The sequence below is a fragment of the Myxocyprinus asiaticus genome, chromosome 33 (genome assembly GCF_019703515.2).
Source record: "Myxocyprinus asiaticus isolate MX2 ecotype Aquarium Trade chromosome 33, UBuf_Myxa_2, whole genome shotgun sequence".
Classification (NCBI taxonomy): domain Eukaryota; kingdom Metazoa; phylum Chordata; class Actinopteri; order Cypriniformes; family Catostomidae; genus Myxocyprinus; species Myxocyprinus asiaticus.
The window spans coordinates 41,993,112-42,065,200 of NC_059376.1; the positions used below are offsets into that span (position 1 = coordinate 41,993,112).

The 72,089-nt window shown below is 38.7% G+C and overlaps 2 protein-coding genes across 2 annotated transcripts in view; one reads left to right on the top strand and one right to left on the bottom strand.

Annotated features, from left to right (window-relative positions):
- Positions 1-22,472: 22,472 nt before the first annotated feature.
- Positions 22,473-45,905, bottom strand: crb2b (crumbs cell polarity complex component 2b). Its single transcript, XM_051668866.1, has 13 exons — positions 45,857-45,905; positions 44,623-45,315; positions 39,165-39,360; positions 38,919-39,058; positions 36,239-36,421; positions 36,042-36,155; positions 32,331-33,266; positions 29,570-30,129; positions 29,294-29,459; positions 26,743-27,613; positions 25,856-25,969; positions 22,993-23,119; positions 22,473-22,896 (listed from the first exon to the last, which is right to left on the bottom strand). Exons 1-13 carry the CDS (start codon positions 45,903-45,905, stop codon positions 22,675-22,677), a joined length of 4,371 nt encoding a protein of 1,456 aa, XP_051524826.1. The 3' UTR covers positions 22,473-22,674.
- A 23,813-nt stretch (positions 45,906-69,718) lies between these two features.
- The window catches only part of LOC127423754 (proline-rich transmembrane protein 1), a 7,390-nt gene continuing 5,019 nt past the window's right edge, over positions 69,719-72,089 (top strand). Inside the window, exon 1 of the mRNA XM_051668306.1 lies at positions 69,719-69,857. Coding sequence (XP_051524266.1) covers positions 69,848-69,857 — 10 coding nt within the window. The 5' untranslated portion in view covers positions 69,719-69,847. The remainder of the gene's footprint in view (positions 69,858-72,089) is intronic.

A 72,089-nucleotide genomic window follows, 5' to 3' on the forward strand; every position in this document is an offset into this window, starting at 1 on the left:
ACATAATTTTCATTTTTGTGTGACCTGTTCCTTTGACTAAACAATACAATGGTCTAGTGTAGAAGCAGTGTTCATTTTCACACAGTTTTTTACTTTAGTCATAATTATTGTCTTCTGATGAAAATGTCCTTTAAATGTTTCATCATGTCATATTCATACATTTTAGTCAATTTTACTATTGACTGATTTTCCAATTTGACTAAAATGGCATGTAATTTTAGCTGAGAAAAATTACATTTTAGTTGACGACATTGTGCAAAATGGCAAAAACCAGGGACGGTTCTGGAGTCATATTTTGGCTTAGCCCAGACCTCTGTGGACACGTAAGGGGCCATCCTTTGATGAAATATCAAAATATAATACACTTTATAATAAAAGTTTCAATGTTACATATGTGGGATGTCATTTACAGATTAAATCTTTAAATATTACTGACACTTAAACTTAAAGGTCCCACAAACTTTTATCTCAAGCTACGCTTTAACATCAGAAACTGCATGCTTTTAACACCATGTACTTTAAAACATTATTTTAAAAAACTATATATTGTCCCTTTTGGCTTTGACAGTTTTATATCATTAATTCGTCGAGTGCTTTAAGTTCGTTTAGAAGATAGCATGCTGTAAATAGGCTAAAATAGGTCATTCTGAGGAAAAAAAATAGGTGCGAGATTTGTCAAAGTTTGCGAGGTTTATTGCATCATACCTAAATAAAAGAGTTTTGCAAATGTGCAAATTCCTCGAGCACATCTGTATTACTCTTGGTTTTCAGGGTTATATATCTAAACATTTGGTACTTACTGCATCTGGATGGACCAACTCAACACGGATTCCAATTTCTCACCAATACAGGAATGTTGACCAGACACAGCAGCGTAATTGCGTGTCACAAGAGCTCATTTTGCATGCGCCCACATACAGTACTGTATGCATGAGTGCTGGAAAGCGGCTGCCAACAACACTGAATTGAGGTTAATTTGGTGTTATTTGGTGTTATTGATTCTATGGAAAGACAGGTATCATTCATTTATATACAGTTGTGCTCAAAAGTTTGCATACCCTGGCAGAAATTGTGAAATTTTGGCATTGATTTTGAAAATATGACTGATCATGCAAAAAAACTGTCTTTTATTTAAGGATAGTGATCACATGAAGCCATTTATTATCACATAGTTGTTTGGCTCCTTTTAAAATCATAATGATAACAGAAATCACACAAATGGCCCTGATCAAAAGTTTACATACCCATGAATGTTTGGCCTTGTTACAGACACACAATGTGACACACACAGGTTTAAATGACCAATAAAAGGTTAATTTCCCACACCTATGGCTTTTTAAATTGCAATTAGTGTCTGTGTATAAATAGTCAATGAGTTTGTTAGCTCTCACGTGGATGCACTGAGCAGGCTAGATACTGAGCCATGGGGAGCAGAAAAGAAATGTCAAAAGACCTGCGTAACAAGGTAATGGAACTTTATAAAGATGGAAAAAGATATAAAGATATCCAAAGCCTTGAAAATGCCAGTCAGTACTGTTCAATCACTTATTAAGAAGTGGAAAATTCGGGGATCTCTTGATACCAAGCCAAGATCAGGTAGACCAAGAAAGGATTCAGCCACAACTGGCAGAAGAATTGTTCAGGATACAAAGAAAAACCCACAGGTAACTTCAGGAGAAATACAGGCTGCTCTGGAAAAAGACGGTGTGGTTGTTTCAAGTAGCACAATACGACGATACTTGAACAAAAATGAGCTGCATGGTCAAGTTGCCAGAAAGAAGCCTTTACTGCGCCAATGCAACAAAAAAGCCCGGTTACAATATGCCCGACAACACCTTGACACGCCTCACAGCTTCTGGCACACTGTAATTTGGAGTGATGAGACCAAAATAGAGCTTTATGGTCACAACCATAAGCGCTATGTTTGGAGAGGGGTCAACAAGGCCTATAGTGAAAAGAATACCATCCCCACTGTGAAGCTTGATGGTGGCTCACTGATGTTTTGGGGGTGTGAGCTCTAAAGGCATGGGGAATCTTGTGAAAATTGATGGCAAGATGAATGCAGCATGTTATCAGAAAATACTGGCAGACAATTTGCATTCTTCTGCATGAAAGCTGCGCATGGGACACTCTTGGACTTTCCAGCATGACAATGACCCTAAGCACAAGGCCAAGTTGACCCTCCAGTGGTTACAGCAGAAAAAGGTGAAGGTTCTGGAGTGGCCATCACAGTCTCCTGACCTTAATATCATCGAGCCACTCTGGGGAGATCACAAACGTGCGGTTCATGCAAGACGACCAAAGACTTTGCATGATCTGGAGGCATTTTGCCAAGACGAATGGGCAGCTATACCACCTGCAAGAATTTGGGGCCTCATAGACAACTATTACAAAAGACTGCACGCTGTCATTGATGCTAAAGGGGGCAATACACAGTATTAAGAACTAAGGGTATACAGACTTGTGAACAGGGGTCATTTCATTTTTTTTCTTTGTTGCCATGTTTTGTTTTATGATTGTGCCATTCTGTTATAACCTACAGTTGAATATGAATCCCATAAGAAATAAAAGAAATGTGTTTTGCCTGCTCACTCATGTTTTCTTTAAAAATGGTACATATATTACCTTTTGTCCAAGGGTATGCAAACTTTTGAGCACAACTGTATATTGTTAAAATATATTAAAATATAACATGTTTTAGTATCAACTTGATACCTAAGCACTGGTACTTCTGACATCACTACAAGATTCATTCAGAACATAGAGGGCTTTATGGAAAATATTCGTGGTTTAAGTCCCAGCTGCACAGCCGTAGCACCACCCTTGGCAAAAACATGTCTCAAACTGTAACAGACCAAATTTTAACCAAATATTCAAATATTTTTAAATATGTATAAACTACAATTATTTAAACATATCAAACATATTAAAGAGTATTACATTTAAAATGTAAGATTAAACAACATCAGCTCCTGAAATAAGAGAATATAATGAATATACTGAATTATGAGCTACTTTTTCGAAGTTACTCTTTTGTAAATTCCTTACATTTAGACAGTTTCAAAATCAAAATCTCCAAAACGGTTAGTCAAGATTACGATCAGAGAGCATATATCAAATCAGCAGTAAAATCTGACAATAATGGTATTATAATTGGTGCTTCTTTAGCTCAGATCATGCTAAAAAACACTATTTTTCAGGCTGGTTCAGCTAATGCGCATCCACGTTTTCGAGCTGACTGACAGGCGATTTCTGATTTGAAGCTGATTTGGCTCTTTTACCTGTAAGGTGAGAATTCCGTTTCTACATCCGCTATATTGGCCGCTCCAATTTCTCCCATTCATTTTACTACAAGTGCTCCATCTTGGGTTAAACAGTCTTTGGTTTGGGTCAGTTTTTCAGGTTTAACCACGGGTCGGGTTTGTAATAAATGGAAAATGCCGCATGCAGACAGACTTAGAGTTAAGGGCTGTTCACACTGAACATGTTTTTCAATTATTTTTCTATGTAAACACATGCTGGGCGGACATCTTTGACATTTTGGCACATCTTGCGGTTTTTTAAGCATCTTGCGCATTGACCGCCATATTTTTTAGACACCTTGTCAAATGAAAAAGTATTTATAAGCTTGTGTAGAGCCGAGGAGGGCGGGGCCGGGCTGGAATGACGCACACCCGGTCCCCAATCAGCCTTTTTAGAATTTACTCTGTTGTGAATTCCTCACATTTAGACAGATTTTTGCTAACATTGCATTACGTGTAGCGCGTCTTTAAGGAAACGTATTCACATGCAAGTAACGCATTCGCATAACTTCAAGTTCACCTGTTCATTGCCTTCATTGTCTGTGCAGATGTAAGTTATAATATGACATTTATGTTGTGGATATAGCTGATTAATGTCACATAGATAGGATGGGTTTGACTATTTCTAGCGAGTTAATGCTCTCAATCAAACTGTTTGAGTGAGGTAATTAACTCGTTAGTACAATTTATTGCACAGGTGTTCAGCTCTTTCAGATCCCCAAAATAATTTGATTGGATTTTCTAAATCAAATCTTTCTAGATTTTTTTTTAATCTTGCAATTTAGTTTTTCTCATTATATTTTCATCAACAGCATGTTTTGACTTAAACCTTTAGATTATCATCATGATGCATATATTATTTATTTTTTTGTCTCTGCTTTGTTATCGTTGCCAAATCAAAAAATGCTTCGTCAACAAACATATTCGTCTGTGATTAAAATTGACAAGATTAGCTGTGTAGAAGTTAGCCCTTGTCAGAAAAACATGGAAACACTTTCTGCGCCACGACAGGTCATAGCACATTGTTTGATCACACACTGACAAAAGTAAGAAATCCTAATTGCACCGATGCAAAGATTCAAAGCAAGGAGGAACCCTGCCGTTCAAACGCATTAGTGTTAGCACGTATTAAACAAAAATGGAAACATGATGTAGCTGTTCTCATTGGCGGAGAGCTAGAAGAGACGGGTCCCATCGGGTGCATTCTCTACTCTGCCATAAGCAAACTGAATATGCATTAATGAATTCCATTGAAATGCAAAGTCTAGCAGCAATTTGTTCCATAAAGCTCTTAGGGAAATATGGATTAGATGGGGGCTGATACATTAGGTGTTTTAAATAGCTTTGAGATGTTGCCTTTTTTTTTTTTTCTAATTCTTGGTCTCTTGAATGAGAAAACCTGCTGTGGTTTCAATATGCATGAACCACTTTTTATATTGGCACGCTCTCTTTGTCTGGCACTGTTGGTGGCACAAGGTCAGTAGATGGGCTGGAACATTGAACGCATGGTACTCACATGTTTAAGGAGTCATAACAAAGGCTGAAATGAAACTGTGCTGCTGTGGGCAGGTCGCAGATATTTGAGTTCAGTTTTTCTGCATAAAGACGTTTTAATTAGTCTAAGCACAGAAAGAGTCCTTCCGCAACTTTGGAGAATGACACAGACACCTGTTTCACATAAATATGTGCTTTAAACTATACCAAAATTATTCTTACACACAGTCTGTAGGGGTGTTATGGTACACAGAAGTCACGGTTCGGTACGTACCTCGGTTTTGGTGTCACGGTTCGATACGAGTTCGGTAAAACAGGAGAAAGCAACATATCCCAAATGCTAGATTTCTTTTCATTTATTTTGAACAGACAGTAGTGCAAATTACAGTTTGTTCCACCTAGTGGCATTTAGTCCCCCGAGGTAGTTGGTACAGTACAGCCTCCTTTATTTTTTTGTATTTTTTTTTTTTTTTTTTTTTATTATTACAGACAAGTACAATGCAAATATAAAGCACTGTGGTACAGTTCAGAGTATGTGAAACAGAGAATAACAACGACAACTAAAACATCAAATGAACATATATGTAAAAAAATAAATAAAAATATATGCTATATAATATTAGGGCAGTTACATGAATTGGAAAAGCTTTAACATTTTTATTGTTTTTATAAGCTTTTTGTTTTGTAATCTCATGTTTGAAAGGGTTTCAAAGTATATTGTGAGATCAGTATTGCAAAAGGTAATATATGAGGATTTCTTTAGAGTTATTTTTGTCTTATGAATATAAAACTTTGCCAAAATAATTAAAAGGTTAATAATGTAATTTTGTTTTTCAGAAAAATATGGGTTTTGAAAACAAAGTAAAATAAGGTTCTAAATTAAGAGTTTTGCTTAATTTTTTGTCATATCTATTTTAAAGTCAGTCCAAAAAGAAATAGAAAAAGGGCAATAAAAAAAAAAAAAAAAAATGTTCAATATCTTCAAAAAGTACATTTATCACAATCAATATAAATATATCTACTAATGGCTGCATTTACAGGATAACATCTATGAATAATTTTGTAAATTATTTATTTTTCTTTATTAAAAATAACATATTTATATGGTAATGTCCAAATGCTGTGCTAAGATATACAATGACAGCCTCCTTTAGTGTATTAAGCACTAAGCAGTAAACAGAATGCACTCTTGCATAGGACATATTTTTTGTAGGGTTGATAAAAAAACAAAAGGTATTTGGTCACAATCAGCTACAAAACTGAAAAGCATCTCTTGTGTTATAAAAGTACAAAATTAATAGAATAATGAAAATGACTTGTGCATTAGGAGAAGTATTAGGAGATGCCATTCTTGTTTTGTGTTGGTGCATAGATGGTCTCTTCTTCTTCTGCTCTTTTTCCTGTTGTGGGGGTTAGCAAACAGCGTTGCATTACCGCGCGCGCCCCCTTCTGGATTGGAGTGGATCGCCTGTGACTGACTCGGATGTAGTCTTCGTCTGCCTGCATGCACTGAACCGTGATGTCAGTACCGTGACGGTTCGGGATGAATACATGTACCGTTACACCCCTAACAGTCTGTATTTCGTAGAGTCAGTGTTGAGCCTCATTTGCCTTTTAAGACTATTAACTAACCACGAGTGACGCAATAAACTGTGACGCGATTAATCAATTCCTGAATCAATTCCGCCCAGCGTGAAACCTCATTGGCCAAAAATCCCACCCCACATTTTATTTTAAACCTCAAATGTTCTATTTGGCTGTGATTTTGATGCTTTGTGCAGCTTTTTCACTTTAAGAGCGGACAAAAAAAATAAAACATTGGAAATTTGTTTCGTTGCGGCGAACTACTGGAGAACGCAGTGTTAAAAAGTCTTAATTCGCACATCAGATCATCACAATTACTCCAAGTTTCGCTCTCATTATAGGTGTGCTACCCAACTTGGGACCGACGGACCCGATAAACAGTCTGATTTCAGCCAAGTTTGGGCAAAGTGCCTTTCAAGGCAAGTCAGTCCCCTCGGCTGTCATTTTTGGAACGCTGCCAGACAGCTATTTTCTAAGGATTCAAGTGGCATGAAAGTGCAGCTCATATCTACTGAAATGGGGAAAGACAGATATTTCCGAAACGGCTGGTCAAGATTATGATCAGAGAACATATTTCAAATCAACAGTAAAATCTGACAACAGTGGTATCTTAAATTGTGCATTTTTGGCTCAGATCACGCTAAGAAACGCTATATTTCAGGCTAATGTGCATGCCTGAATCTCGAGTTGACTGACAGTCAATGTCTGTATCTAAAAGGTGATTGGCTCTTTTACCTGTAAAAGGCCATAATGGGCGTTCCAAATTCTTCTAATCATTTTAATACAAGTGCTCCATCTTGGGCTAAACAGTCTTTGGTTTTGGGTGGTTTTTCAAGAATAACTTTGTGCCAGGTTTGTAAGTAAAGAAAAACAGTGCACGCAAAACACTCTTAGCGGCTGAGTTAGCGGCTGTTCATGCCAAACACGTTTTTCAATTACATTTCTATACAAACGCGCTGGACAGACGAATTTAACGTTGTGCCGCAACTTGTTTTTTGGCATCTCAGGCAGGGCCGCCAGATTTTTTAGATACATGTCAAATTAATAATCTAAAACCCTTTTTTTTTGGAGGTGTCACAGAGTCGACATTCTGAAGAAGTTTAGGCTTCAAAGAGGACTTCGTGTGACTGTTACGCTGTTACTCATGACTACAAATTGTTCTTTACCCAGTAAAGTTTCAGCGCTTAATAATAGTAAGCCATGTTTTTTCCCATTTCATCTGGGGCATCTGTCCCTTGACTGCTTGAGTATTTCGTCTTGTTTTCCAGTAAAATTATCTAAACATTCTTATTCTCATTTCTCCCTACATCTGGAATGCCCAATTCCCAATGCGCTCTAAGTCCTCATGGTGGCATAGTGACTCGCCTCAATCTGGGTGGTGGAGGATGAATCTCAGTTGCCTCTGTGTCTGAGACCGTCAATCCGCACATCTTATCACGTTCTCATGTTGAGTGCATTACTGTGGAAACCTAGCATGTGTGGACGCTTCACACTATTCTCTGTGGCATCCATGCACAACTCACCACATGCCTGCCCGTGAGCGGTCCCCACAACCCAACATAACTCTACCTACCCTAACAACTGGGCCAGTTGGTTGCTTAGGAGGCCTGACTGGAGTCACTCAGCATGCCCTGGGATTTGAACTTGTGACCCCAGGTGTGGTAGTCAGTGTCTTTGCTTGCTGAGCTACCCAGGCCTTTACTTGGGAAGCAAAATAACATAATATATTTTGTCTTGTTTTCAGAGAAATCTATACATTTCGTAACGTTTATGCTTATCGCCAGTGGGGTAAGAAAACAAAACTTCATTCAAAGGGAAAACAAGTTACAAATTTTACCCCATTGGCATATAGCTTTTCTTGTTTTAAGCATAAACCCCACCAAATCTGATTAAATTTCTCTGGTAACATAACTTAACATCTCATGTCATTCTGCTTCTCAAGTCATTTTTTCTTGTTTTAAGGATGTTTCTATATTTTTACAATAAGACAAAAACACACTTATTTTACTGTTACGAATGCTTACAATACTTAAATTAAATACAAATTTACTTGCTTGGAGAAGAAATTGTAAAGAGAGTGAGTGATATGGTGCTCGTGCAGACGTCTAGCTCTCGCAAAGATACTGTATTTACTGTGGTCTAAATGGTATAGCAAAATATCTACTTGTTGATAACTCTACCGTTGCACATTATTTATTGTCATAACGTTCAGCCTTTAGAGGCCCCTAGTGTAGAGGACTGAGCCACACTAGAGAAGGGCCAAATCAGTGACATCATTGGCTGTACGGCTGCTGTTAGACCCTGAAGCACAGACTTAATTAAACAGACCCTCTCTCTCGTGCGCACGCTCTGTTCCAGGGGGTCTTTAATGAAGTGGTCTTCTCCATCGATCCTGCTGAACACTGGCTCTCCTTCCTCTGCTGGGCTGGCGTGCAGCCATTTGGCTTTGCTCTGTCAGCTCCGTGCAGCTAATTAGCTCTGTTGTTCTTTTGCCTCCCTGAGATTTCCTCCCTGTTTCAAGTTGAGAGGAAAATGCAAAGAGGGCTGAATCAGTAAATGCATATCTGGATGAGGCACTCAGCTGCCACCAGTCCTGAGAATGACTCCATGACTAAAATGCATTGTCTATATTGATCTCTTTGTGGAGACTGTGAATTTTGTACAGCACATCTTGTGTCAAGTTGCATGCATCATCCTTCAGCAGTATCTATTCTGAGGTTAGAGAGATACTTCATATAAAAGAACAGATGTCATGTCTTTATTGGGTGTGTGTATGCCAGAGGAACCACTGGAGCAGATTCATTTATTTAAGACCAATAAACTCTCCAATTTATTGGTATTTAGTATTTAATGAGTATTTAACCCATTTTGCTTCCAAAATGTGATGTATTTATGAGTGAAACAGGATATTCAACAGGGTCACATTAAAGGATTATTTCGAGTTCAACACAAGGTAAGATCTATCGACAATATTTGTGGTATAAAGTTGATTACAAAAAATGTATTTAGACTAATTTAGAAGCAAAACAATCAAGGCTACAGTGAGGCACTTACAATGGAAGTGAATGGGGCCAATTTTTTGAAGGGTTTATAGGCAGAAATTTGAAGCTTATAACTTTACAAAAACACTTGCATTAATTCTTCTGTTAAAACTAGTGTATTATTTGAACTGTAAAGTTGTTTAATAATTGTCTTTGCAGGATTACAGGGTCGCCATGGCAACAAAGTTGTAAAATTGGATATAACTTTACACAGAAAAGGTTAGTAAGCGATTTTATCCCACTAAAATCATGTTAAGAGACATTGTTTATGTCTTGTGTCTATACTTTTGAAACGGTGAGTATTTAAACTTTATCGGATTGGCCCCATTCACTACCATTGTAAGTGCCTCACTGTAACCCAGATTTCTGCTTTTTATTTTTATTTTTAAAGAAATGCAGGGAGAGTTGAAAATGTATTTTTGTGGTAATCAACATTATACAACAAATGCATCTACCCTGACTAATATAAATAAATAAATAAAAATAGCTTTGAAGGAATTAATCTAATATAACCTAAAATAAATAAATAAATAAATAAATAAAAATAAAAAGATGTTTATTTAAAAATAACAAAGTTTAGACTTTGTTATTAAAAAAAGGTTGACTTTTAGTTTTGTTTGTGTGTCCCATTTTTTGAGACAACAACGGTGACAGGAGATTTAATGTTAGCTCATATCAAGTGAAATTGTGGCGAATCTGCTTCCTTGGTGTCCTATTCACACCCACTGAGCCAATTTAGCATCCAGGAATTCAACATACAGTACTAATAAGATATACAATTATATGCTGGACTGACCCGAAACCATTAGACTGAAATTGTGTCCTATGTATGTATTCAAATAACACGCGAGATATCTCCATATGTGGGCAAAATGAGACGCGATAGCATCTGCAATCCTGTGAGCGGCTGAAAGGCGGGAAAGAGGCTGGCGCGCCATGAGGTAAGGCCGTGACTTTGGCGTTCAGCTTCATTCTAGCTAGCTGCTTTTTACCTGTTAATGTCACAGTATAATGGGGAAAAAAAATAAGACGGATCTCATCGCGACAGCTGCAAGTTTGGATCAAACGCTAAACCCAAAAAGCAAAAATAATATATATGAATATATATTTGTTAAAAAAAAAAAAAATTGTCATTGATTATTCCCATTTCTATTAATTTCATACAGTGTCAAAAACTAGCATTCTTCGCACCTTGAAAACATGAGTGTACACGACTTAATCTTTGCTTTTAAGAAAGTTTACAGATTTTTCAAGTTAAAAAAAGTTTTTTTTTACATATATATATCCTCTCATATATATATATATATATATATATATATAACAAATATGATTTTTTGAGTCAAGAATATCACCTCCATATGACCAGAAAAAAAAAAAAAAAAAATCTAAATATCACATTTTTTTTTAAACCATACAGTCTTGAGGGTCTAAAAGGCTCCTCTCAATTTTTTGTTTGTTTGTTTTTTCACATGAAAACAGAAAATCAACCTTACTAAGATTAATCATAAGATAGATTCTACATGCTACTTAGGCTTACGATGCTTTTTGGAAACGAGATCATGTTGGGTGTACAACCTGACTTTAATTTAGTGGTTCAGATATTAATATTTTAAAGATATTAAATATCTTAAAACATATGAAAACATTTTCACTGTTTTTATTTATTTATTTATTTATTTACAAATAATAATAAGAATAATAATAGGAGATTGAGAAATAATAATAATAAAAAAGATTATTCTGGACAACTCATGCCAGCATTTTCTTTTTTTAAGATTTTTTTTTTTTTTTTAATGGTAATTATATTGTTGTTGTTTTTTTTATATCAAAATGACTTTGGACTCAGTAATTGAAAACTTGTTCATAATAGTAGAGGTGTATTCGAGTAATTGTTTTGTGTGAATTGCATTTTAATTTATTTTTGAATAACTTAATAAATCTATATAAAAAAAAAAACTTTAAAGCTTTCCTTTGGTGTAACTTTAAAGCATTAGACATACTGTACAGGACAGAGCACATTGAGACGTGTTTACTCTGCCCTCTGCTGGAGAAACAGACATTGCTAAACGGTCCTTTCAAATTTATGAATTGCATGTAGTCTATATATTATGCAGTTTATATTAGGCTGCCCGCATAGTACTGCAAGTAAAAAAACAAAAACAGATCTATAGGGTAGCTATGGGAAAGCTTTTGTCCTCCACATCCATTACGCTGGCCTCATATACACCGTTCTTCTGTGGGGGAAAGGATTCCAAGCTCCCAGTGGTATTTTTCTTACCTGCAGTGTCTATCATTGCAGTGACATACCTCTGTTTACCTCAAACACATTTCCAAATGAATGGGCAATGCCTATATGTTTATAAAATCACTCAGTCATCCTCATATTTGCCACAGTATCACTGCAGTGCTGTTTTACTGCAGCTGTCAAAGCTGACAGTCCCAGAGAAACACACCTCTAATCATGGCAGGGTGTCTGAACGCAAACGCTCTGAGAATGACAACCTGTGCCAACAATGCACATCCGACACTTCGCTCTTCCTCTCTCTCCCCCTAGATCCCTCCTTTTAGCTCCTTAGAATTGTTTTGCACGCTTGTCTCCCGTTTCCCTCTCTTAGTGTCAATTAAAAGAGTGAACTATCTGCATTTGTCAACATATCATCTCCAGGCCCAGTCTGACGTGTGGCTGATTTGTCGGTGCTTTACTGACATGAAGTGGGATACGGTGATCTCCCTCATTAGATACAGACTGAGAGCCATCACAGGCCCAAATCTATGAGCCTGTCTACTGTGTCACATCCATGACTCCCTGCCTCTTCTTTCTCTCTCTCTCTCTCTCTCTCTCTCTGAGAAAGCAAAGGTGCCAGGGCATCCACAAAGAGAGAAAACTCATTTTACAGAAGCGCCCGTTCACTTGGACGGAGTGAAAAATTTGGCGCATACTTAATTTTTTTGATGCAAAGATCTCATACGGGTGAATCTCACGAAAACTGTCAAGAGCAAATTTGGGCCATGTTTCTTCAGAACAAACTTGAAAGAAAAAAAGTTGTGTAATGACAAAAAATGATTATGCTCCTAAAAGGCTTTAGTGATATTTTCATGACAATTAAGCATGTTTTCCCAAAAATATTAATTGCTGTATTGCAAAAAAAAAAAAAAAAAAAAATCTGTCTACGATACATAACAAAATTCTGTGTTGCAACAAAACTATTGATTTTTATTCATTTTAATACAAAAATCCAATTTTTATTATCTTTTTATTCTCAAATGACTTAATGATGGCGGAGGATGCTGGGGAGTGCTCCATTTTAGTGTTGCTTGATTTAAATGCAGCGTTTGATACAGTTGATCATTCATTTTTAATTGATACATTGAAGAGATGGGTGGGAATATCCGGAGTGCCTTTAGACTGGTTTGGTTCCAACTTGACGAATAGGAATTTTGGAGTGTTTTTGGAGATGAGATGTCCTCCTCTTCAACAATTAATTGTGGTGTTCCGCAAGGATCCCTTTTAGGGCCAACATTGTTTTCACTACATATGTTACCACTTGGTTGTGTGATTCGAAAATACAACATTAATTTTCATTGCTATGCAGTTGAATTGCAGCTGTATTTGTTGTTGAATCACAATGATCTGATCATGTCTTGAGTTTTATATTAGATTAGCTGAATCTGTAAGTTTTTAAGTCTCATCTAAAAACTCATTTGTATAGAGTTGCTTTTATTACTAAATTCAGCAAAAAAAAAAACAAAAAAAAGAAACGTCCTCTCACTTTCAACTGCTTTTATTTTCAGCAAATTTAACATGTGTAAATACTTGTATGAACATAAGTTTTATACATAAAAACTAAGACATAAACTGAACAGGTTTCACAGACTTGTTACTAACATAAATGGAATAATGTGTCCCTGAACAAAGGGGGGGTCAAAAGTAACAGTCAGTATCTGGTGTGGCCACCAGCTGCATTAAGTACTGCAGTGCATCTCCTCCTCATGGACTGCACCAGATTTGCCAGTTCTTGCTGTGAGATGTTACCCCACTCTTCCACCGAGGCACTAGTGGCCCTAGCCCTCACCCTCCGATCCAACAGGTCCCAGACATGCTCAATGGGATTGAGATCCGGGCTCTTCGCTGGCCATGGCAGAACACTGACATTCCTATCTTGCAGGAAATCATGCACAGAATGAGCAGTATGGCTTGTGGCATTGTCATGCTGGAGGGTCATGTCAGGATGAGCCTGCAGGAAGGGTACCACATGAGGGAGGAGGATGTCTTTCCTGTAACACACAGTGTTGAGATTGCCTGCAATGACAACAAGCTCAGTCCGATGATGCTGTGACACACCACCCCAGACCATGACGGACCCTCCAACTCCAAATCGATCCCTCTCTAGAGTACAGGCCTCAGTGTAACGCTTATTCCTTTCACAATAAACGCGAGTCCGACCATCACCCCTGGTGAGACAAAACCGCGACTCGTCAGTGAAGAGCACTTTTTGCCAGTCCTGTCTGGTCCAGCGAAGGTCGGTTTGTTGCCAGTGATGTCTGGTAAGGACCTGCCTTACAACAGGCCTACAAGCCCTCAGTCCAGCCTCTCTCAGCCTATTGCAGACAGTCTGAGCACTGATGGAGGGATTGTGCATTCCTGGTGTAACTCAGGCAGTTGTTGTTGCCATCCTGTACCTGTCCCGCAGGTGTGATATTGGGATGTAACGATCCTGTGCAGGTGTTGTTACACATGGTCTGCCACTGCGAGGACGATCAGCTGTCCTTCCAGTCTCCCTGTAGTGCTGTCTTAGGCGTCTCACAGTACGGACATTGCAATTTATAGCCCTGGCCACATCTGCAGTCCTCATGCCTCCATGCAGCATGTCTAAGGCACGTTCACGCAGATGAGCAGGGACCCTGGGCATCTTTCTTCTGGTGTTTTCAGAGTCAGTAAAAAGGTCTCTTTAGTGTCCTAAGTTTTTATAACTGTGACCTTAACTGCCTACTGTCTGTAAGCTGTTAGTGTCTTAACAACCGTTCCACAGGTGCATGTTCATTAATTGTTTATGGTTCATTGAACAAGTATGGAAAACTTTGTTTAAACCCTTTACAATAAAGATCTGTAAAGTTATTTGGATTTTTACAAAATTATCTTTAAAATACAGTGTCCTGAAAAAGGGAGTTTATGATAAATGAGAAATACTTGGTGTGTTATGCACTTAGAGCCTATCATCACTGTTCCATGAAGTATGGCACAGATTTTATCACAGATAAACAAAACCAGGTTTATTGTCATTTTGAGTTTGGCAATTAATTATTTCCTAAATTAGACATCTATCTAATTTAATGACATGCAGTCAAAATTAGTTGGAGAAGTGAAAGAAACATATAGCTTTCAGTCTGTGTACCTAATCTGTCTCTGTGTTGTCTTTGCATGTTATGGGAGGTTCTCTTTGAACTCTGGAATGTTCTTTGAGACACTCCCTTCTCTGTCAGTGAACTGAGATGTGTGGAGATCATGGAAGTGGTTTTGCAAAGCATATAGAAAACACACACACACACACACACACACGCACATAGAAAAGTGATGTCTTTTTAAAGTTTCCAAATTTACTTGGTAACTTGAATTAGCTTTTATAATTCTTTTGCAAGACATAATTCACATAGAGGACTCTTTAGTTTTGGAGCGTTTAGTATTTAAATAGTCTGACTCCCACAGTAATCTATTTGCAGAGTCTGAGTTCATTTAATTAATGTAAAGCAATTTCAATTGACTTTTTAACAACTTGAATGTGATTCATAGGAACCACACTGTGGACATCATTTCAATAATTTCACACACCACATTTGGTAAATTTCAGGTACAGAAATATAAAAAGACTCTATGGTTTATCATGTCATAATATTTCACAACATACATCAGGTAGAAAGAAGCAGTATACACATTACAAATCACAATATAAAAAATATACAAAAAACAGTCATCACATCTCAGTCAAATAAAACAGCATAGAAATACACATACTCCATTCTGTGGAAGTTCCAGTGAATGTGAAATAAGTGTTTTTATAAGTGACTAATTAAATACTGATACAGTGTCTATGCAAAAAAAATAAAAATGTGAACAACTGTTTAGCGCTTAAGCTGTGCTTCAGTGACTTTCATAAAACACCTGTTCATTTTTAGTCTTATCTGTAAAAGCAATCCAGTGTATGCAACAAAAAAAATATTACAGTGTACCAAAACAGATTGAACACACTTTATGAAAACCTTGCTAAAGAAAGATAAAATACAAAGATCTTGGATTCTGGAAATTTAAAATTCCTCATTTTGGGCATATAAGCAAGGCACACAGAGTACAATTCAATCATTTTGAGATCTTTAAAAATACATTCCAAAACATGCCTGTATTGACAATGTTTTCTTGATATTTACAAGTACTATGGATGGGAATGATATTTTTTTTTTTTTTTTTTTTTTAAGAAATATCTTATTTTGTGAGCCTGATCTAATGAAATTACGTGACTGTGGTGAAATTTTTGCCAAATGATATTATGTGGTTCATTACAAATATCACATCAGTTCTGAGGTGAAATGTCCACTGTGTGGCGCTATAAGCAAGTTAAATGTTTTCAAAAACAGATTAAATTATTTCAGATTAATGCACTGAGTTTTAAATCAACAAAACCTATCTCCCTACCCTAAACTTTAAACCTAACCCTAACCAATAGTGTCAGAAAGTAAGCGTTAATGAACTGATCATTTGCCATTTTACTTGTAATTTGTGTAGAAAGTTATTCCATTGTTAATTTCACCAGGAAACTGTCGTGATACATACAACGAGCCAAGTAAAAATTATTTTGCAAAAAGGTATAATGTGATTCTATGGGACCAGGTTGCATTTTGCTTTACATTCATTTGTTTGGCTTTACTTGTGCTGGATGTTTATTGCATGTCTGATTTTTTATTAAATTATTCGTACTCTCATACATATTAAGATATATACAGAAACGTTTTATTAGTCAAGGTAGACTGTACTAGGAAAACTGTCAAACAAGGGCATAGATTTGGCTTGAACATTGGGGGGGAGGGTATTGGGAGTATTGGAATATTGGAGGGTTGTACTTGCTTGTTTTGATTATTGGGGGGTTACCTCCCCCCATCCCCCCTGGAATCTACGCCCTTGCTGTCAACGATAAAAGTGTCTATCAATGTACGTAATAGTAGTCGACCAATAGTGAATTTTGCAGATACCGTTAACTAAGGTGGTGGAAAAGGCAGATAGCCAATTAATCAAACAAAAGTTTTTAAATCGATTTATAGAATGTTAAAAAAATTCTGTGTCTTTCCTTACTATGACGGGCACAGATATAGAAGCAAAAAGAGTCCAGAATTAATGCAATCCCAGATGCAGAAGATTTGGTGCATAAAGCAGGACTTTTAACTATGTATATACACAGTAAATATATATATATATATATATATATATATATATATATATATATATATATATATATATACATACAGTATACTGTATATGCAGTGTGTGTGTGTGTGTGTGTGTGTGTGTGTATGTATATATGGGATTGCATTAATTTTGGACTCTTGTTGCTTCTATGTCTGTGCCCGTCATAGTAAGGAAAGACAGAATATATACACACATACATGCATACTTACATAAAATTATCATCTGATCTATAAAACAAAGTATGTATTGAAGTGAGGATAAAAATATGGATGAAGATTGTCAATGATGAAAGATTTAGATACAGCAAATCCCCACGAGGTGTCAGTGATTGTTTTTATTTCACTTCAAGAGGTCACTGTTAAACTGTAGAACCAAGCCATTTTAACTGTGGAATCCGGAGGAGGAACATGGAGGGGGAAAAAAAACTGGTATGTCTGTTTTACCGATTAATCAGTGCTGATAGGAACTATCAGTAATGATTAATTGGTAAAACCGACATACCAGTCTACCTTTAGTAAGTAATAGTGTATTTAGACCTTTCTCCACACACTAGAGTAAAAGTACCATAAATTAGACACTGATGTGGTAAAGCATGGCCTGATACCTCTAATTAATGGCACTGGAATTGAGGTACAGAACATCTCGGATACGCTGACGCATATGGAAAATTCCTTTTCTGACAACCTAGTTGAAACCCTTCTACAATAATGGCATAGTGTTTAAGCCCCACCCTTTTAGGCAAGAAGCTCTCTGGTATATAAGTGTGCGCGAAAACACAATTTCTCAGAATTTTCTGACTGAGGGACAAAGAGCGCATCGCTTGCACTTAAAAAAAAAAAGTCAGTAGTTCGGCCAGCTTACACAATGTCACGTTCCCTTCATCTCAGGGAACTGAGGATACATTCGTAACCGAGACATTCCCTTATGATTACGGTTCACTCGACATTGCGTCAAGCTGACACATATGGGGAACAGAGTCCCATCACGCCACACTACACAACATAACCCTCCCAGAGAGGGATACGAAGCATAAAACTCAAAAGAACATGACACCGCAGTACTGCACGACGGCGACCGACATGAGTATGCCGGAAGTGAATAAATCTCATGGTGAGCCAGGATGGGAGCGCTTAGAATGGGAATATGAACTATAGTCACATAGTATGAATTAACCCCTTCACAAACCCAGTCGGGAAGGAAGTTTTATTTACAATGAAAGTGCTTGTGACTTTATGGGAAATTACAATGTCTGAACGCAGGCGATTGTGTAAAATGACAGGGGAGCCCATACTTAAAAAAGGGCACAAGTTTACGTTTGGCCAACGAAACAGCAAGCGCTCTAGACAGAGCGGGCTTGCAAAGAGAGAGACGTTACATCTAGGTTGTAAAACCTTGCGAATGTGTTTTGAGGAAACCAACCTGCTGCAAAACATATGTCTTGTAAGGACACACCATTTGTCCATGCTCATGAAGATGCCATGTCTCTAGTTGAGTGTGCTTTAGCACCAATTAGGAAATTCGCACCCTGCGACTCATAAGCCAGGGCGATCGCATCAACGATCCAGTGAGAAAGTCTTTGCTTGGAGAAGTGTGCATTCTCCATAGCACACAAAGAGCTGGCCAGACAGTCTGAACTGACGAGTGCACTCAACGTATGTGTGTAGCACTCGCACAGGGCATAACAAATGCAAGGACTGTTCCTCATCCGCATTAAATGGAGGAGGGAAAGTGGCCTGAAGGTGAACCACCTGAGCTCTGAAAGGCATGGATGAAACCTTAGGCACATAGCCTTTTCTGGGTTTGACAGTGGCTTTTGAAAGACCCGGACCAAACTCCAGACATGAATTATCGACTGACAGTGCTTGAAAATCACTGACCCGTTTTACTGAGGCCAGAGCGTCAGTAGTAATTCAGTCTAAAGAGAAAGCACATGCAATTCAACAGAGTCCAGAGTCTCGAAGTGTGGCTCTGTGAGCACTTTTAGGACCAAAGTTAGGTCCCAAGTCGGGACTATAGCCGGGCAAGGGGGATTTAGCCGCCTTGCTCCCCTAAGGAACTTTATGGTTAAATCATGTTTTCCTATAGAGGGTGTCGACTTCCGGTGCGTGATATGCAGATATAGTCACTACATAAACTTTGAGCATTGACGAAGTGAGCCCTGTGTCCAATCGCTCTTGAAGAAATGTAAGAATTTCAAATACGGGGCGGTTCACTGGGCCTTTGCCTCATGATAAGCACCAATTAGTGAACACATTCCATTTCAGTGCGTAAAGGCATCTCGTAGACGGTGCTCTAGCCTGTAAAATGGTGTTCATAACCAACTGAGTCAGTTTTGGCACGTTTAGCATGCTCCGTTCAGGGGCCACACATGCAGGTTCCACAGTTTGGGCTGGGGATGCCAGATTGTACCCTGTGCTTGAGAGGAGATCCCTCCTCAGTGGTATTTCCCATGGAGGGCCATCCAGAATCTCTATTATTTCTGGAAACCAGGACTAATTGGGCCACTTTGGTGCAACCAATAGAATTGATTCCTTGTCCTCTCAGACTTTGCATATGATGGAGTCAAGGAGGCACACTGGGGGAAACGCATATTTGCATTTCGCAGGCCATTTGTGGGCCATTGCGTCCACTCTTAGTGGAGCTTTGGACTTGGAGTACCAGAGGGGACAGTGGGCATTCTCAATAGAGGCAAACAGATTGATCTTCGCTTTGCCGAATATTTCCCAAATCCTCAGGACAGTCTGAGGATGAAGTTTCCATTCACCCGGCATCGCTCCTTAGTGTGACAACAGGTACGTGCCATAATTTAGACAGCCTGGGACATACAGAATGTTGCCCGCATGGAGAGGAGGTGATGCTTTCTCCACAGTAGGAGGCGATGCATCAGTCTCAGCATTGGCAGGAAACGAATTCCGCCTTGGCGGTTTATGTATGCCGTGATGTCCGAGCGAATCAGAACATGATAATTCACTATTTTGGATTGAAAAGCCTTCAAGGCTAGGAAAACAGCCGAGAGCTCCAGGCGGTTGATGTGCCACGCCCTCCTCACACCTGTCCAGGTGCCGAAGGCCAGAAATCCTTCGCACAATGCACCCCAACCTGTGTTGGAAGCGTCCGTGATCACCACTTTCTGCCTGAAAAACTGCCCCAGCATGACAGTAGAAAGCAAGAGCTGTCCAGAGTGCTATAGCAACTAGACAGCGGCAAGATATAGTGATGCGCATGAGTCCTTGGTGCCATGCATGCTGAGGCACATGGTGATTGAGCCAGTACTGAAGAGGTCTCATGTGCAAAAGACTTAATGTAATGGTGGTGGATGCTGCTGCCATAAGCCCCAATACTTTTGAAACAGCTTCAGTGGAAGTGTTCTCCCCAGTTTGAACTGAGACAGACACTGGAGAATGGCCTGAACGCGCTTGCTCGTGAGATGCACATACTCGCCCATAGAATCGAGACGGACCCCCAAAAAGGAAATTTGTTGGCTGGGAAAGAGTGTGCTCTTCATCCAGTTGACATTGAGGCCCAGGCTGTTCAGATGTTGGAGCAATAGGTCCCTGTGCTGGCATAACACAGCCTCTGATTGAGCCAGTAATAGCCAATCGTCGAGGTAGTTCAAAATGCACACGCCTCACAGTTTCAGAGGGGTGAGTACCACATCGATGCACCAGGGACAATCCGAAAGGCTGGACTTTGAATTGATACGCAGTTCCCTTGAGTGTGAATCTTAAAATCATCCTGTGATGTGGTACAATTTGTACATGAAAATACACGTCTTTCAGATCTATTGATGCAAACCAATGTGATAAGATCCGTTTTTGAGTAAACATTTTGAATGGCCGCTTTGCAAGTGTGAGATTCAAATGTCTCCGATCTAAAATCAGCCGAAGCCCGTCGTCTTTCTTTGGGACAAAAAAATAGCGGCTGTAAAACCCTTTGCTGGCTTGACAATATGGAACAACTTCTATCGCATTCTTTGTGAGAAGATTGTGTATTTCGGATGGAATGGAACCATTGAAGACAGAACACAGTTGAAACGGGCCGTGCAAATTGGATCGTATAAAAATGTTCGATTGTTTTTAGCACCCAATCAGAAATGCCCATAAGAGCTCGCCACATGTCCGTGTAATGGGACAGAGGGCGATTTGGTTAGTTTATTATATGATATATTACACCGCTCGCCATTGGGAAGTGGTTGTGCATAATGGGTGGGCTTTGAAGTGGAAAAGAGCTCTTTATTGAGAAAGTGCGAGTGCCTCGCTTATGTGCAATGAGCGCAGTACTCCTTTTTTTTTTCTTTTTTTTTTTTTACATTATTTAAAAAATGTAAATACTTTAGTTGAATGTGAGACACAGAAGCAACATTTTGAACAACGATATTCCTTTCCCAACAAATAGCAGTGGGGAAGAGGGGAACAGCTTTGTGTGTCTCTAATCGAGCCTTCTTTGGGACCGGTCCGGAAAGAACAGCTAGCTCTGCATTCTGCTTCATAGAGCTGTGCTCATCAGGAGCGCTTTTGCTGTGCTGAGGGGTTTTTCCCATCGACACAGGACTTGTGCTGAGGCAGCTGCCTACGTTTGGGCCACGGCTTGAGTGGCTTTACCGGCGGCTTGGCGGCGCTGAGGCAGCAGGTATGGGGTTTTTAGCCGGGCGCTGGCCCGAGACAGAGCGGGAATAAGCCGGTTGGGATGAAGTACTGCTCCGTTTTGGCATAAAATGTCTCATAGCCTGCGAATGTTGCTGATCCGTGATGTAGCGCTTAAACACCATGGCCAATCTTAGAATTGACGTTATTGTAAAAGGGTTTCAACTAGGTCGTCGGAAAAGGAATTTTCCATATGCGTCATCTTGACGCAATGTCGAGTGAACTGTAATCATAAGGGAACATGGATTGTTCTCAAACCATCGTTATCATTTAAACAGAACAAAGAAAATCTCACATGAAAATGCCTATTCACATCACAAACAGAACATGTACTTTATCCTCTTCTTTGAGAATCAAGAACCTTCATCATACTGCCATACAAACACAAAATGCAGCGACTACGCACTGTCAAATGTTATGACTGAAATCAAGTCAGCTCTTAGACTATGATATGTCCTGTGACAGATGATTTTGGCTCAACTATGTTCAGATTAACAAAAAAAAAACTGCAGTAACTACAAAACACGCACTAAAACCAAAGCAAACAGCAGTACTTTGCAGCAATTTTTCTTAGTTTCATTGTTGGTAGGTACTGTGTTTTGCCTTTGTAGAGCAAAATAGTATCTTGAAGTGAAGAATCGTCATCATAGTGTCTGACGCTCCATACCTCTACCCTTTCCTTTCATTGGAATTATTGTCACAGTTGTACAAAACAATTACATAAAAGTGGTCACAGTTGATCTTTCTCACTGATATGCATCACATGGGCTCATTGCCGGGTTTAATGCCGGGTTTAAGATTTTGCTAGTGCCCCCCCTCCCCCAGTCGGACAGCGAAACGACCAAGGGTGGACTCTTGGACAAAGATCTCATACTTGTACAGGCCCTGCATGGGCTGTGATGGTATAGAGGATTTTCCATCCATATTAACTGAAGTAGCCCACTAATTTCCTACTCATAGTAGATAAAGTAACCATAGTTTGTCTCCCATGTCGCTTCCAGAAGGCACACGTAGCTTTACCAAACGTGCCTTGACACATACAAGCAACACACACTGGCTTTGTCACTTTGTAATGTCACTTAAAGTGACCTTGTTTCTAGTAAGACTGGCTGAAACCATCAGCACAACCAGTTTAGCTATTTGTTTGAGCTGGCTTCTCAGATCAGTCTCTCCTCTGGAGGCACTTTGAGCAAGCTGCCCATCTCTAGTCTGGCTCCAGCTACTTCCTGTTGACTTGGGCTGTACGTACCCTCCGACTGTCGTTTCCTTCGGGCGGTGAGAACCATGCAAACCAGCACCACCATTGCCAACAGAGCACCAAGACATACCAAAGGGATGGCCACCACCAGCCATGGCACAATTTTCCTCTGCGGCAGCTTCTATGGGAGGAGAACAAGAGATGGTAAAGTATGGGCCACACAAATAGATAAGTGTAAAGATTGATTAAAGGAAGAATAAAGGAGATTTCGACTCACGTTATTCTCACAGTTGTCTCCAGTGAAGTTGGAAACACACTTACAGAGGTATAAGTTCTGTCTGTTCAGGCAGGTGCCTCCATTAAGGCAGGGGTTTGACTCACACTCATCTATATCCACTTCACATCTGGAAAAAATCATGTGGTGAGTAGGGTTGGGAACCGAGAATTACATTTTTTTTGTGAATGCCAGAATCAAATGATTTTCATGACTTTTGTTAACGATTCTCGAACAGGCGTTTGCGGACAGAACACCACAATAAAATACACGTTAGAGGGCTTTTTTTTTTTTTTAAACGCAAACTGTATCTTGTCACCCCATGTCAAGCACTTCTGCTGGAAAAACGATAAGCAGAGTTTGGAAAAAATATACTTTGAAAAAATAAATGCAGAACGAATATTTTTTTCTTCTTTTTTAATGTATTATTTTTTTAATTATTTTTCTATTTTTTTTTTACTAATTTATGCTATTTTTTTAAGGTTAATTTCACTCATTTAATTATTAGTTATTTTTTTCATTACTTCTTTAATTTAACCTCTATCAAATTAGTAATGTCAATTTGCCTGAAAGAACAACACATTCGGATGTTTTACGCACAATTTACACAATGTGGTCAGGAGCAGGTGTAAATTTTGTTTGTACCAACTAGGGTTTTGAAAATACAAAAACATTAATGAATCCGAAAATTTACATCAGAACAGCTTTACGAATGATTTACACAAAAATTAGTTTTGCTCATGTTTCATGAATAAGGCCCATTGAGTTTTGCTGTAATTATTTATATTATATTGAGATTTGGGGTTAGGGTTAGTTAGGTTAGGGATATTTATTCACTAAATAGTGAATGAATAAAATACCTTAATTAAAAGGTCTGTTTAAACACTCATTTCACAAAAATCTGTTCAATCAAAATATAAAAATGATCATCATATAGGCCATGAATACTGTGAGAATTGCATTTCTTATTTCCTAATATTTCTTCCTCACCTCAAAGGTACTAAAAGAATCACAAATGGAATCGTTAAGGAACCGTAATCGTTAAGAGAAATCGGATCTGGAACCAGAATCATTACGATTCCCATCCCTAGTGGTAAATCGATAGCTCCCAAAAGTCCCAAAACATTCTCTATGCAAATACGTGAATGCAAACGCTTCTAGTTATGCAATCAATCATAAATCATGCATCATGTATCGTTGCATTCCAATTTATAACTTTATGGAAGTACACACTGCATTCCCAGCATTGCCAAGAAAAGCAAGTGAACATTATCTTAAATTCTTTTGTTCTTCAATTATCAGTTTTCTCTCTCAGGTCAACTACTGTCATAAATTGAAAAATATAGAACATTAGTCACACTGTTGAATGTTTTATTATTGCGATAGCAACCTGAATAATAACGCATTTTGTTTAATGGCACAGACATTTGAAGGTATCTCTATTGCCCCCTTACTGAGTACTGAAGGTTGTCACCACGCTTGCATTTCTGTATTTTTCAATTTGTGTAGAGTATGTTTCAATGTTAGGCTACATGTTGACGTGTTGTTGACGAGGCTAATCTTAGACAAATCTAACATTTACAATATTCTGCCACAATTGCATGGTATAGCATTAGATTACCACATTATACACACACAAAATAATTTAGTCAAGAAGGACACGTTCCTGGATCATTATGCTTTGTTGATCTGACAATCACGGGCCAAATCCAAACTGTAAACCTAACTATAACATACCCCTAAAATTACGGGGACATGATAGGTTGATATCAGTGTTGTTCAAGCCACAAACCCAAGCCCTAAAATCTGACTGGTTGACAGGATTGGTGAACAGGAAAGCTTTTTTCAGGAGCAACAAGTATGTTTATCCTGGAACATGTCTTACTTTGGTAAATCACATTAAGCCATTAGGCACTATAACAGTGGCGTAGCCAGAAACAAATCTCTTGGTGTGCCAAGGGAAAACTGGGTGTGTAAGAAATAAAGCACAATAAAGTGACATGTACCATTAACAACCATTGCATAAATGTTTTATAAGCTCAAATGTGTTGCGTTATCATGACTTGCTGTAACTGAACAAATTAACTACACTTTTATCAATGGAGTAGATAGGCCTGTTAATGAACCCATATATTGGGCTTAATACGTAGACCTGAAATTCAGTTATTTTGGAACAATTCATAATTTTTGTCCAAAAAGCTCCAAAGACACAAATGTAAATGGAGGGACGTTTTGCACTATACAGGAACATTGGCTCACAGGCTCAAAAATGTAATTATGGATAAGAAATAAATGCGTAGTGCATTGTGATAAACAAAAGAATGCACAGCTGTAACTGCAGACAGCTGATTATGCCTAATAAATTTACATATCACGAGAACATTCACTGAATCTTTCCTGATGTGAAATATGAAAGAAATCTGTCATCTATACAGGCAGATAAGTCTGATATTTAAACAGAAATAAGAACTGCCGTATGTTTTTTCTCTATGAAATGGCATACTCGGTAGCATAATCTTTCTGACTGTAAAGTGGGCGGGTTTTTTTCTCAGTAACACGTGTAATGTGAGACAGCCTTTGTAACGCGTTTAGTTATTGTTTTATTATAGCCAATTATAATTGATTGTTAATTCAGTAATTGATGCACCAACCTTTCGGCATAATTTTGATGTAGTTCTAGATGCCTACATGCTATTTTTAAGTGTTAAAAAAACATCACTGGGTGTGCCAGTTGATTTTTTGGGTGTCTTTTGTACACCCTGGCACAACTGTGGCTATGCCACTGCACTATAATTAAAAAGGGCTCTCATGTAGAAATCTACAGAAATAAAAACAGATTGATGTCTTGCAACTATGTAACTCTCACCTGTCTCCAGTGAACCCGGGTTTGCAGGTACAGTTTGCTCCCCAGAGTCCATCAGTGCACACGCCTCCATTTTCACACTGTGCATCCACCTCACATTGAGGCAGGACATGCCATCTGATGGGTGAGATATTATGAATGTTTGTTATTTACAATTCAGTTATCAATACAGGGATCTACTTGTACGTTTTCTACAGAAAGTTATCCACAACACAACAATGAATACAATTTGTCATCAAAGATATTACATTTAATCAAACTAGGGTTTCCAGAGGGTGAGCAGCAGTTCTGTGGATGGAAATATCTTGTTGATGAGAGAGGTCAACAGTGAATGGCCAGACTGGTTTGAACTGACAAAGTCTACAGTAACTCAGATAACCCCTCTGTACAATTGTGGCGAGAAGAATATCATCTCTGAATGCTGTTCTGAGATGCGGGTTGGCGCTGTTTTGGCGGCACGAGGGGGACCTACACAATATAAGGAAGGTGGTTTTAATGTTGTGGCTGATCGTGTGTGTGTATATATATATATATTAATTTAGATTTGGCAGGCTAAAGGCTGAGGTGTACTTTGGTTTTTCACAAGCCCTTTTGGTCAACTGCAAGCAATGGGAGAAAGGTGTCATCCGTTGTTCCTGGTAGGCTACTCTGCCTTACAGGCTCCATATGGTTAGGATTAGGTGGGGGCAGGTTTAGTGTATCTGCTGCCTCCCAGGAACAAACCGTGGCCCCTATCGACAATGGGCCACGCAGAAAAAACAAAGTATAGCCTTAACTATTCCAGTAGATATTGTATGTTTATCAAACAAGAGCATGACACAAGTTCTCCACGTTTAACTGGGTAGTAAGACAGGGCAGCTGAGTGTTATTTGATTTGTCATGGTACTCACTGGCAGAATGGGCCTGTGTGATCAGGTAGACAGACACAGGTGTATCTGCCTGCTGTATTCAAACAGGAGCCACCATTCTCACAGTGATGCTCCTGGCACCTGTCCACCTCCAAATGGCAGTGATTGCCACCATAGCCGGGGGCGCACTCACACATGTAGTGCCCCGGTAGGTCCTTACAACTCCCATGGATGCAGAGCTGTTGGCCGCACTCATCAATGTTATCCTGGCAGTGATCACCCATCCATCCAGGGGCACATTCACATTCAAAGAGATTGAAGAGGTCCCGGCATGTGCCATTGTTCTGGCAAGGCTCAGAAAAACACAAGGGGGCACTGGTGCATCCCAGCTGAGGTGCTGCCACCTCTTTAACTCGGATGAACTGAGACAGTTGTGGCGCTTCCTCCTCAAGGCTTCCAAAGAACGGTAAATATACCCCACCAATCCGTACCTCACCCAAACAGCCAGTGTAGTTCTCTGCCAACCACACTGTAGAGTGGTTGAAGAAGTCCATGTTGCCAGCGGGTGCCAGTGTGTAGCCGGCTGCTCGACCGTCCACAGTGAGGTTCCAGCGAGGCGCTGCATTGCCTGAGCTGGACATGGAGAGCTTCACTTGGTGCCACTCGCCATCCGAAACAGGCACCTCACTGATGAAAGCTAGCACCTCCAGACTGTTAGCCTTGCGGAACTTTACGATCAGGGAGGAATTCAGAAGGCCCATGCAGAAGAATTCCAGACTGTTGGAGGCACGTAACAACGTTCCGTTCTCCTCACGGGTTCGCAGCTCCATTGAGATGGTTGTCACAGAGACATACAAGGAGCCATTGGCACTGTACTTCAAAGCATTGTTCTCGAATGTGGCATTAGCTAAACCTGGTGAGAGGAGAGAGATATTCAAGTAAAAACAGGATCAAAGTAAATCCAGCACTTTCTCACACAACAGTTTTGTGGGACATTTGAGTCCTGCTGCAAGGCAGATCTCTTAATTTCATTATCCATTTATTAACTTTAATCATTATTAGAAATAAAACCATAGTCATTTTGAGGAAACGAGTTGCTTCAGTTTGTGTGGTTGATGTGTATCACTCACTAATTAACAGGGCTGCGCAATATAAATATTCACAATGATTCAATATTACTCTTCGTGTTCATTTAGAGAAAGAAGTGTGGTAAATAGAGGCAGACTGATATATTGGTTTTGCCGATAGTTGCTTTTGGCACTATCATTTATTGGCAAAAAATCTATGCCGATAGTTTCCGATATTTATTTCCCCTCATTTTTTTTTTCTTTCTTCCTTACCAATAAACCTCATCTGGTGAAATATACATATACAAAACTCTTCACCTTATAAATATATATATATATAGGCTATTTGGTAAATATTTACATATAGAGCATTGTAACGGAGCCAAGTCTCTGTCATTTCAAAATAAGAGTCCTCTGTATATTGCCATTATAGTGGTGGCTCAGCGGTTAAGGTTCTGGGTTACTGATCAGAAGGTCGGGGGTTCAAGCCCCAGCACCACCAAGATGCCACTGTTGGGCCCTTGAGCAAGGCCCTTGACCCTAGGGGTGCCGTATCATGGCTGACCCTGCACTCTGACCCCAGCTTAGCTGGGATATGTGAAAAAAAGAATTTCACTGTATATGTGTGATAAATAAATATAATTAATTAATTATACTGTATTTAGGCCTTGTTTATAGTTAAAAGTCCTGCATTATCATAATGTTTCTGGTTATTATTGGGATTTTGGTTGCACAATAAACTGCTTTATTTTATTAATTTTGGACTCTTGTTGCCTCAATGTCTGTGCCCATCATAGTAAGGAAAGACTAAGAATTGTTTTTAACATTCTATTAATCGGTTTTAAAAAAAACTATCGGCCAATTAATCAGTTATCTGCATTTTCCACCACCTTAGTTATTGAATTTGCAAAATCCACAATTGGTCGACCTCTGGTGGTAAACATGCAATGATTATTGTTAACTAGATTTTTACTGTCTTTCACATCTTACATTAAAAAATTATATGTAATTGGCAACTATAATGTGTAAGGTCATGTAAACGCTTAATACAGCATTCCTTTATCGGGGTATGGTCATAAACGTTTTAAGCGAATCATTTTCCCCAATACCCCAATTTTACATAGTAAACCTTAACTGCATTCTTACCTACGGTGGCCCAGGGGTGCACAATGCAGCAAAATTAGCAAAGCAAATAAAATCTGAAAACACAACTATATTAAGCCTCAACAGAACAAAAAAGCTTCAACACAATGAATTGAGCTTCAACACAACAAAATAATTAGAAAAGTAAAGGCTTAATTTCGTTGTGTTGTGATTTAATTTAATTGTGTTTTTTAGTTTTTGTTGTGGTTTATTTCCATTGTGTTTTCAGATTTTATTTGCTGTGCACCCCTGGGCCACTATACTTACTGCTTTATCCAATGTGCGCAAGTGTTGTGTCATTCATGTCTAAGCGTTTGACTGTTGATCTATTTCTTAAAAATTAAGATGTGTGCTACGCTAGCCCTCAATGAATACATACTCACACTCATAACCATCAGGTAAGTCCACACATCGACTCCCTTGGACACACGGATCACTAACACACCACACTCGAGTGTCACATGCCTTCCCAGTGTAGTTCAGAGGACAGGAACACACAAAGTCATTCCAAATGACCTGACATTTTCCTCCATTCTGACAAGGCCTCATCTACAAAGACAAAAAACACGACTATTTTAAACAATGGACACACTGTGATTATCAGAACACCAACTGAGTAAAAGCCAATCACAACAAGACAAAATGTGTTAAAGTCTCACCTTACACATTTGGTCGCTAACACAATGCTTTAGCAAATTAGATGAATTTCTTGGTAAGTAACTTAGATGTTGTGGTTTTTGGCTGATGCTGCCCGAGTACATGTACAGTTGTGTGTTATCTATGCGGACGTCCTGCAGACAGCCTTTAAAGTATCCACCCCACTTTGCGGTCTCCTCTCCCTCAGGAAGCCCACCGAGATTTGCCACATCTCCTGCCTCTACCTCAAAATCAATGAATTCTCTTGGGGCACAAATCAACTGTATCTTATTAAAGAATATACAGCCCTGTTGTTTTTCGATTGCCACAAACACCTTCTCCCCGTTGCTTATGATGTTGGAGGCCATTCTCATGGAGCTGTATATTGCAATATATATTGAACCATTTCGTAGAACAACAGTGAGGTAAGCTTGATTCTGATGCCTCAGTTGAAAGATCAGGCCATTTAACTGCCGTGATTTCAGCCAAAATGACACAGTGATGTTGCCGCCGTGCTTCTGCATGATGGGAAAAGCAGCAAAGCTTCTGTTGCGCTCGTGACTGAATGTCCATGAAGAGTGCTCTGTTGGGAAAGAGAGTTGAAAGGTCTTGGTTTATACCAGTATTGGTATGATCAAGGCATTACAAGCAATAACATGTGTAAATCTGGCAAGTCATATTTCACCCCAAAATCAAAACATTATGTTTAGCATTAAGAAAATTAAGCCTATTTTAGGACCATTAACATTCTGGTAATACTTTCTATGAAGCCGTATTTATAATGCATTGTAAAGGCATTATACATGCATTCATAATGTCTCATAATACACCTTATAATAAGTTATAACTTCTCAAATATTTATAACTACAGTTATAATACATTATAAGACTTCCCCTATTCATAGTTGTACAGTACTTAAGAGTATAATGCATTATAACACAAGCAACATCCAATTTTAACGCAGCAGAAGCTTATAAAGATAAAAGTTAAGTGCTGTCATGCAAAAGAAGCATAGTGTAAACAATCAAAAGGCTTTATGACATGATCATATTACACTGTAAGTGGTCTTTGCCTGCTTTAAGTAAAGTTACAAAAGCAATATTTTCATATAAACAGCCATAACATAAACTTCACTCAAACTTATACAATGGAGGTTATCCAAATAATCTCCAAGTAAGATTCACAAACATTAAAGTTTATTAAATAGAGTCCAGTATAGAATCAGTTTGATTTATTATTATTATTATGTGTATGCTTACACCCAAGAAGATTGGCTACATGTTTCTGATATATCTTAACCTTGTAAAGCTTTATAAGTGTTTTTCATAATATCTCAAAATTGACATTGAATGGGTGTTATTTTGTACTTTGTGCATGTGTAATGTAGATAATTTCCTGCATGAGTTGTAATATCTTATAACCACTTATGGATTTTTATAAGACATTGCTTTTGTCACTTTACTTAAATCATACCTATTATATATATTACAAATATATATAATACATTACAACTATGAAAAGGTAAGTATTATAATGTATTCTAATTGTGGTTACAATTAGTTATGAGAGGTTATATCATATTATAAGGTGTATTATGAGACATTACTAATGCATTATAATGACTTTACAATGCATTATAAATATGGGCTGCATAGTAAGTGTTAACAAGATTTTATTTGTTTTTGTTGCTTTGTGGCATTAATTAATTTCTTGAAAATTAAGCACATTCTCCCCCTAAATTCTCATTACCATAATTATGGTTGGGAACCAATTTTTTTAAAAACCAGAATGGTTCTATTGTTCCAATCTTTCCACTATTGAATTAGCAGCTCGAAACACATAGTGCAAACAGTGTAGTCTCATTACCGCACAAATTACTCTTGTGAGATGATTATTTTAAATCTACAGCGCTAAACATGCAGGGTTTCATACTGAACAAATTATTTTTAGCAGCCCGTTCTTTCTAGGCCATGTCCACACTAATACGTTTCCATCTGAAAACGCATTAATTTCGCTACCTTTTGGGCTTCTGTCCACACTGAGATGGAATTTTTGTCTTGCGAAAACTGAACTTTTCGAAAACGCTCTCCCAAGTGGATCAATTTGAAAATGGCATCATCACGTTGTAGTGTGGACAGGGACAATGGAGATATTAGAAAACGATGACATATTTGTTGTCTTGTGACAGAGTCATGTGATCCAACCCAAAACAGTCAAGATGGTGGCCCATGTTGTAGTGATGTTATGCTTGCCATCCACTTTGATAGCATTGTTTAAAATAAATGTTACTTTGTGCAACCTTCACATTACATTCCTTCAAGTTTACTCTGTATTTCTGTCCATCGCTAATCACGAGGACAATTGTGTTTCAAACTGTACATGGAAATGACGCAGCATCACGCTTCTTATGTTTTTTCCCAGTAATTGGATTTAAGCATTTTCAGATGTTTTAATGTGGACTAGCATCTTCTGGAAAATGTTTGAAAACAGTGTGGATGGAGAGCGTTTTAAAAACGAAAACACTGTTTTCAAAGTTATCCGGATTAATGTGGACGTCGACTTAATCATCAACTTACTGAAATGCTAATCATTCATTTCGTCATGTCCGACTTGAAATGAACCAAGAATTTAGAGTAAATATGAGCATGGCTATTCTGGCCCACAAGCAAGACTACCACCACCAAACTAGTCTGTACCAGCATGGAATATCATCTGGTGTATACTGGTCTTTTCAGCTTGATGAAGAAGCAACTACTCAACTATTAGTTAAACACTGCTCTCACCTTCCGAACAATTGTGTCCATAAAATGGCCTGTGGCATTCACACTTATAGTCCGACCACAGGTCTACACAGTGACCACGCTCAGAACAGGGGTCTGGATGACACCACTCTGTCTTCTCACAGCCCATCTCAATGTCCACCACCTGCTCTGGATTGAGGTGTTGTGCAAGAACCAGCTGAGAATCTATCAGCAGATCCTCAAAACAGCCAACAAATCCCATCCTGGTGGCTGTTTTGTTCAAGAAATCCTCTGGAACCCCACCAATGTACACTTTCTCCAAACCATGTGATTGGAAGGACAACAGCTGGTTGTGGCCACCATCCTCAGCTTTGGTCTTGTCTTCTGACAGCAGGGTCAGAGTTAGCATCTCATCCACAGTAACCAAAACTTCATGCCAGAGTCCATTGCTGAAATTACCCTTCAGTTGCACAGCGAGCTTCAAGTCTCCTGATTCGGCTCTCGAGTAGAGATTTTCACCAATTAGCTCCAGTATGAAAAATTTTTCTTGGCTTCCTCTGTAGAAGAGAATTAAATCAGCCAATGTTGTCCTAAACCTCAGTTGGACACTGGGTCCTTGGAATCCAGCTTGCCTGCGAGTCCTGTTAATATGTGGAACTTCAAAAATCATATAACTCCCTCTAGAGAAGGAGAAGGTTGTGGGAATATCACATTTGTCACCATAAAAACCAGGAGAGCATTGACAGGTGTGCTGGTGTTCATCGCCTTGCAGTGAAGGTACACAGGTGGCACCGTTTTGGCAGGGGTCATCCATGCAGCCAGTAAGTGGGATGTCACAGTCGTGGCCACCCGAGGGCAGCTGGTCAGGCGCAGGAGGTGGGCAGTGGCATATGTAGTCATTAATGCCGTCTTCACATCGGGCTCCGTTCTGACATGGTTCATTCTCACATTCATCAATGTTAATCTCACACACAACTCCTAAAGGGGAAACACAAAGACAAAGGTCATGTGATAAATTTGGTGCATACAGAATAAACCTTTTTTAATGCAACCCTCTTATTTTTACGTAAAACCTTTTTAAATGCAACCCAGACAGACAGACATTTTGAGTTGACAGACAGATAGATAGATAGATAGATAGATACTGTACTATCTGACTTACATTATGTTTGAGATCCTTCATATATTAAAGGAGAACTCCATACGTAATTGGTCTTATCTGGACATGAGAATAATGAACTTTCTGCAGGTTAATTCTACAGTAATCCAGCAGACCTGAAGCCCACCAGAAAGTGCAGAAACGTTACCTGTCAGGAGAAGCAGCCCACTGCAAATCACTTCCACTATTACTCGTTTCATCCTGCCAAAAGTCTAGGCCGCAGTTCCTCTCCTCAACAACACAAGCAGTCTCAGACACTGACACAAACGTGACAGCTTCTAGTGCAGACGTCCATCAACCCTGTCTAACTCAGTCACTATTTTCTTTCTATCTACAGTTGCTCTCTTGTTCTTGCTTTCTCTCTGGCTTCCCTCTGTCCACACACACACAGGGTTTCCAGCTCTCAGTACCAAGCGTCTAGGAGTGATTATGGGGGATGAGTCCAACAGAGCTGCCCTGCCGGGCTAATAATCCACAGATCTTCCCCTCCCTCTCCAGCTGCCTTCTGTCCATGCTGACTTCAGGAATGTCTGACAGCTCAGGCCGCCGTGAGCGATTGCTTTCCATGCCAGCTAGAGACCGAATCATTACTGGAGATGTGGTTTTAGTCACGGCCATGCAGGGGTCAGGGCGTGGGATGCCTTCAATACTTAGAGTGTTGAAGACATTAAAGCAGCAGTGTTTAATTTCTGTTTGAATTTTCATACAGGTTTCCAAAACAAACACACTCCTACCAATGGTCAAAACAGATAGCCCCACCCCAAACTCACACCTAGTTAGTTAGAGTCAGGAGATAACAAGTTAGACCTCTCAAAAGAAACTTAGCAATGCTTTCAAAGCAGCACAGAGTCACAATGGCTAACTTACTGTATAGCTGTCTCTAAAAAAAATATTTACAGCCTTCACCTATTATATATGATTGATTGAAACTCAAGTGTTGCTGATTTTGAAAGGAAAAATATTGAAGCAAAGAACTGGACAGCTAAAATCCTATGCACCATCAGTTATTTGCCCGACAAAGCTGAGGACATTTGTTGTTCTTTCAGGATGATCTGTCTTAAGCAGATCTTTTGTAAGCTTCTCACTTCATGCTAAAAAAGTCAGACAGGTAAATGCACACAAACACAACCTAAGTTGACCTCAGCATTTGACATATGTTCAGTGAAGCTGCTCTTTCCTCCAGTGATCATAACCTTAACCTAACCTAACCCCTAACCCTAACATTTATCCTCCTTGTTATCGAAATGCATGATTTAATGTTTTTAGTTGATTTGTGATAAAGTGTCAAGCATCTTCAGCTCAATCACTGTGTATGTGAAGGTGTTTGGGGTAATCATGGTTTCTATCCAGCATGAGATGTGAGCAGAGGCTTTCAAATTTGTGGCCAATTAGCAGATTAGTGTTCCATTAACAGATACGTCTGTAATCTGTCCTGTTTTATCCACACTGGTGAATTGCATCTCCTCCAGACTAGTATAAGGAGGAAAAACTCGAGAAAAAAAAATTATTGGGCGAAAAGGCAACACTCAATATGGCACCTGTAGAAAGGAAGTCCCACATTTCAATTAAAAAAGCCAATCACCATATTGACGGATAATTATACAAATGATTGAGTTATTTGGTATGATTCCAGCAAAACATGTTGGGAATAACATATTTTTAAAAAATGTATGGATTTGGCAGATGCTTTTACCCAAAGAGACTTACAGTGCCAAGGGGGATCTCAGAGCTCAAGCCCCTTCACTATGGAAGGCACGCCAAATCCGTTTACCTTAAAGTGGTCTAGGACTATATGAACCAGTGAACTCGTGAAAAATCCCAAGAGTGATCTTTTACTTTAAAGTTTACTTCCATTTTGGTTGCATTGATTATTATATCTGGTAAATATATTGCGATTGAACTGCATAGATTTGACCCTGTTGTAAAAAAATGTATAAACATTTTTGTAACGTACCAAGCAAGAAGGTTCCCTGTATTATTTACAGCATTTGCTGAGATCAGAATCGACACTTTTTTTACACTTTCAAAATCGGAATCGTCTCGAGAGCTTGTGAATCGGAATCTAATAAAATCGTAAATCTGTATCGATACCCACAATGCACATGTCCGTTCTCTGGTCTGACATGGCAGGTCTTGCGTTTCTACACTGGAAGTATTTGCGTTATTTTGTATTACTGAAAAAAAGAACATACTCATTGCATGCAAACTACAGTACGTAGGGGGACAAACACTTTATCAACAGCAAAAAAAGTATCACTTTATTGAATTACCGAATTAAAGAAAACCCCGCAAACCAAGTATAGTGACATTTTGCCAATTGAAATTGAGAAAATGTTATCTAGTGCATTACTTTCAAGAACATTTCCCAGCACTGGTTGAAGAGAGAATTTAGAGAATTTTATTTGTCCCCAAGAATGTAGGACCAAAATATCCACGAAGTGGACCAACTTGCTTGAAAAAAGACTTCGTCTGCCACAGTCATGTGACTATTTCAACCAAAAAGGTCCTCTCAAGACTTCACAGGGTTAACACTGAAAACAACTCAGAGAAATACGACACAAATAGACTTGCAGAAATGAAATGCATCATCTCACCCGTAAACCCTGGAGGACACAAGCACTGATACGTGTTGATAAGATCCTCACAGGTGCCTCCGTTTTCACACGGCATGGATTCACATTCGTTCACGTTAACTGAGCAGTTTTCACCTACATGAAAGAAAACATAATTACCAGTTAACTATTGTATACTGTGAAAGCTGTGCCAAAGTAATTTCATCTACATATCTCACCTGTGAATCCAGCAATGCAGTGGCACAGGTATCCGGCTGCGTTCTCGTAGCTAAAGTCGGTGTCCAGTTCAGGCAGAACTCTGTAGTGACTGGAGTCTGATCGCTGGAAACATTCACCGTCATTCTCACACGGCAGAATTTCACACTCGTTCACATCAGTCTCACAGTTCTCACCTTTGTAACCTGAAATAAAGAGGCTATCAGGAACAATTTCATGCTTCGTTTAATTCACAATTACGTTAACCGCAAAGGGATTGCGACCAAAATAATTTGCACAGTGGCCCCAAAAAGTATATGGACACTTAAAATGCATAAATGTCAATGCTTTTTGCATTAGATTGCAAAATATCAACATTTTGAGTTATTCCATGTCAATTCAACCAAATAGCAGAAACTTTCTGATTTTATTAATACTTTCTCAGAAGAAAGATAAATAAATGAAATTATGAAAGCCCAAATATTAAATGCCATGGATCAATATTCGGTCAAAACTACAGGTAAAAAAAATACCCTTAGAAAGCTGTCAGCGTCGTCATTTTATATTTACACACAGATAGGTAGATCTATTACTAAAATCAGTTGATTTCAGCCCCCCTTTGTTGCATTATATGCCAATGGTATGGTCCAAAATTGGGGAAAGAACACTTTTGTGTGTTGTTTTTCCAAAGTTGGAGAGCCTATAACTCCAGAAGTATTAAATATATCTCAATATCCTTTTAGAGTCTGGTTCAGAAAAAACTTTACTTTTGTTATCTTAGTTTTTAAGGCCCTGTCATTAAATTTTACCCATTTTCAAGGTCCATGCCATGAAACCCACAATTAATTTTCAACCATTGTAAGTGGGTCAAATGTAACAATTTACCAATGGAGCCATATTGAGAGCCCTGTATCTCTGGGAGTTAACCATAAAAATTAATATACATGAAGTACATTTTGTTTTGAACCAGAACCTAAAAGGATATTTCTATATCTGTAATACTTCTGGAGTTACAGGCACTCAAACTTTGGAAAAACAACACAAAAAAGTGGACCACACCATTAGCATATAATGCAACAAGGGGCGTTGAAGTCAACTGATTTTAGTAATGGACCTACCTATCTCTGTGTAAAAATAAAATATCTGTGTTGGTTTTCATCATCATTTATGTATTTCTTTCACCAGCAGTAAAATGATCAAAAAATGTTTTGAGCTGGAGGCCTCACACTTGCTTAGCTATACTGTTATCCAATGCAATTTCAAATTACTTCAGTGTCTAAATAATTTTTGGGATCACTGTACATATGCAGTCTGTGTAGCATTAGACTGTCTCATTTGTTTACAGTAAAGTAAGCAGTGATTTAGCAGATGCTTTTATCCAAAAGCGACTTAGAGTACTCTTAATACAGGGTCAGTACCCCTGAATCAACCTGGGGTTAAGTATCTTGCCTAAAGGCAAGATAGCTCATTGTTTAACTCTTACAGGGTTACCAAGCCAGATCGTTAACCACTAAGCCCCTCAAAGTAGCCGAAGAAAAGCATATGATGTGGGAAAATGTAATAGATTCGGTTAATCAGTTGAGTGAGTTAAATAATTGGGTGAGGGTAAAAGCAGTGTGAAATAAAACCATATAAACCAGGATTATGACTTTAACAGATGGCTGCACGTGTTATCAGGTGGTGGGGTTCAAACATGACAGCATGTGCCGTGACCTGCACTAAGCCTAATATTTACGTCCACTGGCTCATAAAAAGACCTTGCATCCATAATAAAAGCATACATTTAATATATTTAATAGTCTGTTTACCTTTTACTGATTCGTTGGTATTTATTCACAGCTGTAATGTCTATTCGACTGTGGCTTTTTGATTGTTTAGAATAGCACACTACTAATACTATTTCTGAAGCCCACAGTATTTACATTATGCACTGTGTGCAAATTTTCTCTATGCATGGAATAAACGAATGAACAACTACATTTGTGTAATCAAAGCACACGGTGTGGAATACTATAGTACCATAAGATGTAATGCACTCGACATTTCCATATCTTCAACTGATATTATTCCATTTTTTTCATCATAAAAATTTGATTAAAATTCCCCAAATTATGGAGATGAGAATTATGTCTACTCTTTAACATGCTATTTTAATAGATAGTGGTATACTGTATATAAAGCACAATATTCAGTAAATAGTAAGCTTGTGTCCCATTCTGAACACAGTCTATGTTTACATTAATTACAATAGAAATGCAAAATGAGACAATAACTGTATGCCACTCGCTGAAATAAACATACAACATGAGGTCATTTGACAATGCAACATACTACCGTTTGAAATAGTTATTGCTGCATCATGCTTTTTTCACATACTTTTTTAAAAAATAGGTAGAGAGTTTACAGTACATATTGTGCTGTATGCAGTTAACAGTATGGAAGTACTCCATCCAAATATAGCCCAAGTTCATAATGGTTTGAATGTCTGCAATGGCATACATGTTTCTCTAGAGGGCAGTGTGGTGTAAAGACAATTAACATTGGTTAAAAATTGGTTCTAGCACAAAATGATGGATGTAGACTTCATCTAGTGAATATTATCTTCAGTTACTGTAATTCATCAACCTTATATAAGAGCATCAGTGACATTAATAAAGGAGACTTTAACACAATAAATGAACGAATAAGCTAAACTATAGTTACCTGGCCAGCAGAGACAGGAGTATTGGTTAACTCCGTCCTGGCAGGTCGCACCGTGCTGACAGGGGTCAGATGCACACTCAGGTATGTCCTCTTCACAGAAAGACCCCACAAATCCAGTGCCAGTGCAGTCACACTCAAAGCTGTAATTAAACCACAGTAATCAAGTTCTACTTTCAATTGTTTGTTACTGATTAATTACTTTAGTTATTGATTGATTAGTTTGCACTCAACTGTCAATCCACTAACCTGTTGACTTTGTCTAAACACAGACCATCATGCTGGCAGAGTGAACTTTCACATTCATTGATGTCAAGTTCACAGCTAATGCCTTCATATCCAGGTACACACTCACAGGTGTACAGTCCCACATGATTGTGACAGGTGGCGCCGTTCTGACAAGGAGCCGATTCACATTCATCAATCTCAACTTCACAATTCACACCTGCAACCCAAAACAGACTAAACTGAAGTCTCTCCAAACACACACACAAAAATGTATGAATTCATGTTGAAACGGCTCCAATAAAAAAATCACGATTCTTGTATTGGCTACATTAAAAATGATCTTTGGACAATACCAAATACCATGTTTTCAGGGCATATACTGTGGTTCTACCCTGTTTTTAAACATGCCCCATAGTAATACTGTGTTTTTGAAAATTGTACTGTGGTAATAGTATGGTATTTTGGGGGATGTTCCATAGTAATACCATGTTTATTTTTAATGTACAATGGTAATAGCATGGTATTTTGGACATGTATCATAGGTGTACCATGTTTTTGGACATAGTGCTATGGTAATTCTATTTTTAGATGTACCATGGTAACACTATGATACTCTGGACATGTGCAATTGTAGTACCCTGTTTTTCTGGACAGATACCATGGTAATACCATGTTTTTAGACATGTCATGTACTGTACCATGGTGATACCAGGTTTTTTTGGACATGCACCATGGTAATAAAATGTTTTTTTGTTTTTGTTTTTTGGCTTATGTACTATGGTAACACCATGTTTTTGGACATGTACCATGATAACACCATGTTTTTGGCACATGTTCTATGCAAATACCATGTTTTTTTCTCATGTACTATGGTATTACCGTGTTTTTGGACATGTACCATGATAACACCATGTTTTTTCTCATGTACTATGGTATTACCATGTTTTTGGGCATTTACTATGGTAATAACTGACAGCGAATACGGATTTGAATCTCACGATCCCACTCAACAAACTATTGAGTGTTCAAGAGCAGGCTAGCCTGTGGACTGACTCTCAGGCAGGCTTAGTGTATATGTTTTTGGACATGTACCATGGTAACACCATGTTTTTGGACGTGTACTATGGTAATAACAGGTTTTTTGGCACATGTACTATGTTAATACCATGTTTTTGGAAATTTACTATGGTAATAACTGACAGTGAATACAGATTTGAATCTCATGATCCCACTCAACAAACTATTGAGTGTTCAAGAGCATGGCTAGCCTGTGGGCTGACTCTCAGGCAGGCTAAGCGGAGATGTTTGAAGATTGGTGGCCACCACCGCCACATCCATTGCTACTGGAAAAGACTAAGCTACAACTGCTACCATCTCAAACTTAAGTTCCAGAAACAGACAAAAGCTTCACACATTGTAGATCTTATACAAAGGGTATTTCTAACACAGAAAGAAATCCCATCAGTAAGTACACCGACAGAGTGGACAGACACGTTACCTTTTCTGATAGGGATGCCACCAGACCATCTCAGAGCCAAAAGCTCTCACCTTTACTGAAGCCATGTATGATCCTTACTCCAGTCATGTGAGACCTCCCGATGAACATAGTCATGTCCCTGCAGATGCTTACCTGCATGCTGAGATGAGGCCATCTGAATAAGCCTTGCATCCTCACATTTATCAGCAGATTAAGCCATGTGCACACATACCTCCTCCCCACTTTCATGCCAGCACACCACAGACTCCTACTGGTGAGAATCAGAATATATCCGATCTTGTGAGGTTCATGGCACGTTGAGAAATTGTCACTGCAGGTCTAAAGCAGTTTGATGATTGCCTTGAATACTACAGAACTTGGAGGACATCATTCTTAAGTGCCATCAAAGACCTCAATCTCACAGCAAAAGAAGAGTTAGATCTTTTGGTATAGTGGTTAGGTGTAGATTCCAGAGAGCAAGTGAAGCTCATAAGAGCAGTGCATGTCAACAACACAGACAGTTGTCTTATAATGATTTGGGAGCAGCTAGATAAACGTTTTGGAGCCCATGAGGTCATTGAGCGTTCACTACTAATGAGACTTGAAAGGTTCCCAAAGATTTCAAATAAAGATTGGAAGAAAATTTTGGAGATCTCTTAATGGAGCTCCAAGCTGCAAAACTGGAAGGAGTGCTTTCGGGTTCTGCTTGTTTGGACACTGCTCGGGGCATAGAGCAAAAATTGCCTTTCAATTTACAAGAAAAATGGATGACACTGGGTTATACATTCAAAAAACAGTACAGGGTTTCCTTTCCTACATTTTCTGTGTTCATAGATTTTGTCACAGAACAGGCAAAAATGCACTATGACCCTAGTTTCACCATTTCCCTTCATACTGATCATGTGAAATCAGAACACTCACAAAATGCAAACAGGGCATTAATCTCAGTCCATAAGACAGATGTTTCTCCTGAGAAACCAGCACAGGAACGGGCACAAAAGGTAAAAGTAGATCCAATGAAGTTCCAATGAAATTTCCTATCTTCAAATCTCTTGAAGACAGGAAAGCTTTTCTGATGCAAAATGGTTCCAAATGTGCAGCATCAACTTCACACTTCGCAAGGAACTGTGAAAAGTCTGTCAAATGCACTGAATGCGGCAGCGAGACACACCATCCTGCTCTGCACCCAGGGCCTGTGTCTGTCCCCACCAAAGCCTTCACCAGTGGTGAAGATTATGGCAGGGAGAATAGGAAGAATACTTTGCTGAATAGGAAGTGTCAACTAAGTGTACAGGAGTCTGCGGTGACAATCTAAGTGGAAAGATGTGTTCAAAGATTTGTCTTGTTAGAGTATTCCCAAGTGGTCATTCAGAGAAGGCTATCAAAGTCTACGCCATCCTTGATGACCAAAGTAATCGGTCATTGGTGGGATCTGAATTTTTCAGAGTCTTTGACATAGACAGTCGCAGTACTCCTTACAATCTAAAGACCTGTGCTGGTGTTACAGAAACAAGTGAAAGAAGAGCACAGGGCTTTCAAGTGGCATCCATAGATGGACAGGCCATTCTGTCTCTACTAACCTTAATAGAGTGCAACAGTATCCCTGATGACCGGTTAGAGTTTCCAACTCTGCAAGTCGCTCTTCATCATCCTCATCTGCAAGCTATTGCAGGTCAGATCCTAGGATGAAAAGGATCCCATCATCATCCCAAGACAACATCATGTTGCAGTTTTGATAGTAAGACACTATCATAAGCAATCACAGCATCAAGGAAGACACTTTACAGAAGGCGCCATCCGTATGGCAGGCTTTTGGATTGTGGGAGCCAAGAGATGCGTGTCTTCCCTTATCTTCAAATGTGTGATTTGTCACAGGCTGTGTGGAATGTGTGAAGTTCAGAAGATGGCCAACTTACCTGTGGACAGAGTCAGCTCTGAACCTCCATTTACTTGGGCCCTGGAGCATCTCTATATGCGGCACAAGAGGAGGCCATGTCAATGATAAAAGATGGGTGGTGTTGTTCACCTGCTTAAGCATCAGGGCAGTCCATATTGAAATCATAGAGTCTATGGACACATCTTGCTTCATAACCTGCATGAGGCGTTTCATTGCCATTCGTAGTCCCATAAAGAAGATGCGCTCTGATCGAGGGACAAAATTTGTAGGAGCATGTAGGGAACTAAACATTCCTTTCAACTTGGACGAGAACAGAGCGACAAAGTTTCTCGCAGAGCAAGATGTTCTTGGATCTTTAACCCACCCCATGCTTCACACATGGGTGGGTCTTGGGAGCAGATGATCAGCTTGACTCAAAAGATTTTGATTCCATGATGTTGCATTTCGGACCTAGCAGAATCACACTTGAGGTTCTCACAACATTCATGGCTGAGGTGACTGCAATAATAAATTCTAGACCTCTGGTATCAGTTTCCATTGATCCGGAAGACTCATTCATACTTACCCCCACAACATTACTTACTCAGAAGTTTGGTCCATGTCCAAGTCCTCCTGGAGAATTTGATGGTACTGACCTCTACAGGCATCAGTGGAAACAGATTCAGAGTCTGGCATGCACCTTCTGGGACAGGTGGCGGAAACAATATCTCTCCACACTGCAACCTAGAAAAAAGTGGCAGTCTGACAAACAGAACATCACAGTGGGCAGTGTCGTCCATATGAAAGACGGTCAGTCTAAGCGTAACAAATTGTCCTTAGGACAATTATTCCCAAATGAGGATGAGAGAGTTCAAAAGGTTGAGATCAAAGTCATGGATAAAGAGTCAAGGTTGTTTCTCAGACCTACAACTGAAGTGGTGTTGCTCCTCTCTTCTGAATATTAATGGGTCAGTTTCACTCTTTCATTTACCTCTTATTGGAAGTAATGGTATGGTATCAGGAGATACTAGGTGGGGAGTGTGTTGTCAGTGCAATTAAGTATGCATTGTCTCTTTAAGAATTCTGTGTTGACTGATGATGTCATCCATGTTGGCCAGCAACTGAGGAAATTATTCAGTCTATTACCTGGGAGCCATATGAGGGAGATTCATGTTCATGTACGTGAAATCTAATCCATCTGCTACATTTCATGCCTTTGCAAGCATTGTCAGTATGTTAATTAATGTTTAGAAAGATATATAACTATATCTGACAGTATTTTTTGGTTTGATGTAGAATTTCATGTTTAATTTGATAACTAAAAATGCATGATGCAGTAACATGTGCTGACCTATATTATGTCTTGTAATGCTGTCATTCAATGTCAGCCATTGTTTTGAGAATGTATAATTGTATGTTTTTGATGTTAAAGACATTATCTGAAAGTGTGTTTGAGTTTAAATAACATCATACTGTACAAGTTTTACTTCTTAAGTCTTGTATTGTATTCTTTGCAGTTTTACCCTACTACTGATCAGCCATTAAACAAAGTTGAACCGAATATCTTCTTCAGCGTGGTGATTGGTGGAGGAGTTATCTTTCTGTCAGCTTGTGCAGGGAACATAGGGGTGGCAGAAAAACTGTGGTAATACCATGTTTTTGGACATGTACTATGGTAATACCTTGTTTTTGCACATGTACTATGGTAATACCATGTTTTTTGGAAATGTACCATGGTAATACTATGTTTTTGGCACATGTCATGTACTATGGTAACACAATGTGTTTTGGGCATGTACCATGGTAATGCCATGTTTTTTGCTCATGTACTATGGTAATACCATGTTTTTTGGATATGTATCACATTAATACCATGTTTTTCAGATATGTACCATGGTAACACCATGTTTTTTAGACATTTACTGTGGTAATACCATGTTTGTTTATTTGTTTTTTACATTTTCCTTGGGAATACCATGGTATTACTTGACCCACCATGTAAACACCATTTTATATCAACATAGTAATTACCATGGTATCAAATCATCATGGTATTCCCATTTGACACCATCACATAGTACCACTAAAGTAGGGGTAGTACTGTACAGTACAGTAAGGGCATTTACCTGTAAACCCAAGCAGACAGTCGCAGATGTAGCGGTCCTTCCTGTTGATGCATGTCCCGTTGTTCTCACAGGGTTGTGAGGCGCACTCGTTGATGTCAATCTCACAGTGGTAGCCTTGGAAACCAGGCACACAGTAACAGAGGTAAACATCAATACCATCCTGACAGATAGCGCCATTCTTGCAGGGCTGCGACAGACACTCGTCAATATCATCTTCACAGTGTTTGCCTTGGAAACCCCTGGTACACTGGCACTCATACCCAGTTGGTGCCCACACGCAGGTGGCATTATTGTAGCAAGGTTCATCTGAGCAGTCTCGCACCCTTGTCCTGCAATCATCCCCGCTGTATCCACTGGGACAGTGGCAGGAGTATCCGTTTACTCCATCCACGCAGTGGCTCTTGACGCCCATGCAGGGGTTACTCTCACAGTCATTGATGTTGTGGGTGCAGTTGGGTCCGTCAAACCCATCGGGACAGGGGCAGGTGTAAATATTGGTTCCTTGAGTGCCGATGCAGTTGGGGCAATCTTTGTCAGCACATGGGTCATATAAACGCTCGCAGTGTATGCCAGTGTAAATAACCGGCTCATCTGAACAGACACAAAGAAGGCCAACCACAGTATCAATGCATGTGCCTCCGTTTTGGCACGTGGTTGGCAAACACACGTCGGCTGTCACTGTGCAGAACAGACCTGTGGGTGAATAAGCAACAATCTGTTTTCATCAGTGCACTTAATCACTACTCTGATTATATTTTTTCCAGTACTCTAAGAAAGTTGATGACTTAAAAGGATAGTTCACCCCAAAATGACAGCCTCTCATGTTGATCCAAACTCATATGACTTTCTTTCGTGGAACACAAAAGGGGATGTTAGGCAGAACGTTAGTCTCAGTCACCATTCAGTTTCATTACATCTTTTTTCCATAAAATAAAAGTGAAAGTTGACTGAGGCTAATATACTGCCTATAATCTCCTTTTATGTTCCACAGAAGTCATATGGGTTTGGAACAACATAAGGTTGAGTAAATGGTGACATAATTGAACTGATCCTTTAAATTAGAAATAGAAAGAAGTGGACTTAGAGTCCAGTGGGATAAAGGGGCTTTTCTCCTCTCTAGTACCTACAATGGCAGATGGGCGCACAGCATAACCGTCTTAACAACTTTGACTTAACGTCCACCAGATGCTCCGTCAATGGATTGTGTCAGCTCGACTGACCACCACTCACTGACACAAATCCATCCTCATGCACGTGAAGGAGCCTGCTGACAGCATGGCCATTCGCAAAGCCAGGATACCCTGAGTAAGAGTCTAAAACTAATAAGCTCATCTGCTGGTTGTCACCACCAGGATTCTTAACTAACCTACCCAGCAAGACTCAACCAGTTTTACTAGAAGGACCATACTGGGTGAAGTTTTGCAGAAGAACAGAATGAGGGGTGTTTGCCTGTGTAAAACTCACCGACACAATTCTAGGGTGTTACAGATGGTTGCCAAGGCATTGTTATGCATTTGCTAGGGTGCTCTGAACGGTTGTTAATGCATTGCTATGCAGTCGCTAGGGTGTTCTGAGTGGTTGTTAATGCATGTGGTTGCTAGAGTGTTCTGAGTGGTAGTTAGTGCGACAAATTCGCAGCAAATTCACCACTTAACATTTTCATATGCAAATGAGCTTTGAGGCAAACTTGCGGCAAATCCATTGTTGCCAAAGGTTTGCCTAGGGTGTTACAGATGGTTGCCAAGGCATTGCTATGCATTTGCTAGGGTGCTCTGAATGGTTGTTAGTGCATTGCTATGCTGTTGCTAGGGTGTTCTGAGTGGTTTCTAATGCATTGCTATGTGGTCTCTAGGGTGTTCTGAGTGGTTGTTAATGCATGCGGTTGCTAGTGGTTGTAACTGCATTGCTATGCGGTTGCTAAGTGTTCCGAGTAGTTGTGAGATGATTGCTATGCTGTTGCTAGGGTGTTTTTTGAGTGGTTTTGCCCTAGCGACCACCCAGAACACCCTAGCAAACACCTAGCAATGCCTTAGCGACCACCCAGAACACCCTAGCAACCACCTAGTAATGCCTAAGCGATCACTTAGAACACCCTAGCAACCACCTAGCAATGCCCTGGCAACCACCCCGAACACCTTGGCAACTGCCTAGCAATCACCTAGCAACACCCTAGTAACTGTCTAGCAACCACCTAGCAACGCCCTAGCGACCACACAGAACACCCTAGCATCGTCCAATCTATCACACTTTTCTGTCTATCTATCTGTCTATCTCTCTATCATTTTAAACTTTCAGACCAGGCTTTTTCAAGCCAACCTAAAGTTTGTCCAGAAACTGTTTAATCTAGTTAGTGTTTAGAACAAAAATCTAACCCTAAATTTGAGCAATAATATTCATGATGCTTGCATTACTGGAAGAACTTCAGTCCTTGTCTGGCCTTCACACTTTCCATATACAAGAACAGGGAAAGAAAACTGTGTCAAGAGGTCTAGCAGTGACCATGAATGACACATCCTCTAATCCAGGATCATCTGCTCTGTTAGAGTGAGTGTGTGAGCGAGAGATCTGGCCTTTAGAAAGAGAGAGAGAGTTTGACTGAAACAAAACCAAGACAATTCTTTGCTACTTTGTAGCGGCCTCAGCTGTCAGTAACAAGAATTGCTGTTGTTCCTCAAATAAAAGGACAGATTTGAAGTCTAGACAGTGCAGGCAGAGGTTAGGGATACTCATAAACTTAAAAAGCTTCCATTTAAAATACAGTAAATTGAAAAACTCTAGTAAATAACATCATAGCAATAGACAGAAACTCCTCAAACCCCCTCAAAGAGACGATCGGTATGTTGGACCCTCAGGACAGAAGATAAAATCCAAACCCCCATCATGAGACAAAAAATACCAAAAAGCCACTACAGAGCCCTTTTTCTTTAATAAACACATACCACATGTTTATTAGTTCACCCAAAAGCGGCATAATGTATTCAGCCTCATGTTGTTCCAAACCTGTATGACTTCCTTTTTTCCGTGGAACACAGGAGAAAAATTTGAAGAATGTTGATGCTGCTCTTCTTTACAAACAATGAAAGTGAATGGTGACTGAGACTAACATTCTGACTAACTCAGTCTCCTTTTTGTGTTACACAGAAAAAAAAAAAAAAATCCAATAAAAGAACTTGAGTAAATGATGACAGAATTTTCATTTTTGAGTGAACTATTCCTTTAAAGAAATTTAAATGAGTCCTTTGACTTTCTCTGACCCAAAAGCGGCTTATCAACAAACACAGCCTTTTATCACAGTTAAAATGTCACAGAAGAACAGTTACTGTGATTTTGGCCTTATCTACATTCTCTTATCATAGAAAGTGTGATGTCATAGGAGTTTACGGTGATGTTTTCTGTCAAGCTGCTTCTGCTTACCACAGCCTCAGAAATCTAGCACTACAGGAATACATCACTCAAAAATATAAAATGCTGTCATCCACTTTTTATTCCATGAAACACAAAAGCAGACATTTAGAAGAATGCTTTTATCCATGCAATTACAAAGAATGGGGACTGACGCTTTGAAACGTAAAAACAAAAGACACAAATCACCATAAATGCATCTCATGCTGAAGTATCCATTTATTGTAGATACATGGAGGTAAAACAACCTGTAGATTCTTCTTTATATTCCACAGAAGAAAGATATATGGGTTTGGAACAACGTGTGGGTGAGTAAATGGTGACAGAATTGTAATTTTGGGAGAACTATTCCTTTAAAACTTCTACAGTAGAAATGAGATCTAAAAAAGAGCCATTTGAAAATAATACAATCCAAGTTCAACAAAAAATAAAGGCACAAATACAATTAAAAATACATTGAAACCATGAAAACAACCGTAAGCTTAAGTTACCTCAAATCCTGTTGTGATTAAAACTGTAAAGCTGTCCATAATGAACATGGGTATAGTGAGGTATCATACATAAAGGCATTTCATATACAGGCCCAGTGTTTGTTTGTTATTGTTTTCTTTGTCAAAACCAGTCAGAAATATATTACATTCAACCAATTCTGCTGTTATTACCAACTCCAGAAAAAATCAGACATAAATGTGGCTTGATGCTCCAGCATGGAGATTCCACTGCACTCAAACCTTCATTGAGCATTTAGGTTCTTTTAAAGTCATAAATAAAGATAGATTTGCTTAATTTTTTTTTTTTTTTTTTTTTGTAAAATGTATGTATTCCATCGTCAAACCAATTCACATTAAAAATAATAATAATAATAAAATGATAATAAAATAATAAAAATAAAAAGTTTTATGAATTTAATTGTTAAAGATTACACCATTCAATTGGATGGAATTTGTTTATGAAATTGAAATGCGTTAACCTTAAAAATAGGCTAAAATATTGTTTTAATGCAGAACGTGGTTAAAATGAGTTGGAAATGCCTCATAAAGCCACTATCATTCTCTCTTCATGAATACATATCTTACACATTCATTTATTTAATTCACATCTTATATTTAACTTATTTCAGCTCTAGATACAAGTTTACATAACATGAAAATACATAATTGTATTTTTTATGGTGCATAAAAAATACACCACTTACACTCATTCTTTTATACACTCAAAAAAATATTTTTAAGATTTACACACTTCAATTTCATAACAAAATTCCATCAAATTCAATAATATAATTTTTAACTACTTTAATAAAACGTAATTTTTTATTTGTTTTTTTATTTTTGTTTTTTGAGTTTATGTTAAAGATTACTATAATTTTGAGTAATTTTGTTATGGAATTGAAATGCATAAATCTTAAAATTATTTTTTGGGTATATTTATGTTAATTTTATATTAAATGTATCCATTTTGCAAACACTTTTATCCTTTCAAAGTATGCATTTTATTTGTACATGTGTCCCCAAGAATCAAACACATTTCTGACATTACTTGCCATGGCTTCTGGTTTTGTAAAAACTAATAATTACAGGGGGCCTGGGTAGCTCAGCGAGTATTGATGCTGATTACCACCCCTGGAGTCACGAGTTCGAATCCAGGGTGTGCTGAGTGATTCCAGCCAGGTCTCCTAAGCAACCAAATTGGCCCGGTTGCTAGGGAGGGTAGAGTCACATGGGGTAACCTCCTCGTGGTCGCTATAATGTGGTTCTCGCTCTCGGTGGGGCACGTGGTGAGTTGTGCGTGGATGCCGCAGAAAATAGCGTGAAACCTCCACACGCGCTAGGTCTCTGCGGTAAGGCGCTCAACAAGCCACGTGATGAGATGGGCGGATTCGTCCTGAGATTCGTCCTCTGCCACCCAAATTGAGGCAAGTCACTACGCCACCATGAGGACTTAGAGCGAGATTGGGAATTGGGCATTCCAAATTGGGGAGAAAATAAAATTTACAAAAATAACTAATAATGACAGAAAATATCAAATAATTGTTAAAGATTGAATACAACAGTTAAAATTTTAGCTATGTTCGGAATAGCGTTCTAGCGTTCTTTTTTTCAAAATTGTGTAACTCGCTACCTTTTGATAGAGGAACTGACTCTTACTACATTAAAATCCAATCTTCACTTCAGAAAAGCTTTTACTTGATTTATTTTTGTATCTTTTATTAATACTGTTCTGATATGCATGTTTATATTGTGTATGTGTACATTTTATTATTTTCTTTATCTTTTTTTCCTATGTAAAGTGCCTTGAGAAGCTACCTTTAAAGGCACTACTATATATCAAAATAAGTTTATTATTATTACTCTTAATATTGCTTTAGTGCACAGTATATACTGTATATTGAGCATGCACATTTTTCTGTATGCATACTGTAGTAGAACGCACCTGGATGACCTACCACATTTGTCAACTCATTATTAGATATGTGTCACAGTGAAAGGTGTTTCTGTTCTTTATCAAAAAAGCATTTTGACTTGCATCTCTAGTGTAGACCAACACAAGAGCCATCAGTGCTTTAGTACATGTCTGTCCTCTCTCTCTGTCCTACTCTTAAGACACTATAATCCCTGTAATGCTTTTGTTCGTGTGAAGAAGAGCCGCTGTGCTCTTTAACTCAAAAGCACTTTCTCTTCTGTTATCAACAGCCCATACATACTGCCCTGATGACCTCTAACCTTCAGATGGAATCTTTTAGAGAGAAAGAGTGAGAGAAATCCAGGTGGCTGGTACAGACTTCCACACACAAAATAGAGAAATAAGAGTGCTGGCAGAGGGGGTCACCTGAGACCAGGCTGTACACACAAACACAAATGCTGAAAAACTGGAGTAGAATGAAAGTTTACAGTTATAATACTCATTCTAGATCAGCAGATCCATTTTGACATTTTTCTCCTATGTGCCAGGAGAGCATAAAAAACTGTTTGGTGATGCTTTAAAATCCTTCATAAAATGCATTGTTGAAAAGTAAATTTAGTAAGGGAAAGTTCAAAATAGTGTTTCACTTCCTGATGCAATGAGAGACCCACTTTTTACATTCTAAAATGTTTGGTTCCCAGAACGTTCTGTGTTTGTGGGATGCAACATTTTCAGTATGTACTGGTACTTTATAGTAAAGGTCGACTGATAGTGGATACCAATACCGATAACTAAGGTGGTGGAAAAGGCTGATAACCAATTAAAAGGCAGATAGTTTTTAAAATTGATTCATTGAATGTTAAAAAAATTTCTTAGTCCATCCTTACTGTGACAGGTACAGACACACTGCAACACTCCAAACTGAGTAAAATCCCAGATGCGTGTTTGTTGTGCAACCAAAATGCCAGTAATAATCAGAAAAAGAAAAAAAAGATTTGGTGCATGATGCGGACCTTTAAATATAAACATGCCCCAAATACACTGAGGACTCTTATTTTGAAATCATTTTTAAACAGAACTTGCACTCATACAATCATTTACAATGAATTTCAATATAACCACTATAAAGTAAATGTTGTCATATGGGCTAATAAATACTATATGTCAATTAATCAACAGTAGATCATCATTCATCAATAGTAGATCATCAGCGATCGCTTGTCAATTGTCATATGTGTCTTTTGTTTTTAATAACATTTCACATGAATAATCGTGAATAAATCCATAAATAGTGATGGTGACAGAGTCTTGGCACCATTACATTGCTCTATATTTAAATATTCACCAAATTAAGCTTTTTGTAGCCTTTATATATTCACCAGATTAAGGATTTTGGCCACAGAGAACTGCAAAAGGCAACTATCAGCGATCTATTACCGATTAATCAGTAAAACTGATATACTGTATCGGTTGAACTCTGCTTTACTGAACCAAGGATGGTCTTTGTCATGATCCTTCTCTGTCTGCCCTTCTGTCTTTGTCTGTTTCTTGTCTTTGTGAGTTTGTACAGTGTATGAGTCAAATGTTTATGTTTGCCATGTGCTCTCCCCACTCCACCCTCTCGTTTCCTCTGGCCTCATCCCTAGTCTAGTCCTCATTATGTTAATTGTCTCCACCTGTTCCTCATGTGCTCTACCTGTGTGTATATATTGTGCTCCCTTTCCTCTTGTGTTTGTTGGATTGTTTTGTTTGCTCAGCCTCCAGTTTGGTTTGCCATTTTGTTCGTCACGTTCAGTTTAAAAGTTTGTTATTGTTTTGCTTTTCAGATTTTCTCCCTTGTGAGAGTTTGTATTCCCTGTTTGTATTGTTTTATTTCATTAATTCTTTATTTTGCCTCATTCCTGCAATTGGGTCCTCATTCCTGATGTATTCTATGACATAACGATCCGACCAACATGGACCCAGCGGGAATGAGTTTTTCGTTTTGTTCACTACTTCCCACACGACGCAGAGCCAAGAAGGCCAGGAAGCTCCTCAGACTTCATCAGGTGAACAAGTTGGTGAGGGGGTATGCATTGGAGTTTTTGGTACTATCCTCGGGTCTGGGTCACAGTCAGGCCAGCCTTATGCAACTCTTTACGGCTGGTCTGAATGAGCCCATCAGGTCTTGTGTCCCAGAGACAGGTGAAGGGGGAAGTCTTGCCACTACCATCAAGTTGGCCATGAAGTGGGATGAGTTCATCTCAGCCTGTGCCTCGGAGGGCTTCCTCCCTTCATCCCAGCTCGAGGTTAACGATATTCCCCACCGGCAGCGGACACTGCTGACCGCCAAGAGGCGGAGGAGCCGGCTGCTGACCGCCAAGAGGCGGAGGAGCCGGCTGCTGACTGCCAAGAGGCGGAGGAGCCGGCTGCTGACCGCCAAGAGGCGGAGGAGCCTGGTGCTCTTTCCATCCACAAGAGGAGGAGGAAGTGGAAAAGGGTCCCTGCATCGGGGTCTGCTGCAACGCCCCTGGAGGGGTCCGAGTTTGCTGCTGTCTCCTGGGCGACCACTAATGTCCCTCACCTGTGGTCATTGACAAACCTGTCCAGCCAGCCATGGACATCGAGTCTGTCCAGTCCCCGATAGCCGTCGACAAGCATGTCTAGTTGCCAGCGGCCGCTGCTCAGTCTGACCACGTCCAGCTCCCTGCGGCTGCCAACAAACAGTCTGCCCAGTCCCCTCTGGCCGGCAATGCCCAGCCCTCTGGGACCCCTGCCCAGCCCTTTGGGGTCCCTGCCCGGTCTGACTTGTCCTGTGCTGCCACTGACCTCACCCACTGCCCAGCGGTCTCCACTAACTCCTTTGACCTCTGCCCAGCAGCCGCCACTGACCCCATCTGCCCAGTGGTTGAGGATTATCAGGTGCTAAACCCAGCTGCTCAGACCTTGCCTTGGTCCCGGATTCTCCTCCGGTTCCACCCTGGCCTCCTAGTTCATCCAGGCCTCTGGGATCTCTTCCGGCTCCCGGTCCATCCAGGCCTCTGGGTTCTCCTCCGGCTCAGCCAAGGTCTCCTGGTCCACCCTGGTCTCCATGCTCCCCTCTGGTATCACCCTGGTCCCCTGGTCTGCCCAACATCTCTGGATCTCCTACAATCTGGACAAAACTTAACCCTGGTTTCCCCCAACCACCCTCCCTGGTCTCATCTCCCCATCAGCCTGGTCTATTCCTTTCCCCTGGTTTCCCCCACCCCCTTCTCAATCTGTTTTCTACCTGCCTGGTCCTCTGCCTACTCCCTGGTCCAGTCTGTCTATTCCACCTGGTGTGGGGAGGTACTGTCGTGATCCTTCTCTGTCTGCCTTTTGTTGTCTTTGAGTTTATACTGAGTCAAATGTTTGTTTGCCATGTGCTCTACCAACTCCTGCCCCCTCATTTCCTCTGGCATCACCCCTAGTCTAGTCCTTATGTTAATTGTCTTCACCTCAAGTCTAGTTTTGGAATCAGAACTTTGCGCCTCCGAGAAATCTTTGACCTGACTGAGCTTCGATGGCAGATGGAATCTGCCGTGTGTGTGTGTTGCTCACTTTCCTCTTGTGTTTGTTTTTCTCCCTTGTGAGTTTGTTTTCCCTGTTTGTATTGTTTATTAAATGAAAGTCTTTCTTTATTTTGCCTCATTCCTGCAATTGGGCCCTCATTCCTGACACATTCTGTGACAGGTTTCAGACTTCTTTATGCAGTGACCTGAAAAATTAACCTATAATGAATTAAATATCAAAATATCTCCTTCAAATAGTTTCCTCTAAACATGTTTTTAAACACTAATGTTTACAAATAAAGGTGTTTTTAATGTAACTAAATATTGGTAATATAACTCCAAGGAGAAATTATTTTATGTATTTTGTTTTTAAAGACTCCCATTAAAAGAAAATGTAAATTGATTCTAGCCTGTCACAATCATGCTGTATCAGAGCTAAAAGATAAAATAAAGCACATTAAGTCAAAAAACTTTCAGCCACTTAAAAACAGAGTGAAGTGGCAACGTTCTCCAGTGGGGTTACCATGGCGATGGTCAACTATGGCCCCCCTCACGCATCTTGCTGCGTGCTTTCAGTCCACCCAAAAGTACCCAGTATTCAGGCTTCCCGCAAATGCAGAAATGGGTCATTGCTTCATTAGGGTGGAGTGTTACTGAAATCATTTGCACTTAAACACCATTAATGACACACTACTCTTTCTTTCACAAGCTAATGACCAACATTCACACACAGCTCTGTAAACAGTTTTTGCTTAATTAAGCATCACTATTACTTTTCTGTGTGTAACTTATCCCGCATTGTTTGAGTTACAAATAATACTTCAAATTACATGGATTGTTCAGGAGAAGTGTGCTATTACTGTTCTAAGCGGTTGGACTTCACCTGGCGGACGATGCAGGCAAAATGTCCCATAGACTTGCGTTGAAAGAGGGACTCAAGTCATATCTAGAGACCAGAATTTCATAGAGGCTTGAGAGTGGACTATTTTGACTTGGGTCAATAAGCAACACCTAAGCAATACGGCAGTGACTTTTGCACAGGCAAGCATAACTCACACTTTTCCCCAGAAAGTGCAAACATAGTTATCTTTATGATGTCACACTGATCGTTGTTTACATGATCTTACACTGATTTTGCTTAGCCCACAAAATGTGTGGTCATGTAAACGTCCTAAACAGCATATCGGAGTAAGGTGATAAACGATTCAACCCTTTAATGCATACCTCGGGTCTTTAGAGACCCAGGACCTCATTCCATCCCCTGTACCTCATCCATTTTTTAGAGTTATGTTCACAACTCTTTAGTATTCCTCAACCTTTTTCTTCTGAAGAATGTTTAAATAAAAATGGCAAAATTGCAAAAAAAATATTTTTAATAACTGCTCAGTTACCAAAAGTGTATAGGGTCATTAAAGACCTGAGATATGTAATAGTGTAGCCTCTTTTTTTAGCTTCCTTAAATCATATTTTTATGATTATTTTATATCTATATAAGTTTACTCACACAGGATATCTATTTATTTCTTTATTACAAGACAAATGAGTACTAAATTAATACAAATGGCTACTATATCATGTTGATTTCTGTGCAACAATAGTGAATTATCCGTATCCCATATGTGTGTAAACACATATTATACATGCTATTTCTTACTCAAGGTGGTGCTGATGATTGACTTGATTTACATTTGACATTGCTATTTGATGAAGCAGCAACGTGGAAGTAAACTATAGCAAGTTTAACACATGAACAGTTTGGCTGTTTAACAAGTTGTGCATCTATTTAGACTCAATAAGTCGCTGAGAAAATACATATGTGTATCTTATATGTTATGTGTAGCTCAATATGCGTTTGACAGCCAGATTCGTCTTATGAAATTTTAGTGTGGAAGTAATGAATCCTTTTCTTTATTTGTTGCATCATCTCTTTGATATACGAAAAATAAAACATCACAATACTTCAGAATATATTCTATTCTATTATTTCCTAATTGTCTTGAAAATGATTTGGGCATTTTGTAGATCCATTTTGTATATACAGCATGTTCTGGGTCACTAAAGACCCGAGGTACAGTATGTAATAATGTTTGGCAAAACACCCATGCATTTAAGGGTTAAGAATTAACCAATTGACCGACGTAGATTTTTGCCCATTACTCCGGTTTTGAGTTGCATGTAAACACCTCTTCTTACCAGCTTATTCAGTGTGTGCAAGTGTTGTGATGTCAAAACAGAGAAAAATCTGATGATTTTAAGTCTAATGTAAACATGGTTTCCTTGCTATTATTGGTAGCTATCAGCATTTTGATGTGCATGTAAACGCACTGAATGGCATCATCACATGGACTTTTACATTTTCAAGAAAAAACACTGTTAAACAATCATACAAATCAAATGTGGCTCATTTGAAATGATGTGTATTGTGAAAAGCGGCATACAAATGAAAATATCGACTTAAATTATCACTTTACAGTGAATCACAGTTTGCATCTTTTAAAATAATAAATGTTGAAACATAAAAAAATGTTTCAGGATACTTTTACCCTAGACTGTCTGCTGGACACAAACTCTGAGCTTAGCAGCATCTGAATGGCCAGTGAATGAGCGTATCTGTTGAATGCTAAAGACAGTGTGTGTGTGTGTGTGTGTGTGTGTGTGTCTCAGTGAGGGGCTCGTCTATCACTCTAAACAATCTGACGTCCAGCTGGCAGCCCTTGTCCTCTACAAGTGTTAATTCCTAATTACTGCTGCTCTTCTCTCATAGCACCCCCACTGCAGATGGTGCGGACACACAAATCCACAAACTCTCTCTTACTACATTATAACAAATACAAACATGCACACACTACATGCATCTGCACACAGACACAAAATCACCTGACAAGTGCAGATGTTAAACGCAAAAATGTAGAACTATTCATAGAGCCACCTGTTGCATGTAAAATATTTAATTTTGATGCGATAGTTAAAATCAGAACTATTCATACAGAAAGTACTACAACTGAAGATATACAGTATATTGTTTACTATATAGTCTAATAATAAAAATAATACTTTATTTTGGGGTTGTTCATTATGACTTGTCAAGCAGTGACAGCAGTTTCCAGCGATGTGACACAATATACTGCATCTGAAACTGCTTTAAAGCTAATTATTGTAGAATTATTATACAAACTGGCATGAGTTTGCAAGTCTACGCTGAAAATTTTTACTATTTGTAAAGCAAAAAAAAAGGCGTTTAAAAAATATTAGAAAAATGGTGAACAGTTACAGCTCCTTTCTGTAAATATACTCTTTTTTTTTTTTTTTCTTCTACACAGTCATTTAATTTTTTTTTTACCTAAAATTGCATGTAATCTGTCAATTACCTGTCTTCTATTATAACATGTATATGATCTACTATTTACGGTCTTAATAGAGCATGTGAAAAAACTACTTCACTTACCTGCTAAAAAGTGAACATGGTTTGTATATAATCAGACAAATAAGCTTAAAAAAACAAAAAACTGTCTTACCCAACTTGCACATTATCAGAGAGAGTAGGACTGCTCTTTTATATTGGAAATAAACTTGTCCAAACTCCATGTCATGAAATGATGCTCAACTTCCAGCCACTAAACCTGCGGGCACTCCATAAAATATTCCCACATCATCCTGATTTCTTCCCGTCTGGAGTGAAGTTGTGTTTGTCTGTCGTTCAGTCTTCATGCACTGCTGGTGATTTACTCTAATATGATATGATGTAAAACACGGTGTGGAGTATTTCCTGAACTGGAGTTCATCCTGCTCTCCTGATTCACCCCGGTCTGCCACTGCAATGTGATTACATCATCTTTCTCTCTCTCTCTCTCTCTCGCTTAAGGGAACAGATTGCCGTTTCTGACCACCTTTATGTGACCATCACAAATGAGTGTTAGTCTTATTAAAGCTAATGCCAACAATAAAAACCTGGCAGCATTTAGGTTGTTCAGAAATAACAAGGAAAGGATATTATTTCAGTATCAGAATTTAAAAGACTCTTCAACTTAGGAAAGACAAAAAAAAAAACCACACTATTGGCATATAATGCAACAAGAGGTGCTGAAGTCATTTTATTTAAGAAGTAAAAAAAAATAATAATCACTTTCATCATCAGTATTTCTTTCACCAGTAGATAATGGCATAAAATACTTAATGCCAAGGATCAATATTCGGTCAAAAATTAACCTTAGAAAGGTGGCATCATAATCATTTTATTTTTACACAGAGATAGGTAGGTCTATTACTAAAATCAGTTGACTTCAGCATCTCTTGTTGCATTATATGCCAATGGTGTGAGTCCAAATATTAAAAAAAATAAAATAAAAAAAAAATCATTTTGGTGTTGTTTTTATAAAGTTGGGAGTGCATGTAACTCCAGAAGTATTCATTCTTAATATCTTGATATCCTTTTATATTCTGATTCAGAACATATTTTCCATTTTCAAGGCCCTAATCATTAAATATTACCCATTTTCAATAGTCCTTGCCATGGGACCCACATTTAGTTTTCAACCATCGAAAACATTTTTTTTTTTTTTTAATTTTCACCTGGGGCCACATTGAGAGCCCCATATCTCTGCGAGTTAAACATATAGGGCCTTAAAAATTAAAATACAAAAAGGAAAGTTTGTTCTGAATGAGAATCTAAAAGGATATCAAGTTATATATAATACTTCTGGAGTTAAAGGCACTCAAACATTAGAAAAATAACACAAAACTGTGTTTTTTGGCATTTTGGGGCTCTCACCATTGGGATTGAATGCAACAAGTGGTGCTGAAGTCAAATGATTTTAGTTATAGACTTACCTATCTCTGTGTAAAAATAAAATAATGATGCTGACACCTTTCTGAGGTTATGTTTTTGACCTGTAGTTTTGCTCCAAAATCACAGGCGAGAACTGTCAAGTAGACCCCCTCTACAAATGTAATAATTTACACATGGAGCCACATTGAGAGCCCCATATCTCTGCGATTTAAACATATAGGGCCTTAAAAATTAAAATACAAAAAGGAATGTTTGTTCTGAATGAGAATCTAAAAGGATATTAAGATATCTTTAATACTTCGAGAGTTATAGGCACTCAAATTTTGGAAAAATTACTCAAAACCGTGTTTTGTCGCATTTTCACCATTGGGATATAATGCAACAAGTGGTGCTGAAGTCAAATGATTTTAGTATAGACTTACGTATCTCCAAATAAAAATAAAATTATGACGATGACACCTTTCTATGGTAATTTTTTTACCTGTAGTTTTGCACCAAAATCAAAGGTGAAAATTGTCATTTTGACCCCATCAACAATTTTTTTTATTATTCTGTAAATATTGATCCATGGCATTTAATGTTTTGGCTTTTGCCATCATTTATGTATTTCTTTCACCAGAAACATTTTAAATAAAATAAAAACAGTTTGAGCTGGGACCTGTGGTCGAGTTTACACAGTATGACCCTTATTGTGGCATCAGCACTAGTCTCGGATCCGTCACTGTCATCCATGGACGTAAACTCCAGACCGGGTTTGACATTAACACACGGCGTGATTCATTCACGGGTGGGCTCAGTCCTTTATTAACAGCTAACACAAACCTCCCAAACAAACCCCTCTCATCTGAGCTGAGTACTGCCCGGGTTTAACCCCCCCATGCTGGGATCGGGAACAGACGCTGGTTAATTAAACTACTTGGCACTGGCCGGTGGTGTAAAGACAGGTAAAGTCCACTCAAAAAAACTCCACACACAAAACTGCAAGACTCCAATCTACATTCCTCAATGGACCATCATTATAAACTCCAGCGGGGTGCTTCTCTTTCTAATGGGCCCGAAAAGTGCCAGACATTTTATTCAAATGAGGGGAGCTTAAGTGGTTTACAACACATAAGGTGTTTAACATAAAAATAAAAAACACTATTTGAAAGTTGTACAAGGAACTTTTACTTCATGTGTTTTCCTATACAACATAACAACTGCATGAAGCCCCAAAAAGTATTTGGACACTTAAAGGAATATTCCGGGCTCAATACATGTTTAGCTCAATCGACAGCATTTGTGGCAAAATTAATTTCGACTCGTCCCTCCTTTCCTTTAAAAAAAAAAAAAAGAAGCAAAAATCAAGGTTACAGTGAGACACAATGGAAGTGCTTTTTTTTTTTTTCAAGAAAAGGAGGAACGAGTCGAAATTAATTTTTGTGTTGATCAACATTATGCTGTCGACTGAGCTTAACATTTGTATTGAACCCGGAATATTCCTTTAAGTCACATAAATTGTTTTATCATTTCAAACCTAACAAATGTCTTTTTGTGAAATGTTTTGCTTGTGATTGTGCTGTCTTTCTGTAAAATAAAAGATATTTGTTTCAATGTTTCATTATGTAAAACCAATTTTTAAGTGTCCAAATAATTTTTGGGGCCCCTGTATCTTCATCTTATAATTATATACTATGTCGAACTAATATTATTAATAACTAAATATGGAGTGTATATTGTTGTGATGCTGGACAAAATGAATTTCAGAATGACTAATACTGATGAACAATTTACCAACTATTTTCAAACATTAAAATAAGTAATCTCCACTCATTGAGGGGTTGGACTCACCCTTGTTCCAGAAAAATGTTTAATTCACTTGATATCCAACAGGATACAGCAACCAATGCCAACTCCCGTGAATCCCCTGCCATGATCATAATGATGAGACGGGGTCAGAGATCAGCATTACAACTCCAAACAACACTGAAACATAGATCAGCTGTCTTTCCTCCCAAAGCAAATTGCAGTCTGTTCCACATGAAAGAATAACAGGCATTATTAATATCCGAGACACTTTGATAAGGATGCTTTTAAACACTGAGCAAACAAACCTGACTTTGGTCAGTGAAGAGATACATGTGCGAATTCTTTCCAAACTTTACATTTGAAGTAATTTTAAAGAGATCATATCATGAGAATCTTTTGAAATAAAAATGTACTATGAAAACTTATCACTTCTAAAAACTTCCTCCCCAGTCCAATAATACCATTTAAATTCAAACTAGGCTGCAAATATGACTCATTCTGAACTTCTGAAACTTTCTGACATCAGATAAATACATTAACATTAGACAGCCCACATTTACATGCAATTGACACATATTGGTAGATCAGAAACTTGATCCAGTTGCAATAAGTGGAGGTAGGATAGATATTAGTATTCCAGTTGTAATTTAACTAACGATGGGAATAAAATGTAGTAAAGTGTATGTCTGTGTGTAGCACCTACCACAACCCTATCATGAGTTTATTTTGAATAAGATCCCTGATCATTTGAGATCCATGAGAGCGGCCCATTTCAGCGCAGATCAGGGGCAGACTGGCCATCGGGAGAACCGGGACTTTTCCGGGTGGGCCAGCCACGAAACGGGGCCGAATGGGCCGCGATAAGCTGAAATGGGCCGCCACGTTATGCAGAATGGGCCACAAAACGGTGCCACGATATGCCGAAGGGGGCAGCGATATGCAGAAAAAGACAGTCAGAGGCTAAACTGTAGTGAGTTTTAGTGTATGAAATTCCCACTGACACGCATAAATATAATAAAAAAGTGTTTCTTTTTTTTGTCACGTTTTTCCTTATTAATTCCCGAAAAATACATATAACATAGACAATGACATATCATAACTTACAGCAGACTATCCTGATTCATCCATCCATCCATTTTCTTTACCGCTTAGTCCTTAGACCTATGGTCATGAACTCTGGGTAATGACCGAAAGAATAAGATCACGGATTCAAGCGGCTGAAATGTGTTTTCTCCGCAGGGTGGCGTGACTTACTCTTCGTGACAGGGTGAGGAGTTCAGCCATCCGGGAGGAACTCAGAGTAGAGCTGCTACTCCTCCGCATTGAGAGGAGCCAATTGAGGTGGTTCGGGCATCTGGTAAGGATGACCCCTGCGCACCTCCTGTTGGAGGTGTTCCAGGCACGGCAACTGGGACGAGACCCCGAGGTCGGCCCAGGACCCGCTGGAGAGATTATATCTCCCAGTTGGCCTGGAAGTGGATGGGGATCCCCCAGGTTGAGCTGGAGGAAGTTGCAGGGGACAGGTATGTCTGGGCCTCTCTGCTCTCCCTATTGCCACCACGACCCTATCCTGATTCAAACAAGCCCAAACACAACATAATATGATAATTAGATCTTGAAATATTCCTCAAAGAGTGTACATGGAAAGATGATGCACAAGAGGGCACTCGACACACGTTGTATGTGTGAGTGTGTGTGTGTGTGTGCAAACACACATCCACATATGTGCTCATCTAAAGGGTTGGGATGCACCTGAACACCTAATATTTCTGTATTTTGTTGTCTTATCCATTCATTTCCAATGGCCGGTCAATATTGACCGGAAACACAACAAAGGTAACAAAGTGACATAAAACCAAAAAAATGTTATGAGTATGTTAATGTTTTTGTGTGTTTTTTTTTTTTTTTTTTTTTTCAGATATGTGAACAAAGTCAAGAAATATTATTCCAATTGGATTAATATAATAATATAAAGTTTATAATGTGAAGCTTATAAATGTATTTAAAAAATCATGCAGTACTTGAGCTGTAAAGTTGCTTAAATCATTGTTTTTGCAGGATTACAAGATTACTGTATGTTGTCATGGCAACAAAGTTGCCAAATTTGATATAACTTTCCACAGATGTGGTTAGTAAGTGATTTATCACAGTAAAATCATGTTAACACATATTGTTTATGTCTTGTGGATATACTTTTGAAACAGTGAGTATTTTAAATATTTACAGATTGACCCCATTGACTTCCATTGTAAGTGTCTCACTGTAACACACATTTGTGCTTTTTTTTTAAAGAAGAGTAGGGATGAGTCGAAACTAATGTTTGTGGTAATCAACATTATGGCACAAATGCTGAATACCTGGGACATTCCTTTAAATAAAAACACCATTAAGAAAATAATGAAGCCTTAAAACTGATTCCGTCTTGAAAAAACATTGGAAAGTTCCTGCAGTTTTTCTGCGAGTGTCAATACAGTATATAAACATTAAAATTATGCACTGATGCAGTCTGACCGAGTCGTAAGGAGTGACAGCACGCTTGAGTAAACGCAGAGTGTAAAATTGAGCAATGCTCTCTAAATTTACCCATTTGCTCCATAAGTCAATCATAATTTTATCAGCCTCAGAGAAATTAATTGCACAAAAAATCCCTGCACTTGCAAGAAATCTCTGTCTTCTAAATCACAATATTTGACATAAAATTGCACAAGATGTAAGATCTTGTTTTCAGAGAATGTCTGATGAAATAAAGTATATTTTGTATTGTTCCACTGCAAATGTAAATGTGTGTAATAAAAATATTTAGATATTTGTAAAACAAGACTAAGATAAGCCTCTGAGTACAAACTCTCTCTTATGTCTCTGCCTCCTCCCACTTTTCTGCCGAGTAGATTTATATTGTTTATTAAACCCCTTTCATTTAAGTACAGCTCATAATCTCATCCCACATGTACCTCACTGAGATGGAATGCCACAAAAATGTTTCACTTAATTTATCATCTTGAAAACATTTCACTGTATTCATTAACTTTTCTAAAAGTATTTGTGGATACCAAAGCAAAACTGCCCTTTTCAGAGATACAATGACATCAGAACAATCATTAAAATGAACCAACAACGCACAATACTTCAACAGCCATTATTAGTCTTGGTTAATGTTTACTACAACAAAAGCTTATACATCTTTAACATTAAAAGTTGTATTTCTGAACATTAATGCAATGTAACATGAACAAACAATTAACAATACATGTACTATGGTTAATTGTTTGTTCATGTTAGTTCATAATGCATTAATGTTAACATATACAACTTTTAATGTTAAGAACGTATTTTGTATCGCTTTAGCTAAAGTTAACATACTGTAGAACCTTCTGGTAAAGTGCTATCAGTGTCTTTTAAATTTTACAGTGAATGACATTCTGCATGACAGTGAATCATTATTTTTACTAGGAGGTAAAATTATGTGGGGAAACACAAAAGTGCTAAACGGAGCATTTGGTAACAAGGCCGATGAATGAATCTGTTTTGGTTTCAATTGTTGTGATGAAGTCAACAAAGAGGTTTAACCAACCTAATCTGATTAGCTCAAAATGCAACAAAAAGAGCCGAATCATCCGTTCATAATGAACAGTGTGTAGAGGTGGTGTCATGGTGGTTAGGAGACTGTGCTTACAGATCCATTATAATGAGATTCAAAAGAAAAAGCAATGAAAGTTTGATTCAAAAATCCAAAAATGGAACTCAAACAAAGGAAATGCGAGTGAATCATGAGTCATTCGTTTTGTTTTTGTTTTGTATTTTTCTTCCCTTTTCTTTTGGAATGCCCAATTCTCAATGCGCTCTAAGTCCTTGTGGTGGCATAGTGACTCGCCTCAATCCGGGTGGTGGACAACGAATCTCAGTTGCCTCCGTGTCTGAGACGTCAATCCGTGCATCTTATCACGTGACTTAGAGCGTGTGGAGGCTTCACGCTATTCTCTGCGGCATCTATGCACAACCGAGCGAGAACCACATTATAGTGACTACGAGGAGGTTAACTCAGCGTGACTCTACCCTCCATAGCAACCGGGCCAATTTGGTTGCTTAGGAAGCCTGACTGGAGTCACTCAGCACACCCTGGATTTGAACTTGTGACTCCAGGTGTGGTAGTCAGCATCTTTACTTGCTGAGCTACCCATAATGATTCATTTGTGACTTTACTGATGTGTTGTGATCATGTGTTGCAGTTTATTCTGCAAGCAGGTTTAATCAGTTGTGATTCAGAGTCTTGTGCTGTTACATGGACATTCAGCTCAGAGTCACAACAGAAATATGGCTACAGAGAGCTGAAGATTGGAGTAATCGACTTCTAAATAGTTCTTACGGACACTGATACCACACAAACTCCCCACAGATTCAGGGAACAGAGCTGTATGACTGTGACTCCAGACCTTAGAAGTAGTCTTGCATTGGTTGAAATTACATTAGGATAGCTTATTCACATAAAAAAAAATAAAGACAGAAGTCTTTATTCACTAAAAATCTTCCCCTCTTTTAAATCTCATTTGTAGAAGCGCATATTAAATGGGATTTTAAAATGCCACAAAATCAACATTACCAAAAAAAAGGCCTATTCATACAATATCTAAATAATAAATATATGAACGTCAACAACTGTTGCAGGGTTAAATGGTATCTACACAATAACTGCATTTTTCACAATAGACCTCTTTAAATAATAAACTTATAGAATGAATGTTACTATAGCTACATTTTTGTGAACTGACTTATGTCGAATTTTCGCCACAGTTTCCTGGTGAAATCAACACTAGAGGGCGCTACAACAACTGTATGTTTTATTCCCTTTCATACAAATCACAAGTACAATGGCTGATATTTTTCACACTATTACTGCTATGGTATGATATCGAAACATTTCTACTATAACGCATCATTGAAAAAGCGATATATTTTAACACTTGTATAACAGACTCACCTACATTTACACACTCCAACATGATTAGCTTCCACGGACTCTCACCTCACAGAGAATAATAGAAAGACATTGGACTCAGAAGTACGCGGCTCGAGACCAGTCAAGCACTCAAGCTGACACATGAGACAAAAGTGTCATAGAAGCGACATGAAATGATGTGGTTACATCAGAAATGTAAGGACACTATCGGATAGGTTTAGGTGTTGGTTTAGGGTAAAGATGTCTGTTTTGTTCACCTCTCATTTGATTATAGACCACTATTGGTTAGGTTTAGGTTAGGGAGGTACATTTTACTCAATAAAACCTCCATCTAATATTCCTTTTAAAAACCTTGTCTGATTCCGACACAATTACATTCGCTTTTGGCGCCCCCTGCTGGACATTTCACTGGAAAACTGCAGCCAAACGTGTAATGAAGCATGTAATTTCAACTGTGTTGCCACAGTCACTTAATGTTCATGAGATCAGGCTGTAAACTACAGTTGTAGTCTGGATGTGTCTTGGGCCTCATGTGTTTACCTGAGAGTGTGAGTCTCCATTTCCCACCTGCCGTATCTACTGGACAACATCTTGTGCACGCGTATGGATCCTGCAGGGGAATATCACTGAAATACAGGTGCATCTCAATAAATTAGAATGTCGTGGAAAAGTTCATTTATTTCAGTAATTCAACTCAAATTGTGAAACCCGTGTATTAAATAAATTCAATGCACACAGACTGAAGTAGTTTAAGTCTTTGGTTCTTTTAATTGTGATGATTTTGGCTCACATTTAACAAAAACCCACCAATTCACTCTCTCAAAAAATTAGAATATGGTGACATGCCAATCAGCTAATCAACTCAAAACACCTGCAAAGGTTTCCTGAGCCTTCAAAATGGTCTCTCAGTTTGGTTCACTAGGCTACACAATCATGGGGAAGACTGCTGATCTGACAGTTGTCCAGAAGACAATAATTGACACCCTTCACAAGGAGGGTAAGCCACAAACATTCATTGCCAAAGAAGCTGGCTGTTCACAGAGTGCTGTATCCAAGCATGTTAACAGAAAGTTGAGTGGAAGGAAAAAGTGTGGAAGAAAAAGATGCACAACCAACCAAGAGAACCGCAGCCTTATGAGCATTGTCAAGCAAAATCGATTCAAGAATTTGGGTGAACTTCACAAGGAATGGACTGAGGCTCGGGTCAAGGCATCAAGAGCCACCACACACAGACGTGTCAAGGAATTTGGCTACATTTGTCATATTCCTCTTGTTAAGCCACTCCTGAACCACAGACAACATCAGAGGTGTCTTACCTGGGCTAAGGAGAAGAAGAACTGGACTGTTGCCCAGTGGTCCAAAGTCCTCTTTTCAGATGAGAGCAAGTTTTGTATTTCATTTGGAAACCAAGGTCCTAGAGTCTGGAGGAAGGGTGGAGAAGCTCATAGCCCAAGTTGCTTGAAGTCCAGTGTTAAGTTTCCACAGTCTGTGATGATTTGGGGTGCAATGTCATCTGCTGGTGTTGGTCCATTGTGTTTTTTGAAAACCAAAGTCACTGCACCCGTTTACCAAGAAATTTTGGAGCACTTCATGCTTCCTTCTGCTGACCAGCTTTTTAAAGATGCTGATTTCATTTTCCAGCAGGATTTGGCACCTGCCCACACTGCCAAAAGCACCAAAAGTTGGTTAAATGACCATGGTGTTGGTGTGCTTGACTGGCCAGCAAACTCACCAGACCTGAACCCCATAGAGAATCTATGGGGTATTGTCAAGAGGAAAATGAGAAACAAGAGACCAAAAAATGCAGATGAGCTGAAGGCCACTGTTAAAGAAACCTGGGCTTCCATACCACCTCAGCAGTGCCACAAACTGATCACCTCCATGCCACGCCGAATTGAGGCAGTAATTAAAGCAAAAGGAGCCCCTACCAAGTATTGAGTACATATACAGTAAATGAACATACTTTCCAGATGGCCAACAATTCACTAAAAATGTTTTTTTATTGGTCTTATGATGTATTCTAATTTTTTGAGATAGTGAATTGGTGGGTTTTTGTTAAATGTGAGCCAAAATCATCACAATTAAAAGAACCAAAGACTTCAACTACTTCAGTCTGTGTGCACTGAATTTATTTAATACACGAGTTTCACAATTTGAGTTGAATTACTGAAATAAATGAACTTTTCCACGACATTCTAATTTATTGAGATGCACCTGTATATTTGACTATTTATACTGAAATTGTACAGCAATCCTGTCATTTTTAACTGACCATAGGACTTCAATATTTCTGACCACAGCATTCCACTCATCATATAGTTAGGAATATAAGAGGTGCAGTTTATTTATCCAAGTAAGATTTCTTTTGCATTCACTCAGGTGAGGCAGTATGGAGTACAAGGTAACTTTAAATTGTCAGCAAATTGGCTCCCTCTAGTGGTAACTGTTAATGACAGACAGCACAAACTGTACTTTGAACACAAAGCAGAGTTTAGGTGTAGGTTAACAGAGAGTGTTTGGCTATAAAGTACCTGGCAACCATATTTATTAGATAAATATCCATTCTACTTGACTTTATCTAGCTACTGGCATAGACCTTACAGCCAAACCATTCTTCATTACCAGGAAGTGCATTTCTTATATATACAGGCTAACTATTGCTCGACTTGGAATGATATTGGGAATTCAAATCAAGTTAAATTTTACTAAAATCTGTTTGACATACACTTGAAGAGTAAAGTTAAAAACAAGGAGTTTTGTCTAAGTTAAGGTGTCAATACATCTGTTTTGCTATGATATAGTGTTAATTGTTAAAGGTGCTGATCTTTCTATGAACACACCTGATAAGAGACAGAAACAGTGTTTGGTTTTGCCAGTGTACTATCTGTCCTCACCTGCCCACACATGAAACACGGCTCCCGTGAAAGAAAAATCAGATCACATCCACTGGAAACACAAAGACTCCTGTTGTTTAATATAAAGCTAAAGATAGTTAAAGTTAGTCAAGACCAACTTTAATGTTGGCTTGACAAATCCTTGTTGAAAAGTTATATATAGTTTTAAATGTCTGAAGGTTTTACAGACCCAACAGTCAGAAAGATCATGGGAATTTTGGCCTGTTTTTAAGGGAAAATCACAAGTCCGGTTAGTTAGAAAAGACAGCAAGGCGAGTCAGAACAGTTTGAAAGTCTGTGCCAAGGATAGAAATGTGTTTTTGTTTTTTTATTAAGAGGCAGTATTTGCCCCCCGGAATTGATTTATTGTATTTTTTTTTTTTTTTTTTAACCTTTATTAGGGCATATTTTCCTAACCATATAAAACACATTGCGTGTCATTCTTTCATATAAAATTCTTGGGTCCCACTTTATATTAGGTGTCTTTGCTATGTACTTGATACAATGTTCTTATTATGTAGATTCGGGTTGCTGTATTGCACTTAAAGTACCTGCATTTAATTACATTTGTAGTTACACTGTTAACCTTACTCCTAACCCTAAACCTAACCCAACCCTTACCCTAAACCCTAATACTACACCTAACCTCTACCCCTACTCCTAAACCTAACAGTACCTCAACCTCAGTAGCAGCAAATGTGAATCTTGTGAGAATTTTGCAGAACAACGTTTAGTTGCACAGTAAATACATTGTATTGTATGTATTTTAATGTTTGTACAAGGTGTTAAAGACACCTTATATAAAGTGTGACCAATACTTTTTATCAATTCTTGTCTGAGTATTTAGGTAGTTACCTATAGAAATAAATCTACATTAACTTATATTTTGTATGATAATATATTGATTATTATTTATAGACGAAAAAAACGAAACAGAAAAAATCATTACAGGGGCCTTTTTTGCCCCCACATTTAGAATTTTGTGGGCATTTTTGCCCCCAGCCCCCATTCATTTCTGACCCTGGTGCCAAGTTTGTTGGGTGTAGCTTGAAAGCTCTAGGAGAAGTTTAAATTGGAAATTGTATTCTTTGTTTAGGACTTTGGGGGCGGGGGGTGGATTTTGCCCACTTCTGAGGACAAATGTATAACTATACAAACACACACACACATACAAGAGAGAATCTATACTGAAAAGTGGAAGTATAATATTTGCTTGCAATAACAGACGAGCACGTGCAGATGTGATCTCAAGGATGCTCATAAACACACACACACGCATGCATGTCAAAAAAACAAGCCCACACACACACAATCTTGGTTGTCAATTATTAAACAAACATGATACTGTTCAGAGAGAGAGAGAGTGAGATCGCACGAGCCACAGCTATCACATTCACACATCTTATCCTAAATATTCCCGCTGGATTTTTCCCACTGAACTCTGCTGCCTGATTAACATCTGACATTTGAGAGCAAAGCACCCCTGATGGACGCAGGTAAAATGAGCCGTATTTGTCATATATCACACTTTCAGTCCAGTTTACTTCATGGAAACTTCTGTTTAGCTTCTTACATCACAACAGAGGCTGGCTGGAAAGTTTCCAAAGATGTCTGGTGGTTGTGTAAATGTTTATTATGCAGTTGTGTCTGTTTATATAAGACATGGACTAAAAGATGACTAAAAGAATAAAGGCACACATGAAAAAAATTTTTTTTCAAATGTGCTTCCATTACATTGGGTTTCTGACATTTCATTATGTTCTGAAATGAGCTATGGAGCATTAACACACCATATGGAAAGGAAACACACCATTAAAAATGAATTGAGAATACAAAAGGTACAAAGGTATGCCTCTGCTACCTTAGTGAGGAAAGCATAATGAGTAGTTCACACTGAACAAACTTCCAACAGTTGTTGGGTTGTGTTGTGTTCGTTTGATGTGAGTCAGTTCAGCACTGAATAAGAAACTCTATGAGGCTTGACCAGCATGTAGTGGAGATCACCACGGACTAACAAACTAAATTAATCAGTTCTTCATCTCTACAGCAAGATGAAAAATGGGTCACTAGTGAACATCTCGAAGAATGACCATTCAAACCAATGATTTCCATTTCAGTGCTTTAAAAGGGGCTTGTATGTCCAGGCTGAATAATTCATTGGTTGCTTTTGAGGTGAATGTTTCTCCTCAAGCAGAGTTTCCTGTAGCGACGGGCTCTTTCAGTGAAGTTTCAAATATCTTGCAGATCAAGTGTGTAATCAAGCGGCACTAGTGTACGAAGCCCCTTAGAGGAAAGGACAGGAATTTTTTTTCTGAAATAGTTTTGTGTGCCCTTGCAATGTTTTGCTTTCCCTGTAAATTTACCGTGGTTTTACAACAGTAGCCATACTTTAACCATGATATTTGTAGTGAAACAATTGTAATAATAAAGGGGAAAAAAGCAATGGTAATGAAAATCATAATTTTGCGGTTACTGTGGTATGTAGTAAAACCATAGGAATCACAATATCCCCTAGGCTCCAAATGCCTCAAATTTGAAATCTATGTCTCCTCCTAGGCCCGTATGGCCTCGTAAAGTGCAAGTTTTACACTTTAATGAAGTGTAAGTTCAATAAATACGTCTATTTGAGTGTTCTGGGTGTAAAACAAGCAGTTTACTCGAAAAATGTCAGCTAAACAGCTCACAAGTGGGCATTTCCTGTGTTTTTGTTTAGTCATACAGGAAGTGCCCACCTGCAACTTATTTGACAGGCTCCAGATAGGATGTCCGTGGACAGACATTAAGCAAATTAATGCATTTTTATGTGTTGAAAGTTACATAAATATGTTAAATGGTGTGTCCAGTGTGCTGCACATGTGGTTTTTATAAATAAATATGAATATAAATATTAAATATGTTATGTAATTTAATTGCCCACAGACATCCTCTTTGGGGCCCATTGAATAAGTTGTCTGGGGATGCCCAGACAAACACAGGAGTGCAGGTTTCAGCTTCCTATGTCATCCAGAAGCTGAGATCTGGACATCCCATGTACAATCTATCGCATTCAAAAGATTAGGCTGTTAGTGGACAGTGAAATTTTGAGGCTGTGAAGGTTGCATATTGTTCAAGGGGACTCATAGAAGTCACCTAAATATGATATTTCATAAATACATTGATCCTTGACTTTAGCAAACTTATGTCCAAAAATAATCTATTTTAGCCCCATTAAACAGATTGGAAATGGGATGATCCCACCTACAACTTATTTAATGGGCTCTGAATAGGCAGTCCATGGACAGTCATTTTGAATGCAAATTCCATATTTTCATGAGATGTAAATACAATAAATATGTTCATTTGTTTGTACTGAGTCATGAATAGGTGGTTTCATCAATAAAATTAATCATTACTATGAAATAAGTAATTTCATTGACTTGTCCGAAGACCCCTCTTCGAAGTTGGTGCCCTAAAGTATGCAAGGGAACACAAACTATTGCGAGGGAACACAAACTATTGCGAGGGAACACAAACTATTGCGAGGGAACACAAACTATTATGAGGGATCGCAAAACTTATCGTGAGGGAATGCAAACTACTGCATGGGAACGCAAACTATTACGAGGGCACGCAGACAATTGCGAGGGAACGCAAAACATATTGCGAGGGATCACACAACTTATTGCAAGAGCACGCAAACTATTGCAAGGGCACACAAAACTTATTGCAAGGGAACGCAATACTATTTC

Excerpts from the sequence above, each read along its gene's own strand:
- crb2b (XM_051668866.1), bottom strand. The coding sequence starts at position 45,905 with ATGGCCATGCTGTCAGCAGGCTCCTTCACGTGCATGAGGATGGATTTG. Across the intron at positions 30,130-32,330 it reads TGGACACAATTGTTCGGAAG|AGCACTCTTCATGGACATTC; the intron begins GTGAGAGCAGTG and ends CTTTCCCAACAG. Across the intron at positions 22,897-22,992 it reads GAGACAACTGTGAGAATAAC|AAGCTGCCGCAGAGGAAAAT; the intron begins GTGAGTCGAAAT and ends CTCCTCCCATAG.